Genomic DNA, 72089 nt, shown 5'->3' on the forward strand with positions numbered 1-72089 from the left:
GAGCCTGCTGTTGCCTCCCACTTCTCATTCATTCCTACATCAAATAGTTTCCTCTTGTTTCTGGTGTCTGTAACTAGAGGCCTGCAGTACTGTTTACACAGTACATACCCGTGTTTAGCGTCGCCATCCGCTCCTTCGAGGCCTTCTGCTAGCGACCGCCGGCAGCGCCACTAGTTCCACAGTCCGCCACTGCGGCCCTGCTATAGTTGCCGAAACTAGGCCAGCGATAAGCGGAGCCCGCAGCGACCCAGTTGGCGGGAGGCTCTGGGTTCGGCTCCTGCTCATAAGATTCTGCCTGATATACCGGCTTCCATATTTACGTTAGACAGCTCACTACAGAGAATGCGTTTCCTGTATCACGAATGCAAAGTGTCCCGTCTATCAGTGGTATCAGAGGCGTGAATGGCGTATTTGTGACACAAACTGGGTTCGCGTAATTATTACATTTGTTGTCTCTATTAATCAAGCAAAGAATTGTGTAGTGCTACAAATTTGTATTATCGAATAATGATTTTATTAGCTGTTTGGATGACGTCAAAGGGAAAGACACATTTTGGAAAACCATCAGAAAAGTTAGATTTATAATCATAAACATTTTTTATTCATTTGAAGAACGACAAGGAATACAATTTTCGTTAACAGAGGTTTCCGAATAGTATTTCATCTTGCAATAATTTCGTTTTAAAATATGATTGAAATACAAGAGACACGTGTAAGATGCTACCCGTGTAAAATTCAGAAGTATCATGGATTATGCAGCAGAAACCCGAAACAAATCATCTGAACTTTTATATTTATGTTTTGTGCTTAATATACGAAAATGTAATTTACTTAGTCAGTTGCTGCTACACTTTGCTAATAATATTTTTCTTTGAAATCTTTCATCGTCACGACGGTGCTATTGAAAGTAATGATAAGGACAGTTCTAAAAAAGAATACAGACATCTGGGAAAAAGTTTTCGACTCTGGCGTTCAGTGTAATGTTATGCATTTCCTGTTGCAGAATCCATGTTACTCAGAATTCATTGATGATATGTTGGCACTCTAATGACTAGAAACGCAGTGACGCATAATAACTGAGTGTTGGTATTTAATAAAAAAAACAAACGTTTTTGACACAACATAAGTACCAGTAAACTCAGTTATTTTAGGATAGCGATAACTGTAGGTTTCAATACAGTCTTACGTCTTTTCTGCTTCATCAGGAAGTGGTAAGTAATATTCAGGTACAATGTAGCATAGATAATAGTTTTAAACATAAAAATATAGCTTTACAAAAATATTCTCCTCTTAGATTCCAAAAAGCATCGAATGATGTTAACTTCGCAGAAGCCTACAATTTTGGGTCGAATTATTTAGTTTCAACAAAATACTGCCCTTATGTTGGTTTAAGAACAGATCGTTTGTCCTATCTTTGACATTTCAGTGGTCAATAAGAGATCTGTTTATAAGAATCAGTAGCGTTATTTGTACGTTAAAATATTGAGATAGTTTTTCGCATTATAATATACTAATTACCTGAAGTCTTATAATATTACCCTGTGTGCCCGAAAAATTTCAGTGATCGTTTTCCAAGTCCCAGACATAAAAATACTAATAGAGTATTTGGGCCCACTCATATTCTAATCTTGTTTCCAAAGCTCTAAATGGAACTTTCACCCACGAAAACAAAGAAAATTTCTTATCTTAAAGCTTATAAATATATTTTGCTCCTAAAACGTAGCTTTAATTAATAAATACCAATAAATAATGATAATGAAATGCATGACTAAGACAGATTCACTGCGACACAACAACATAAAAAGAAACAAATGTTGCTGAAACAGAGAGGACGAAGTAGTGCTGTGTTACATATTCGAAAGAAGTTAAGAGAGGCTATCAGGTCAGGGAGACACATCTCGTAGCAAAAGAACGCTTTCCTGCAGACCTCACCAAAAACACGCCTAAAAAGGAATATCATTACCATGTGCTGTTGGAGGCCTTTTATTTTTGAGGCAATCTTTAGGGAATTTTAATGAACTCTGGAAGCTTGTGCGGTTTTACGTATTTGAAATGCCGTCGGAAACAGCTGTGTCAGGAAAGACCAACATCTTGGTCGGAGGTCGAAAATTTCAGATATGCAATAGGAGAGAGCTCTGGCACTTGTTAAGAGGTGGGACGAAATTGAGGTTGTGTGTGTGTGAGTGTGTGTGAGAGAGAGAGAGAGAGAGAGAGAGGAGAGAGAGAGAGAGAGAGGGGGGGGGGGGAGTTGAATGAGAGAGTAAGTGAGAGAGAGTCTGGCATCTCGTCGAGATAGAGCTAATTACAGTTTGATTTAAATTGGTTGGCATTTGACTTTTAAAGTACCAAAGTTGCGACGTTGTCCCGACAAATATTGTCACTAGGTAGGCACCACGACACTCCACTTCAAACGGTGATAGAAAATCGCTTTACTCTATTAAACTCGCGTAAGGAAATTCGCATATGGTATAGGCCACTGTAGTCTCTAAGCAAGTCTAAATTTTATTCTTAAAGCTAGAAATATGTTGGAGGCGGACAACTGGATATTGAACGAAAGCAAAGATGGACGCTTGACGCTTGTAGGTAGGCGAGAGTAACAGCTGCAGACCTGGCGCCGGCTTGTCGCACAGAGGCCCACGAAAAAGACAGGCCATATCGCGTACGTCACAGCACGAGTGCCAGTGGTCTCCGTAGTCTCCGGCGGGGAGCGAGTAACTGTTTCAGAGAAGTTTAATAACGCTTGACCGCGCGTTTAAATGCATGCAAGCTCTCTATAACACACGACAAAGTTATGACCTGTAGGGGGTACCTTTTCAATTACATATTGATTTGCTGTGGGCCAAGCGATCACGAAGTGTGGCGGACGATCCGAGTAGTATGACGTCACGAATTCGATGAAGACCCGGTATTTCTCTTGGGCCCCGCGCTGCACCACCTGACGTTGCTGGTCCCGCGACGGACCAGCACCACCTAAAAATGTTCAGTTAGTGTTGGGCGGACCGCAGCTGCTATGAGCTGCCAAACTCGTTTTACGCGCAAGCGTGACTTCGGCCCTATCCGGAGGGTTCCAGATGGCTCTGTGATGCCTGTATAAGTGTGCCGGCTCCTGCGATCAGTGGCTTTTACTCCTGATGATGATGGCGGGCACAATCGTCGAAAGCTGGGGTGTTTTATTTGAAGTTATGCTGTTTGTAAACCGAGAAGTTTTTATCCACAATGACGTTAATTTTTTAAAATCCGGTAACAGTTTCCCGTCTGGGAATCAACTTTAAATTTATTCCGTCACATCTCGTGAACTATTAACTCAATGAAACACTATTTTCTTGTTGTTGATTACGAAAAGACCGTTTTTTCCAAAGTTACCTACGGCATTTCTTTGGTACGTACAAACTTTGGGAAACGGCGTTTTCTTGCGATTATATTAGTTTTTAACGTGTAACAGATATGAAGTTTTAAGTCGCTAAAAGATCTGTAATTCCTGTGTGGTATAAATACCTATAGTGACTCTAAGGGTGCCAAAAATATTTTTTTCATTTTAATTAGGGACGGAGTTTTTTTTTTTCGTGGAATAGGCTCATTTTCGTATCCGGGTAAGTTTTCTACTTGAGAACTGACAAGCATTATACTTTACGCAGAGGAAGTGGCAACACAGCGTGTGCCCATAATGCCAGGACTGCTGCCACTAGTGTATTGCTAGAGGTAGCAGACTAGCACGCTAGTTGTCAAATGCCAACTACTTTAAATCGGGCTACAGTGGGCTGGGCGTAAGAGGGAATAAGTGTGCAGAATAATGACGTAATCTACTTCCGAAGAATGGAGACTATTTCGTTAGAAGGGGTTCTCTATCGAGCTGATGTGCCTGATTGTCCTTTAAGGTGACGCAGAAGAAATGAAGTTCGCTGCGCGACGGTCGTGCCGCCGCAGCAGATTCGCGGCGCAGTCGAGTCCTCGGTGGTCCGTCTCCTGGCAGTGGGTCCCGGCTGGTGGCGAGCGGCGGGGGCTAGGGCTCGCGCACGTGCTCCTGTATCCAGAGCACGTAGTCGGAGAGGCGCGTGTAGAGGCCGGGCAGGCGCGGCCGCGCGCACCCGATGCCCGTCGACACGATGCCCACCACCGTAGTCAGCTCGCCGTCCGCCACCATCAGCGGGCCGCCGCTGTCCGCCTGCAACGCAACGGTCCTCTCAAAGCCCTTACCAGCCAGAGAGCCTTGTCGCTCCGTAATGCTGGACACGTGCAACACAAATTCACTGCAACATGCATCTCATACTATTACATACACCACTGGCCATTGAAATTGCTACACCACGAAGATGGCGTGCTACAGACGCGAAATTTAACCGACAGGGACAAGATGCTGTGATATGCAAATGATTAGCTTTTCAGAGCATTCACACAAGGTTGGCGCCGGTGGCGACACCTACAACGTGCTCACATGAGGAAAGTTTCCAACCGATTTCTCGTACACAAACAGCAGTTGACCGGCGTTGCCTGGTGAAACGTTGTTGTGATGCATCGTGTAAGGGGGAGAAATGCGTACCATCACGTTACCGACATTGATAAAGGTCGGACTGTATCCTAACGCGATTGTGGTTTATCGTATCGCGACATTGCTGCTCGCATTGGTCGAGATCCAATGACTATTAGCAGAATATGGAATCGGGGGGTTCAGGAGGGTAATACGGAACGCCGTGCTGGATCCCAACGGTCTCGTATCACTAGCAGTCGAGATGACAGGCATCTTATCCGCATGCCTGTAACGGATCGTGCAGCCACGTCTCGATCCCTGAGTCAACAGATGGGGACTTTTGCAAGATAACAACCGTCTGCACGAACAGTTCGACGATGTTTGCAGCAGCACGGACTATCAGCTCGGAGACCATGGCTGCGGTTACCCTTGACGCTGCATCACAGACAGGAGCGCCTGCGATGGTGCACTCAACGACGAACCTGGGTGCACGAATGGCAAAACGTCACTTTTTCGCATGAATGCAGGTTATGTATACAGCATCATGATCGTCGCATCCGTGTTTGGCGACATCGCGGTGAACGCACATTGGAAGCGTGTATTCGTCATCGCCATACTGGCGTATCAACCGGCGTGATGGTATGCGGTGCCATTGGTTACACGTCTCGGTCACCTCTTGTTCGCATTGACGGCACTTTGAGCAGTGGACGTTACATCTGAGATGTGTTACGACCCGTAGCTCTACCCTTCATTCGATCCCTGCGAAACCCTACATTTCAGCAGGATAATGCACAACCACATGTTGCAGGTCCTGTACGGGCCTTTGTGGATACAGAAAATGTTCGACTGCTGCCCTGGCCAGCACATTCTCCAGATCTCTCAGCAATTGAAAACGTCTGGTCAATGGTGGCCGAGCAACTGGCTCGTCACAATGCGCCAGTCACTACTCTTGATGAATTGCGGTATCGCGTTGAAGCTGCATGGGCAGTTGTACCTGTACACGTCATCCAAGCTCTGTTTGACTCAATGCCCAGACGTATCAAGGCCGTCATTACAGCCAGAGATGGTTGTTCTGGGTACTGATTTCTTAGGATCTATGCATCCAAATTGCGTGAAAATGTAATCACATGTCAGTTCTAGTATAATATATTTGTCCAATGAATACCCGTTTATCATTTGCATTTCTTCTTGGTGTAGCAATTTTAATGGCCAGTAGCGTATTTCTCCGGAAATACTGATCTGACGATACTGCTCGTCTGCTTTGACCGTGGACATCTTCACAATGGTGGGCGTGTAGGGTAAGCTTGAGTGAATCGGGACATCGGCTGAATAGGGACAATTTTTGAATGTCTATTTACCGGTAGAAATGGACTGAAACTACACTTAGCTGACAAAAGTCATGGGATAGCGATACGAACACACAGAGATGGCGGTGGTATCGCGTACACAAGGTATAAAGGGGGCTTTGCGTTGGCGGAGCTGTCATTTGTACTCAGGTGATCCACATGAAAAGGCTTCCGACAGGAACTAACAGACGTTGAACGCAGTGTGATATTTGGAGTTAGACGCATGGAACATTCCACATCGAAAGTCGTTAGGGAATTCAGTATTACGAGATCCACGGTGTCAAGGGTGCGCGGAGAACACCACATTTCAGGCATCACCTATTACCGTGGACTACGCAAGAGAGCAGCGCGTTTTGATTACATTCGTCAGTGCTAACACACAAACAGCACTGCGTGAAATAACCGCAGAGATCAATGTAGGGTCATCGACGAACGTATCTGCTACGACAGTCCAGCGAAATCTGGCTCTAATGGGCTATGACAGCAGACGACCGACGCGAGTGCCTTTGCTAACAGCGCGACGTCGTCTGCAGCGCCTCTCCTGGGCCCATATCGGTTGCACCCTAGACCGTGGCCTGCTCAGGTGAGTCCCGATTTCGGCTGGTAAGAGGAGATTCAACGCAGAATCGGAGAGGAAATGAATATGTGAAAAGTACTGTCAAGGAGGAGAGACAAGATGAGAGGATATCTCTTAAGACATCAGGGAATGAGTTCCAGGGAGTAGGTTTGCAGTGTTCCGCAGGCCCCACGAAACCATGGACCCGGGTTTTCAACTACGCCCTGTGCAAGTTGGTGATGGCTCCATAGCGATGTGGTCTGTGATCACATGAAAAGCACTGAGTCCTCTGGTACAACTGAACTGATTGACTGGGAATGATTATGTTCGGCTGCTTTGACACTATTTGCAGCCATACAACAACGACACGCTGTCATCCATAAAAATTCCATGTCACCTTGCCACAATTGTATGCGATTGGTTTGAAGGGCGAACAATTCGATAAAATGATTTGCCCAACCAGATAGTCCGTTATGAATCCAATCGAACATTAATGGCACGTAATCGAGAGGTCACCTCGTGCACAAAATCCTACACCGGTAACACTTTCGCAATTATGGACGGCTGTAGATGCAGCATGGCTCTGTATTTCTGCAGTGGAGTTCCAGCGACTTGTTGAGACCACGCCACGTCGAGTTTATGCAATACGCCGGGCTAAAGGAGGTCCACCACGTTATTAGGAAATAGCCGAGAACCTTTGTCACCTCAGTGTAAGAAGTTGTTGCCATTCCCAGATTCTTGTCTGTCCTTGATCTAACAGAAAACTGCTTGACAGAGTGTCAGTCTAGTGTCATGTCCTTAATTTCTGCCGGCCGTTGTGGCCGAACGTTCTAGGACCTTCAGTCCGGAACTGCGCTTGTGCTACGGTCGCAGGTTCGAATCCTGGCTCGGGTATGGATGTGTGTGATGTCCTTAGGTTAGTTAGGTTTAAGTAGTTCTAAGTTCTAGGGGACTGATGACCTCAGATGTTAAGTCCCATTGTGCTCGGAGTCATCTGAACCATTTGAATCTTAATTTTTCACAACAAATATCAGGTGTTGAAGGTAACACGAACAGAAACTTTTGATGTCCAATATTTTGTTCTTTAAATTTAATATACTTATTTAACCGTTACCCTTATTATGTACTCGTTTGTGCTACATTTTAAATAGAAGATCTGAAATGAAATTATGGTACATCTGTTCATGGAAAATGGTTTCAATGGTACCAACCTCTGTAGACTCAAACACTACTTTTTTGGTGAATAGGGACGTTATATTAAGGCTGAATAGGGACGACACATCTTTATGATTTATGTTTCACTATTCTCTCGCAGATGAGCAATGATTAAGGTGGTTGGGCTGAAGATGATATGCGCAAATCTATTAGCGCACTCCGCCAAGAGAGGAGATACGCCATGCTGAAGAACTATTTCGGGTGCCTCGGTCATATCTTCACCATCATCTACAAAGTGCTAATGATGTACAGCTGAAGAAGAAAGGTTGCCAAATTACGCTTACCGTCGAAAAAGGAAAGCAGTTAGAACGGATGCTTAGGTTGTCGGCTCGTAGTTTCGGAGTGGATTCTAACGTCGTAACAAAAGCGAAACAACATGAAATGATAGGAATTAATTTGCTTACTGTTTCTCGTTAATTGCAGCCCTGAAATAACATTCAGGAAGGCTGAAGGCCTCTCTTCATATTGTTGCAATGGCCTTAGTAAGAATGACGTTGAGCAATATTTTACTTTGTTGGGTAGAACTATGGAAGTACTTAACTTGTTTGGTGAGCCACGATTGTATAACTGTGATGAATCTTCCTGTCAAGTGAATAATAAACCAAACGAGAAAATTTTTGCAGCGAAAGATTCCAAAGCTATCTACTCTCAGAGTGAGGGATGAACTCGTTAACATTCTTGCTTGCACGTATCAACAAAATTGGGACTCCAGATTCAATGCCAAGGAAGGATAAAGGGATAGTGCCGTGAAAAGTGTGTAAGGGTTAAGGGAAAGAAGAAGTTTGTTTGTGCTAGATGTGTATTTAAAAATGACATTCAAAACTACGGAAGTTGTCATGAGACAAACAGCATACTTCATTAATAAACATGTACAGTAAGTGTCAATTAAAAGAAGAAGAAACGTTGTTTTAACACTGTCCCGACTCACCTAAGTAACTGCCCCGCTTCATTGTCACTGGCAATGGTAAATAGGGACATCTGGTACGTAACCGTTATCTTTAATACGTTATCTATGTAATAAATTACAAAAGAAATAGGCTAATTTGTTCCTTAAATATTATAGTAAAGTATGAAATAGAAACTTTACATTTTCTACTAACAGTAAAACCACTACTTCAAATTTTTAAATTTTTGTCCCAGTTCACCCGAGCTTATCGTACGATTAAGACAGATTTACTGTAACCCAGTACGCACCATAAGAAAGCTTACAAGCACTCCGGACAAAAAATTAGTCACTCCTAGGAGACATAATACTAATATCGTGTAAAGCTGCCTCTAAACTTGATAATGTCTTCACATCGACGAGGAAAATAGTCCCCAACTTTCTCTAGGTATGCTGTGTCAGGTTAAACTGAAGTGTTCGATAACACTTCGCCAAATGACGATTAGTCACCTTTCAACCTAACCTGGACCTCGAGCCACATTACATGTCATTAAGAAGTTTGCATCTGAGATTTCGTATTCACTTTCATTGGCTTCGCCGACACACAGCCAACCTAAAATAAGATCCGGCCACTCTATAAATCAGTCTGTCACTGCAACCTACATTTAAAAAACTAATACAAGTACGAAAGAAATATTGTCAGTGTTGTTCACTTTCTGAAGCAAATCTGTGACGATTAGAACCCACAGAGCAATTAAAATGCGGGGATATTGATTGCTGTGTTTCATCGCTATCCCAAATAGTCACAGACATTTTCTGTGGTCCAATGGTTTAACGGACCTGTCAAGATACGATAATGCTTGAGCGTTCGTCCAACCCTGGTAAATAGTTGTCATCTTGGTAAAAGGGAGTGTCCACAGCATGTGGAGATGTGGAAGACACGGCAACAATTGGTTACCAAAAATGATGAAATAAACACTCTGTTTCATGTTCACGGTAACTAGATTGCGGTGGACACAAATCATGGAACGGAAAGCACCACCAAAACATTACAGAACCACCTTCGGCCTAAACTACACCCAGCAACCGGGTTAAACACCCAACTGGGCCGTTTCTGCACTCGACACCTTGCGTAATTTGAAGAGAGACAAAATCGTGATTCGGCGGAGCCCACTACACGCCTACAGTCAGTTAATGCCCAGTTTCTCTGTTGCTTGGCCCACTGAAGGCGCGCAGCATTATGTGTCACTGCGAGGCTTTTGGGAGATGCCTTACTCAAAATGACGATTGCTCGGAATTCCGTTCGCAATGTTCCCTCCGAGGCTGATTGAGATGACCTGCATTCACTAAAAGCAGTAACTCCTGTCAGGTTATTATTGACTAGACGTGACTTTCCTGTCAACTGGGAAAAGCTGCATTTGCTATGCAAGCTCTGTTTATTTCTGAATAAGAGAGTCTCTGTTTCAGAATTTGTTGATGACGCCCAGAATGCTTGAATACACAGAGTGTCTAGTTCCGTTAGGATAGCCAGCGTAACGTTCCAAACTGCATTGCTATCTCGTGGCGAGTTGTGGCGTTACGATTTTTGAAGTTTCAAAACCAACTGTGTAGAAAGTCAAAACATTGATTCGACCCGAATACCGAGATGCAGGTTCCTGTTTGCTCCTCCGTGACGACACCTCAGCTACAAATCGAAGGCTGTGCGTGAGTTTTGGCCAGAAATGGATCACAGTCCTGGATCACCCATTGTCTTTGCCGGATTTGATCCCATGCGACTTCTGGTTGTTTCCCAACTTGAAGTTGGCAATGAAATGACATCGCTATGATGCAATTAACAACATCCCAGAAAATTGTACCGCACTACTAAATGCGACTCCAAAGAAGGACTACAGTACTGTTTCAAAACACTTTTAAAGCGATTTCAGTTGTGTTTTCATTCAGTAGGAGACTATTTTGAGTAAATACAGTGATTTTGTGAACATAATCCATGACTTATTTTTCATAGCCACAGTCCTAACGTAATACATCGTGTATTTTGAACTTTGTAAAAGTAACAGTCGTTTTTAGATAATTTTTTTTAGCTCTCTTCTATGTAGCTATTGTACTATCCGTTAATTTATCTTCAGTTACCGCATCATATTGGTTGAGGTAGGCCTTAGCGAGCCTGGTATACATCGTTAAGTAATATTACATAATACTATTTTAACTGTAGGTTATTGGTTTGTGTTGTAGGCCGCATGCACCAGGATATTACGAACACACTCACCCAGCAGGAGTCTTTGCCTCCGACTTCAAAGCCAGCACAGATCTGCGAGTCTAGTATTTTGGTCTTCTTGCCTTGAGATTTGTACCAATCACGGCACTGCTCGTTGTCCACTACTTGCACATTCACCTGAAATGGAAATTTTGTTATTCTCAAGACGATAAATGATGAAAGAGATGCACATGCTAACGATTTGTTACGCCCCGTTCGAGAAATAAACTACTTTTTTTGCTGTATGTAGACAAGATTTTACCAAGAACATTTACTCGTGAAAAAGTTGTTAAATGTCATAAAAATAGCACATTCTGGCAATGAGTTTCGAAAACACTAGCTGTCGAAATGTACAACAGTTTTGAGGAAATGCTAAATCTTTAAAAGTATTGATTACAATGTGACTCCCTCAGTCCCAGAAATGAAAGTTGTGCGTAGTATTTTGAGTCTCTCTTATTCTAATCTTGTTTTTAAAATTCCAAACGAAAAATATATATGCTGTAATAATTTCAAAGTTTATATATTGCTTCTAAAGCGAAGCTTTAAGTACTGGGTGTTAAAAAAGTGTTCTGTACTTTGAGAGGTGGTAGTATGGACCAATAAAAGACAAAAATGTCCGTAAAACCTGGGTTAACATCCATACTTTAAGAGCTTTGAGTACTTAGTCATATTCACTACCATGAAACATATCGTCTAATGCAATCTCTTTGCTGTTACCAACGACCTGAAGGATGCAGTAAACAAATGAATGGACATTGTTCTCTTTCTGTGAAACAGCATGTCTTATAATGTGTCTGTTTACTATTATATGCAACCTGAACTTGTGAGCCTTCGCTGAAGGAGCTGGTCAGTAAAGTGTCCATAAGAAGACACTGTTCAGTACAGTGTCCATAAGAAGACACGCTTCTGTCCGATGTCTTAGGGAATCACGCCCTCCTGGAAAATTCCGAAAGTGACCATCTTCATCTCTTGGCACTTTTGGGCCTTGGCCAACAAGTTGCTGAAGGCTGATCGAAGATGAGCCGCTGAAATTGCTGCAGTATCGTCCAAAATGTTCTGCTGAAGTTCTTGAAGACTATGAGGGTTGTTGCGATACACGTTAGACTTGAGGGCTCCCCACACAAAGTAATCGCACACTGACAGATCAGGTGACCTTGATGGCCAGCTAGGGCCGCAACCGAACTGACCTCTGATAACAACTCTGTCAGGCGTGAAGATTGTGAAAATGTGCCCCAAGGTTCGGCTGACTGTATGGGCAGTTGCTCCATCCTGTTGGGGTGTGGTTAAGTGCATATATTTACGTCCAATCGTATCCACTCCACCAGGGTACTTAAGTGCCACACCCTGTACATATTAATGGGGCTTGCATACACCAAAGATTACAAATGTCCCCACAACCAAAAATCCAAGAGATTAACATCGGGGGAACGAGCTGGCCGACGAGCGGGACGTACCGACGAATCCATTGCCCATTTCACATTTTACAAACTTATCAGAACACAAACCGGTTCCATTACGACTAATGTATGCGCTGCATTCACCCAGAACCGTGAATACGCCTTACGTATTAATGCAAACGGATGTTTACTGCTTCCTGTATCCACGGACAATAGCAGAGAAATGTGCCAGTGTCTGTCTGCTGCATTCCTTAAGTCGTTCGTCACAGTAACGAGCTTGCAGTAGCGAAAATGAACAAATGGTCATAGCTGTTACGGTATGCATTTTGGTTCCCATGTTTACTGGACATTTATGTCTTGTTTTGGTCTATGCTACCACATCTAAAAGTAGGGAATACGTTTTTAACACACAATATACCAGCAAGTAATGATAATGGAATGTATTATTAGACAGGTTCACTGCAATACGAATAATTTTAGACTTAGGAATAGTAAAGGAACTCAGAGGTAAGTATGGTGAAAAATGCTCTAATCACTATCAAATAATATCATATAATGCTTTCTGTTTCGGCGAACAACGAGAACATGAGACAATTCAAGCATTCTACGTAAGGTATGCAAATAAATATTAACGGTTTAGGTGGGTGCCTGTCATCTTTCTAAAAGCAACATTTCTCAATAACTGCTTACATGGTGTGCAGCCAGTGCTGCATGAATGTTGCGCCAAGGATGTCAGAAATGACCACAAGCAGCTACTTAATTTGTGTGGTGTGGTGGCATTAGATATAAAATCTGCTGAACTTTGTGATGCCAGTCTAGAAACTATTTGATTTAGGAAGTAGCTTCATGACTACAACTGTTGGAGAAATTTCAACATATTACCAAGTCCCGAACTAGAAGAAACGTAAGGCAGCAGTTAGGTGATTATTAGGGTCAAAAGCGTAGATTTAGACAACAGGAAAAGAAGAAAGTGAATAGAGGTGAAATAATATAAAAAACGTTTTCAAGAACCATCTTGCTTTGAACTCGTGTTAAATGTGTGAACCAGTCTTGACATCACCAGCACTGAATAGGATAACACAAGAATTTGGATCATTTCAGAGCCCAATCGAGGTGGTCCCACGGATTTTCGACTGGCTTTAAATCTGCGGTGTTTGATGGTCAGAAAAGTACCGTAAACATATCAACATATCCTGGCACTCTCCGAAGCACGCACGTACACTGCGAGCTGCGTGAAACGTTGCCTTGTCCTGCTGATGCCGGCCAGAGTGGCCGAGCGGTTCTAGGCGCTACAGTTCACGCGACCGCTACGGTCGCAGGTTCGAATCCTGCCTCGGGCATGGATGTGTGTGATGTCCTTAGGTTAGTTAGGTTTAAGTAGTTCTAGGGGACTGATGACCTTAGAAGTTAAGTCCCATAGTGCTCAGAGCCATTTGAACCATTTTTTTGTCCTGCTGATAGATGCCGTCATTCTGAGGAAAAACAAACTGCATGGCGGATGGAGGCATACTTTTCTTGATCCATTGTGCCTTCATCAAAGACGAGATGACACAGGGAATATAACGAAAACATTGCCGAGACCATAACGCTCCCTCCTCAGGCCTGGATCCTTCCGAGGATTGCTACAGGGTGGTTCTTTTCACAAGTTTCATGCCGCACATGTCTAAGGCCACCTGTCCGATGGACCATAAAACGTGATTCACCTGGAAAGGCGGCCTGTCGCCACTCAGTGGACGTCCAGCTGCGGCACTGGCGTGCAGTTTCCAACCTTCGTCACGATGACCAGCAGTCTGCATGGGTGATTGAAGCAGGTGCCCGGTGCAGATGCCTGTAACCAGCAACTTTCGCTGGACGGTCATTGAGGAGACACTGTTGGTAGCACCTTGGTTCAACTGGGCAGTCAGTTGCTCAAAAGTTGCACGTCTATTCGTCCGTACGGATCTCCGCAGCAGTCATTCGCCCCTGGCATCTATGACCCTTGGTACATCACATTTGGCTCGGCGCCGGTTTTGGACTGCGCCATTTTGCCATACACGGCATAGTTTATCCACGGCAGCACTAGAACAGATACAGATTTAGCCATTTCGGAAATGCTTCCACTCCCGGCCCGAAAGCCAATGATCATGCCCTTCCCGACGTGAGATAAATCGGTTCGTTTCACATTACAACGACTGCACTGTTTTCGGCGTCCTCCCGACACGCTTTATATACCCTCCGCTGCTAATGCTGCCACTTGCCGTGTGTGAATGGTTATTGCAAGTTGAAGTGGAATATAGGCAGTGGTCACAGTGTGAGAGGACCGAGTAAACAAATAGTAAGTGTTGTGTACATAGTTCCGCGTAGTCAGCGCGTACACAACTTTCCCAATAGAGCGCGCTCCGCTAAGCACAACAGCGCAGGCGCAGCGTTCGTCCGTCTCCGCACTACGAGATGGCGCTGTCTTAGAGACAGACCAAATTCTGCTTCCGCCGATGCGCGTATTAATATGTAATGCAGCCAATGAGATTGCTGCTAACGTAGAACCTTTTCTCCTCGTGGATCACACTCGCGCAGTGATACCTGAACGCACGAAGTATTATGACGAGTGTACAGACCTCCGATTAGTCAGTCCGCATTTGTCTGCATTAGTCTGCAGTCAAGTTTCAGTCTGTGCCTAATAAGATTATCATATTCCTGTGCATAGCCATGAAGAGAAATGTATAGACACGTCGTCAAGTATCAGAGATATGTGAGAATAAGATTAACGTACCAAGACCAAAGGAACTTCAGATTGTCAATTGTAAATAGCATCCAGAACTAAGTTAAGTAGTTTTTAGGCTTGTTATTATTTTAATAAATGTGTGTGAAAATTAATCAAATTGGTCACCGTCAATCTGCTCCTCTAAGCGTGCAAGTGGCATCTCTATAGTCTGATAATGGCAGAAGATAAACACGCGAAGATAAGACCACGAGACATATTGCTGACATTCGCCTACTTCGCTAGAGCGACAAGTCAAATAATCTGATGGTGTGTGCACCGAAGGTCTTACATTACGCACACCACAATAAGTAAGTGTCGTAATACTGTAGATAAAAGGTATAGTGAGGGAAGTGCTGACCTTCTGCAGGACGTCTGCGCGCACGCCCTGGTTCTCCTGCATCCAGCCCCAGCCGGCGGCCGTGGCCTCGCGGCCCGAGAAGCTGGAGGACCCTGGCGACCCGGAGGGCGCCGGCAGGCAGGCGGGCCACGCAGAGTCGGGCCGCCAGCGCACCTCCGCGGCGAGCCGCAGCAGCGCCACGTCGTGCGCGAACTTGCGGCAGCGGTAGCCGGGGTGCACCAGCAGCCGCTCCACCGCCAGCGCCGGGCCGCCGCCGCCGCCGCCGCCGCCGCGGTGCGCCGCAGACAGGTCGTGCGCGCCCACGGAGACGCGCACCTGCGAGATGGGCAGCTCCACGCTGCCGCTGCACCAAGCGCGCACCTCGTTAGCACTCGCTGTCGTCGCCGCATGGCACACACAAGGGTATTTTGCTCTAAAAGCTGGCCCAGAGTCCACTTTTCAAGTGGCTCTGAGCACTATGGGACTTAACTTCTAAGGTCATCAGTCCCCTAGAACTTGTTGTTGTTGTGGTCTTCAGTCCTGAGACTGGTTTGATACAGCTCTCCGTGCTACTCTATCCTGTGCAAGCTTCTTCATCTCCCAGTACCTACTGCAACCTACAACCTTCTGAATCTGTTTAGTGTATTCATCTCTTGGTCTCCCTCTACGATTTTTACCCTCTACGCTGCCCTCCAATACTAAATTGGTGATCCCTCGATGTCTCAGAGCATGTCCTACCAACCGATCCCTTCATCTAGTCAAGTTGTGCCACAAGCTCCTCTTCTCCCCAATTCTATTCAATACCTCCTCATTAGTTATGTGATCTACCCATCTAATCTTCAGCATTCTTCTGTAGCACCACATTTCGAAAGCCTCTATTCTCTTCTTGTCTAAACAATTTATCGTCCACGTTTCGCTTCCATACATGGCTACACCCTATACAAATGCTTTCAGAAACGACTTCCTGACATTTAAATCTATATTCGATGTTAACAAATTTCTCTTCTTCAGAAAGGCTTTCCTTGCCATTGCCAGTCTACATTTTATATCCTCTCTACTTCGACCATCATCAGTTATTTTGCTTCCCAAATAGCAAAACTCCTTAACTACTTTAAGTGTCTCATTTCCTAATCTAATTCCCTCAGCATCATCCGACTTAATTCGACTACATTCCATTATCCTCGTTTTGCTTTTGTTGATGTTCATCTTATACGCTCCTTTCAAGACACTGTCCATTCCGTTCAGCTGCTCTTCCAAGTCCTTTGCTGTCTCTGACAGAATTACAATGTCATCGACGAACCTCAAAGTTTTTACTTCTACTCCGAATTTTTCTTTTGTTTCCTTTATTGCTTGCTCAATATATAGATTGAATATCATCGGGGAGAGGCTACAACCCTGTCTCCCTCCCTTCCCAACCACTGCTTCCCTTTCATACCCTTCAGCTCTTATAACGGCCATCTGGTTTCTGTACAAATTGTAAATATCCTTTCGCTCCCTGTATTTTACCCCTGCCACCTTCAAAATTTGAAAGAGAGTATTCCAAACGATGACATAAATGCATTAGAACTTATCTGCAAATAGGGGTGTGGGCTCACAGCTAATTCACTTTAAACAAAAATTTGGAAACAACCATGAATCTGACGCGAATATAATTGAGTCATCTTTCGTGAATCTCCTACTTATCAGTCGCACGAATAAATATCTAATTGTTTGGAAAAATCCTACGCCATCATCTCCTCATTATTGCAGACCAATAAGAATTAGATGTGTTCATGAAACAGCTGATGTTACTAATGAAGAAATTGGTTTTATCAACAAATTGAAACATTACAAGAAATAAAAATTTCAAGGAAGGAGGATCATTTAACCATAAAAACACATTACTGAGGACTACGGTTGATGCAAGGGTGCGCAGTGCAACAACAGACACAGCGTCGACAATGGGATGCTACATTTGCGGGGCCACCTCAGAAGACTTCAGTGGCTTGCCAAAAACCCATGCCCGAGTTAGATTTTTCAAATGTTTTGTTGCACTTGACAAATCCGTTCAGAAGACGAAAAGAAGCTTATTCAAGAGAGGAAAAACTAACACAAGAAATGTTCAGAAATCCATTGCGATTAATTATTGTAGATGTTCCCCAGCAAGGCTAAAAATGATAGAAATACCAGCAGAAGATTTTTTTCAGACCCTGAAACATCAGCAGAAATAACAGGTGTGGATCTGGAACCTATCTATTGATTTTGGGTTATCCTAGAAGCTACTCCCATAGGACATAAGATAGACGTGGACAAATGTTCTGCTTATACGCTGAAATAGCAATACTATGTGTTGAATTATATCCATGACATTCTAAGTCTCCCACTGTACACAAGATTTTGGTGCACGTCCCTACTGTTAATGAACTTACCCATAGGCAGTTTATCAGGAGAAGTGTCAGACGCCTGCAACAAGCACATTCATCCGTATGCGTTTGCTAGGAAATTCTCATGAGAGGAATGCATTCTGGGTATAATAAATAGACTCCTACTGATATCTGGTCCATTAATAACAGAAATGAGACCAGAGCCAAAGAAAACCAGGAAAATCTTCTGAAAAGAAACATTATATTTCTGAAAATTCCTGGCAGATTAAAACTGTGTCCCGGACCGAGACTCGAACTCCCGAGTTCGAGTCTCGGTCCGGCTCACAGTTTTAATCTGCCAGGAAGTTTCATATCAGAGCACACTCCACTGCAGAGTGAAAATTTCATTCATTATATTTACTGTTCCCAAGCGAAGGATGGATAGGCAGACTGAAAATTATAATGAAGGGGAGTCCCCAATAGAAATAAAGTAGTCAGACGAACAAGACCGGGAGGCGCCACCTGATTAATACGTAATGTTGTAGCTAAGGAATAAAGAATCTAATAAAAATACTACAATTTTGTATGATTTCATGTTATGAAGTATGTAAATACATTATTATCCTACAAATATGTTCTCAAGGATCTGATAGCACAGAAAATATCAAAGACTAATTTTGCCCAACTTTTTGCATGAACTAGCCCCACGTGCGACGTCCTTACATTTTAATATAAGCAACACAATGATCATTGTAGTTGTAGTAATAGTATTAGTAGTAGTAGTTGTTGTTGTTACAGTGTTCAGTCCGAAGGCGTTTCATACAGCTCTACATGCTACTGCAAACCTCCAAATCTCTGCATAACAACCTACATCCATTTGAACCTGCGAGCTGAACCAAGACATGCTCCACCTCTGCTACTTTTAATCCCGCTCCTTGCCCTCCACACACACTTTCCTCCATTACCAAATTAACTACTCCTTGATACCTGAGAATCGGTTCAATCGGTCTACTATTTTCTTTAGATGAGTTGTTTCTTTTACCTCTGTAAGTTAGACGCACCGTGAAGCCAATCCCAAGCCGCAAGACCAACTCATCAGTAGAGCTTATTCTGGCTCCGTACACGCTTCTATGCTTTCTAAGGCGTTATAGACATTCCAGCTGCACAGTACCTATCTGTCTAAGGTAAGACATATGAATGTGGTGTTTTATTTAGTTTGCTTAATTATACGGTAGTTAGAAATTTAAATAGGTTTATCCGGCTTCCTGTCTCTTACAACTGCTCCTCGGTCCCAACCAGTTTAAACATGGATTTCAGCTTAGGTGTGCTATCTGTTTATATCTTGATGATGAACGATGGAACTTGGCTCTAAGCAATCACTTTACCGTGCCATGACTGCTTAAAAAACCTGTGAGTACTCAGCTCTCACTGATACATAGTGCCTTACGGCAGTACACGTCTATTTTTCAAGGCACTCCAATCCTGTAATGTTTCAATTTCTCGTACAGATCGCCTGAAGATGCATCTCTATTGATGCCAAACCCGTATAAAATTTTATTAAAAAGTATTTTAACAGCCACTGCGTAGGATTTTATTCACCATCTTTTACCTCCCAGTTGGATTCTGTTCCTTTCATGAGTTACTTTAACTACCCGTCTCATCTTCTGTCACGCCACAGGGCTTCTATTTTCCTTTTGTCTGTACTGTTCACCATCCCCGTTGCCCTTCCACATAAAGTTGCATTTCAGACAAGTACTACCGGAAAAGATTGTTAACACTTAAATTTATACTCTTTTTTTCAGCCAAGCTTCTGTTGTCACTCCCACATTCCCAGACAGTCTCTACTAAGGCCGTCATAATCTATTTTCCTGCCCATATAGCAAAGTTTATCAGCTACTTTTAGGGTTTCATTTCCTAATCGGATTCCTTCATCATCGTCTGAGTTAATACGACTACACTCAATTAACCTTCTTTTGAGAAGTTCGTCTTCTAACATCTTTTCCAAGACAAAAATATTCGATGAGTTCGACGGAGGTTACAAAGCTGAAACTTGTGAACGTATCACATGCTAATGTTTTAACTATAATTATTATTGAACAAAGTAGCTACTTTTGATCAAAAATGATTGAAAGGTGTGCCACGCTTGGAAATGATCACCTTATGTTTGATGATGAGAGATGAGCTTCTAAAACCAATAGAGACAGTCAATAGGATACGAGGCTGAAATTTAACAATTTACTAAGATAAATATTTACGTGACTGTAACATAAATTTCACACATTAATGCATTTCATAATGAAATTAAAGAAAAATCTAGTACCCATTCAATGCTGGTCACCTTACACATTCTCGCAAGTATTTCTGAAGATGGGGAGAGCTGCAGAAACACAGTCATGAGAGAGTTGTATTACATTTTTAGAATTAACTGCAACTTCTCTTGTCAAAACAACATCTCGAGGAATATCTCTTTGTGATGAAGTGGTATCGAACAGGAAAGATGAAAATATCTATGTTCCGTGATGAATTTGGACTGCTAGTAGAAGAAAATATTTGATTTTGCTTATCATTACGTACGTTGAAGCAAAATTATGTACCATTTTTGGATTCAAAGCACCGAATTTCAGCAATCTTTCAAAATTTTACTAATATCGGGGTGTCGCGTGCGACATTTCTTAGCAGTTGTACAAAAACTGAAAACTCTTTTATCCAATTTTCCCAGTTCTGTTGTGTTTGACAACTTTGATACTATTTAGTCCTCTAAAAATCAAATGAAAATGACGAGTCCATTGAATCGCGAGGCAGAACCATCAGACGAAAATATAAAAAGGAATCAAGTAGCTGTCGACCAAATTCCGGAAGTGATCTGTAATGCGATTGAAAAGTTCGTTTGTAACAAAATGGGAGGATGTTTGGTAGATCTGATTTCAATAAGAAGTTACTTAACCCAAGCCTTTGGAACATCGTGAAAAAGAAGTCCTTGACGCTCTAGAACGAGTTATTGAATTGAAAGATAAATACGATTCGGCTGAGAGAGGTATGAATCTCATGAAAGACTACAATAAATAATTTAGAAAGAAACGGGGAACAGAAGAAGTATGTGCTTGAGGTTGTACATGAAGATCGCCATGAGTTTCCAGGGTATAAAAAAAGTTTCAGCAAAGAATAAGAATTTTTAAAGAGAAATATGATTTTCTTCTCATCTTAGAAGTATTTGTCTCACAAATATTCTGTTTAGTAGATTTATAGAGCTTAATATAAAAAATTAATACTCCAGTATTAACGATTAAATGAGAAGTAAGAAAGTTATTAGTAGATAAAATACCTATTAGTAATATTTGTGGAATAAAAGTGAACATGGTTTTATGAGACTGTCAGTTTTTTTTAATGAACTTGCTGGAAAGCACCTTATTTCCTATTAAGCCAAAATAGTGCAAAACTCATTTTCCTAAACTGGGGGGTAGGGGTTATTTCCAAAATTTCAGGAAATAACTGAACGAAAACTACAAGACATACAGAAAATAGACACATATCCGTGGACAGAGCATCTCCCCAAAATTTTAACTCACGTTACACGTGGCAAACGTGAATACATGTCTACTGTTCATTGAAGTCACTGACAAAAATTGCCCAGAAAAAGTCAGGCCCAGGAAAATGCTCGTTGGATTGTCTAGCTGCAGGTGCAGACTAATCCTTGCGAAAATGTGGAGCAGATGTTTTGTTTACATGTTCTGACACGCCTGCTGCCCAGTGCAACTACGTCACGGCGCTTGTTACGAATCGATACTCGGAGAGATGGTCTGTTCACTCACATGTGCCATTTTTCTGTCTTGTAGATTTGGCGCAGTCGTCTTCAGAACTTCTGGAAGAGCTTACAAATAAACTTGTAAATAAGCAGCAGCAGATTAAAACTGTGTGCCAGGCCGAGACTCGATCTCGGGACCTTTGCCTTTCGCGGGCAAGTGCTCTACCATCTGAGCTACCTAAGAACGACTTTCGCCCCGAGGGCAAGAGTCGTTCTTGGGTAGCTCAGGTGGTAGAGCACTTGCCCGCGAAAGGCAAAGGTCCCGAGTTCGAGTTACGGCCCGGCACACAGTTTCAATCTGCTACGAAGTTTCATACCAGCACACACTCCGCTACAGAGTGAAAATCTCATTCCGGAAGCAGCAGCAGAATGGCAGGTGTTACACAGAGCAGCGGGCGGCAGAGCGCTACCGACCTGCACATGCAGTGCGCGGCGGTGACGACCCAGCGGCGCGTGAGCAGCGTGCCGCCGCAGAAGTGTCCGCCCTGGCGCGTGATGGACACCAGCCAGGGGAACTCGCCGGGGGCGGCCGACTCGCCGCCCACGATGCGCGCGCCGCGCCGACCCGGCGACCACTGCCGGCCGCACTGCACGTCCGACACTGCGCACACACCGGCCTCCCGTCAGCAAGTGTCTTACCTTCTAAGTAGTTTCCGTTCATTTCTCACGTCATTTATTTACATTTCTCCACTCACACATTGAGGGTTCAGAGTTCATTCTAAGCTATCGTGTCTTCTGAGTTGCGCTCTTTTTGCGAGCGCCACGTGGCTAGTAGGGTTCCGTTCTAGGGGGAAGTGGGAACGCTATTTGTTACCGCCCACTTCTCCAATACAACTTGTCGTAACCCTAGTTTTATCGGTCCGGACATGCTTAGGTTTTAATAACAATAATAAAATATATACAGGAGGGGGAGGAGCGTGTTCAATAAGTAATACAACACATTTTTCTGTCGCCAAATTTCGGCTAAAAAAATGCGGAATTTGTTGTGGGACATAGTGGATTATTCGCGCTTCAGCCCGTATAGTTTCATCAAGTTCCGTGGTGTAGCCGCGCTGTCAAGAAGGATCTGCAACGAATTGACGCATGGTGCAGGGAATGGCAATTGAAACTCAATGTAATAAAGCACCGGGACCATCCGACCGCCGTGTCATCCGCAGTTGAGGATGCGGATAGGAGGGGCGTGTGGTCGGCACACCGCTCTCCCGGTCGTTATGGTGGCTTTCTTTGACCGGAGCCGCTAAAATTCGGTCGAGAAGCTCCTCATTTGGCATCACGAGGCTGAGTGCACCCCTAAAAATGGCAGCAGCGCATGGCGGCTGGATGGTCACCCATCCAAGTGCCGGCCACGCCCGACAGCGCTTAACTTCGGTGATCTCACGGGAACCGGTGTATCCACTGCGGCAAGGCCGGTGCCTTGATCTCAATGTAGACAAGTATAATGTGCTGCGAATACATAGAAAGAAAGATCCTTTATCATTTAGCTACAATATAGCAGGTCAGCAACTGGAAGAGTTAATTCCATAAATTATCTGGGAGTAGGAATTATGAGTGATATAAAATGGAATGACCATGTAAAATTAATCGTCGGTAAAGCAGATGCCAGACTGAGATTCATTGGAAGAATCCTAAGGAAATGCAGTCCGAAAACAAAGGAAGTAGGTTACAGTACACTTGTTCGCCCACTGCATTAATACTGCTCACCGGTGTGGGATCCGTACCAGATAGGGTTGACATAAGAGAAAGAGAAGATCCAACGGAGAGCAGCGCCCTTCGTTACAGGATCATTCAGTAATCGCGAAAGCGTTACGGAGATGATAGAAAACCTCCAGTGGAAGACTCTGCAAGAGAGACGCTCAGTAGCTCGGTACGGGCTTTTGTTGAGGTTTCGAGAACATACCTTCACCGAGGAGTCAAAAAGATATTGCTTCCTCCTACGTATATCTCGCGATGAGACCATGAGGATAAAATCAGAGAGATTAGAGCCCACTCAGAGGCATACCGACAATCTTTCTTTCCATGAACAATACGAGACTGGAATAGAAGGGAGAACCCATAGGGGTACTCAAAGTACCCTCCGCCACTCCCAGTTTGCGGAGTATGGGTGCAGACGTAGATGTAGAAGCAGAGAGCTGTCTTTGTGTTTCTTTTGGCGGAAAACCAGAGCATCGCAGATATTCGTAGGCGCTTTCAGAATGTCTATGGAGCCGTGAGCGAGGTGCCTGTCATCACCGCACAAGGTAGCGCGAACCTGTCCGATCACCCGCGTGCTGGCCTGCCACACACAGCTGTGACTCCTCATTCGAGGTGACTGACGGATCACAATCGAACACCTCGGTACTCAACTGGATGTCTCTGTAGGTAGAGCTGACACACTCGTCCACCAGTTGGGGTACTCAAGAGTGTATTCCCTCTGATTTCCTCACCGCCTAGCAGAAGACCATAGAGAGCATTTGTCTGGCCCAAAGAAGTGAACCAGTACAATGGTATTAGGCGGGCATACACGCCCTCCCAGTAAAATGGCGTAAGGCGTCGAATTGAACGGAAATTTTGTTGAAAAATATGGCTTTGTTGCCAAAAGAGTGGGGAATAATACGATATCTTGGAATCCTGTATAAAACCAACTTGCTGCCAGAAAAGAAGAGTGTTGCATTACTGACTGAACGCCCCCTCACCCTCTAAACGTTTTAATCTACCTATATGTTATAAAAATGTGTCTATATTTGTTCAGCACATCCTCCTCCTAAAAGACTGGATCGATGTCAACCATACTTGATCCACTTGATCACTTGCTATTTGGAAAGAAACACTGTAGGAGTAGAGCCATCTGCCTCTCAAAGAGGTGTGAGTGAAAAAGAACCGTAATGCACCGCGAGCAGATGCCCAAACTATAATCATCCAGTATTTCGGAATGAGAGCACTTAGCCACTTGTAACATACTTTACACGTAATTTCAGACCTTAACGAAACTTTTTTTCGCTGATACCACTCCTCTCTATCTCCCCCCCCCCCCCATTTCCCACACAATGATGAAAGGAAAAGAAGTTTACTGCTAACTATATTTCAAATAGAAATTCTCCCAATCCATCTGTGGCATGAAGCAGCAAACCAGTGTTTAATAGTAGTACTTGAAAACAGTCTTGGTTGCAATTTCAGTTTTTTATTTATCAAGTACGCGTTTCACCTTATTTGCTGATCTTAATTTGGTATTTCTTATGACCATCCTTTAGACAGTGTAGCTAAAGGGGCATCGTCGAGTACATCAAGCCAAAATACTTTCTAGGTTAACGAAGGCAATGTTGGCCTGATGTACTCGACGATGCCCTTTAGCTACGCTGTCTAAAGGATGGTCCTAAAAAATACCAAATTAAGATCAGCCTGAAGATGCCTAAATAAGGTGAAACGCGTAGTTGATAAATAAAAAAAATATAATTGCAACAAAGACTGTTTTCAACTAATACTATATTTCAAATATTCATGCAGTAAAACTGCTACACCAGGCACGATGTTTTAATTTGTGACTTTTTTAGTACCAACTCTATTTGCAACATATTTCACAGAAAGCATCCAAATATACCACTGAATGTATACAGTAACAATTACTGAATTGTATGGAATAAAATTGTCATAGCTTCTGAATGGTTTGCGCTAGGATGTTCAAACTGCACGGTTGGCAGCGGGGCATGATGAGAATTAGTATGCGCATGCATGGTTTGGTTTAGCGACGAAGCGCACTTTCATTTGGATGGGTTCGTCAACAAGGGGACTGAGAATCCACATTTCGCGATCGAGAAGTCTCTTCTCTTCAAAGGGTAATTGTGTGGTGTGCAATGTCCAGTCACGGAATAATCGGTGCGACATTCCTTGGTAGCACGGTGACTACCGAACGGTACGTAAAGGGTTTGGATGATGATTTCATCCAATTAGTGACCATTATTTCGACAAGATGTGGTTCATGGAAGACGGAGCTCGACCCTATCGAAGTAGGAGAGTGTTTGATGTCCTGGAGGACCACTTTGGGTATCGCATTCTGGCTCTGGGGTACCCAGAGACCACTGGTATGGGCCTCGATTGGCCGCCATATTCTCCGGATCTGATCACGTGTGACTCCTTTTTATGGGTCTGTGTTAAAGGCAAGGTGTATAGCAAGAACCCTGAAACCATTGCTGAGCTGAAAACAGCCATTCGGCAGGTCATCGACAACATCGATGTTCCGACACTTCAGTGGGTCATGCAGACTTTCGCTATTCTTCTGCTCCACATCATCGCCAAGGATGGCAAGCATATTTAACATGTCATAACCTAAATCCAAATATCTGCAGTCACGTTTACATGTTGAATAAAGTGTGTGCACGCCTTAGTTTGTAACTAATTTACGTTTTTTTTATATAGTTCAATAATTTTCATACAGTTCAATAATTTTCATATAGTTCAATAATCAGTTGTAGAATTTTGCAACAAGTATTATGTTCTAGTATAATGACTTTTCTGGAGACTAGAAATCTACTCTGTAGGAATCAGCATGGGTTTCGAAAAAGACGGTCGTGTGAAACCCAGCTCGCGCTATTCGTCCACGAGACTCAGAGGGCCATAGACACAGGTTCACAGGTAGATGCCGTGTTTCTTGACTGCCACAAGGCGTTCGATACAGTTCCCCACAGTCGTTTAATGAACAAAGTAAGAGCATATGGACTATCAGACCAGTTGTGTGAGTGGATTGAAGAGTTCCTAGATAACAGAACGCAGCATGTCATTCTCAATGGAGAGAAGTCTTCCGAAGTAAGAGTGATTTCAGGTGTGCCGCAGGGGAGTGTCGTAGGACCGTTGCTATTCACAATATACATAAATGACCTTGTGGATAACATCGGAAGTTCACTGAGGCGTTTTGCGGATGATGCTGTGGTATATCGAGAGGTTGTAACAACGGAAAATTGTACTGAAATGCAGGAGGATCTGCAGCGAATTGACGCATGGTGCAGGGAATGGCAATTGAATCACAATGTAGACAAGTGTAATGTGCTGCGAATACATAGAAGGATAGATCCCTTCTCATTTAGCTACAATATAGCAGGTCAGCAACTGGAAGCAGTTAATTCCATAAATTATCTGGGAGTACGAATTAGGAGTGATTTAAAATGGAATGATCATATAAAGTTGATCGTCGGTAAAGCAGATGCCAGACTGAGATTCATTGGAAGAATCCTAAGGAAATGCAATCCGAAAACAAAGGAAGTAGGTTGCAGTGCGCTTGTTCGCCCACTGCTTTAATACTGCTCAGCGGTGTAGGATCCGTACCAGATAGGGTTGATAGAAGAGGTAGAGAAGATCCAACGGAGAGCAGTGCGCTTCGTTACAGGGTCATTTAGTAATCGCGAGAGCGTTACGGAGATGATAGATAAACTCCAGTGGAGGACTCTGCAGGAGAGCGCTCAGTAGCTTGGTACGGGCTTTTGTTAAAGTTTCGAGAACATATCTTCACCGAAGAGTCAAGCAGTATATTGCTCCCTCCTACGTATATCTCGCGAAGAGACCACGAGGATAAAATCAGAGAGATTAGAGTCCACACAGAAGCATACCGACAATCCTTCTTTCCACGAACAATACGAGACTGGAATAGAAGGGAGAACCGATAGAGGTACTGAAGGTACCCTCCGCCACACACCGTCAAGTGGCTTGCGGAGTATGGATGTAGATGTAGATGTAGAATTGTCACCACGTACCTGCAAATTATATCACCGTAGGACACAGTTCGGGAGATACGACGCCATGAACACTGGGATGCGTGAAAAACAAGGTTTTCTTAAAACGATGTGCAAATTAGCCGTATTATACTCATACGCTGTTTGGTAATGAGAGCAGCTGGCGACTTCTAACAATTTTTAAATGCCATTTCAGACCTCAACTTTTTCTCGATTAACATTTTATTTCATTCGTACTGTAATCAGAAGTTTGAAGCTGTTCTGTACAGGGCAATACGATTCTTTAAAGAATGGGAGGTTTGCTGGTTACTTGCTGTCTGGAAAGAAGCACTGTAGGGTTAAGAACCACCTACATCCCAAAAGGGTGGGAACGAAAAAAGAGCAACACTGACACATAAATCAGGAACACCTGGAGATTTTTCAATCAAATTTGTTATGTGCACGAATTATTATTTCTATAAAAATACTGCGGGAATAAGATCCCTCACTACCACTAGGAGAGGCGGTGTGGATGATAAGGAGTGACGTAAAAATGTTCGAGAACGACCTCTTGGTATTTATTTCCTGTATTTAGTTGACTTGGAACACTTTCAAAAGTATGAAGGGCAATTTTCTCTTATTTATGCTGTTCAGTGTGTCAAGTATGTCGCGAGAGTGAACACCGCAGGGAGCCAATAATTTTGTCAATGTGTTTCCGGACCTAAGATCATGTCACACGACTGAATACAACAGATAAATTTAACATCTTCTCTGGAGCTGTATAGTGTTAAAAAGCAGAGAATCAGATTTTATTTCGGTGTGGTGATGGTATAAGTGCAGATGTTTCTATTAGTGACTGAGGACAGTGTACTGAACAACATTTCATCACTATTTACTTTATTGGCAGACTAAAATAATAGCTATTAGGAGCAGTACGTTTTCAGATTGATTAGTACGTCCGAGTACATGTGGCAAGAGCAAGTGATTAATGCTTATTTTCCCTGAGCAGCGAGTCAGGTGTTGAATTGTGGATACGTGGATGGTAAACGGTTAGTCTATACTGCCAGGGGTAATCCATTAAGTGGTACAGTTACGACTGTGTAGAAACATCAGGTTGTAAATTACACTCTATGACGTGTTTGTGGGGAGACTGTTACATGGAGACTAAACACAACTAACACACTGAGGTGCTTACATATTCAGGTAGCAATGGCATCTCTGCTGACAGAGCACAATGCTTGTGCACACACAAGCGTTTCGGAGCACGTGGTGCATCGCACGTTACTGAATATGGAGCTCAGCAGCAGACCACCCCTACGTGTTGATCCAAAGTCATCGCCAATTACGATTGCAGTGTGCACGAGACCATCGGGGTTCCACAATCGATCAATGGAAACGTGTCGGCTCTTCGGGTAAATCACACTACACACTACACTAGATCCATTGTCGTATCCACAACCACATTCATCGAGGTTAATGGCGGCTCGAAACGTGAAACGCGTCACGGGCAAAGGCCGATGAGAGTTGTATTATGCAATGGGAGATATTCTCCTGCGCTTGCATGGGACCTGTGGTAGTAATCGAAGACACGCTGACAGCTGCGAACCACGTGCATCCCTTCATTCTCGATGTCATCTTTCATTAGTGCAATTGTCCGTGTCGCGGAGCCAGAACCGTGCTACAGTGGTTTGAGGAGAATTATAGTGAACTCACGTTTATGTCTCGGCGAGCAAATTCGCCTGACGTAAATCCTATGGAATCCATCTGGGTCACTATCGGGCGCCATCACCGGCCTATTTTTTACGCGAATTTCATGACCTGTGCGTAGACATTTAATGGCACATAAATCCACAAAAGCTGATCCGCAGAATCAGTGATGTATTTCGTTCAAAATCAGGCAAGCAAGCCATTAAGCAGTGGTCATAATGATTTGGCTCATCAGTGTATGTGACACATACATACGTGGGCGAAGCTGCCGTAAAAAGCTAGTAGTGTAATAATAATAATAATAATTTGTTTACATCTGTGCACACTACGTCTCTTTAGCATATCTTCCAAGAAACTGTAATGCAGAGCAGTAACACATCTGAAAAGGATTCGTCCCAAAATTTTAAAAGCGCATGTCTCATGCAATAAACTGTCACAAGTTTGGAAAAGTTGTAATCTACATGAATTGTGCACTCACCACAATGTGAGCGTGTAAATGGGAGGGTTGCTGTTTCTTTCCGTCGTGTCCAAATACGTTCGGGGAATTCAATCTTATTATTTTCTTATTGGAATGTCTTTCCCTTTCGGTCTCGTTATAATCAGTTCCCAATGGATCGCTGAGTCTACCTGTGTACTCACGAACAATGTCGAATTTGTGGATGAGCTTCTTTTCCTGGCCGGAATGTTCCCTACAGGTGGCTAAGCCACGAGCCAATCCACGTAAGCAAGCAAATGAAAATATCTGATATTAAATATAGATTTTCGTTTGTAGAATTCCTTGCCATTTACAATACTCCTTGTTTTCATGTTATGTTATTGTCCGAAAGTCAGTTAAAAATTTATAAATTGATGCATGGAACAATATAAACACATGTATTAAAATATTTCTCTTTATTGGGGGGGGGGGGATAGCATAGCCGCCAAGAATTCTCCCTCCCCCCATTCCTCATTTTACGCGCGCGTGGCCCGGTAGGCATTTCACCACTTGACCATGGCTATATTGGAGTGATACAACTCGTGCGGACGCTTAATCGCATATCTACATACATAACGGATGCCAGTAGTTGAGCAATCGTCACTGCTTTATATTAATTGTATCCGTTATATGGAACGACTCTCTTACAGGGACACTTGGGGGTACATCTGAATATATTAGCTGTTATGATCTAATGTGAATAATTGTGTTTTTACCAGTACCAGGACCAAAACTCGACGATGCATTTCTAGCATTTCATAAGCTGTCACTTTAACCATTATGACTCCCAAGAACACTTTCTGCGCTGATCCAAATTCTTATTCCCTCTCGAAGGTTGACTCCTAATTTCCAAATTCTTATGCACAGGGCTTCTCCGACCACGGAAGTAAACCCACTGAAAGGAATGATAGCGTAGTGTCAGTACTAGGGAGACGCTATATTGTTTGGGATATTGCTAACAAGTCCTCCGCCAACATTTCTCGCAGTAGTACTAATCTTGTGACGGGACAAACTCGGCGTGGAAAAGTGCGGAAACTAAGAGACAATCATCGAGTTACAATGAGAACATTAGTGTCGTATTTCCTTGTCTTAATCCCTCAGTGTCACATGATTTAATTCGACTACATTCACTTAACCTTTTTTTACTGTTGTTGGTGTTCATGTTATAACCTCTTTTCGAGACGCTGTCCATTCCGTTCAACTCATCTTCAAAATCCTTTGCCGTTACTGACAGACCTAAAAAGTCATCCGAAAATCGCACAAGTTCTTTTTTCTTCTCCCTGAACTTGCGTGTGTCTAATTCACCTGCCGGTGAGTGCAATGCCACTGTCATTTCTATTTTGAGTCCTGATAGTCAGTTGTGAAATGTATTTTACTGGAAACGACTGGTTCCATGTCTTAGCAATAGAAGGTAGATATGTAACTATTGCAACGAAGTATCGTATCAACCACTAAGTACATCGAATTCTTCAAATTTCATTGGCAGCAGAACTACTGTTTTCATATTGTCTGCTAACATAGATTAGACGAAATATGAGCGTGACTCAAGAAGTACACGAGCAGTCTAACTTAAAAGAAGCGCGAAATAATGTAACACTGTGGGTTGAAGGTACAGTATCACCCTTTTTATAGCCCCTAATTTGAAATCCAGCGATACATGCCTCGTCTGATCGTTGGAGCAGTTACTGTGTGCTACCGATTTATGTAACGATGTCTTGGTGTGCCGATGGAAGAGATATAAACGAGTACTTTGAACAATAAAGTGTGTACTAGCGCCTTACTATAGAGAATCAATGTGGCTGCCTGTGGAATGCAATTTGTCCACGGTAGCATGTTACCTCTTCCTCAAATCTTTTATTTATAGACCGTTTCGACCAGTCGTTAAATTCTAAGATTTTTTTATTATGTTATTACTTCTTGTCTTCCTATCTTAAATAAACTGGTGTTAAATAACACTACCAGAACATGTATAAAACTAACCCGGTAGTTTATACCTTTGCTCTTACAAATTTAGTTCAAGAGTTTAAATGTAGTCTATTATTGTAAACAATAGTATATAAATCCTCACTCTAAAAGTTTCGACGTGTCATGAGAAGCAAATAAACAGCAGGAATCCTGTTGTGGGTATTAAGCTGTCGTCTTACTGTCCATTACCTTTCATGGATGATTTACTTGCAAGGAATGTATCATTACTGGACATCAAATCTTAGATTTTGCGAGCGGTAGTTGGAAAAATAATCTGGGTTAGTTCCTCGTATGACTTTCCACACTTACATTTTGACAATGGATTTACTCCCACTGTCTGCTTTAGAGCCATCGTGGAAGTTGATAATTAGTGCAGAAATTTCCGCAGGTTCTGGACGTAGAATGATTTCTTGTAGCTAGAAAAACAGCATAGTCAAGTATTCTTTGTCTGGGATGGCGAACCTAACTGAAATTATAGCGTAAAATTAGCTTTCCAATGACATCGCGTACTTCAAATGGTTCAAATGGCTCCGAGCACTATGTGACTTAACTTCTGAGGTCATCAGTCACCTAGAACTTAGAACTAATGAAACCTAACTAACCTAAGGACATCACACACATCCATGCACGAGGCAGGATTCGAACCTGCGACCGTAGCGGTCGCTCGGTTCCAGACTGTAGCGCCACTCCGGCCGGCACATCGCGTACTCATGATGCGGACAGCTGATGAGAACCGGAATGATTGAGAAACATCACTTAGATTTTATCGGACATGGTTCGTTTCTGTTGCGTTCGTTCTCCGAGAATGATACGTGAAATTCGCTGTTTGATTCAGTGTACGTTCATTGGTACTATACCAATTTGAATACAGCATTTCAACAAACGCCATTCTGTAGAATGAATGTTTTTAGGTTTTGCTATTACTATGTCATCGGGGAAGAGAGAGAGACAGAGAGATAGAGAGAGAGACAGAGAGAGAGAGAGAGAGAGAGAGAGCGATTTGTCCACAGAAATCTTTTGTTGTGTTACGGTACCATAGGTTTTCCAAGTCCCTACGATTAACTGCGTCTTATAAGCCAGCATAACATTCTATAGGATTTCTGCGCGTCACGATACTTTTCGTTGGCAGACGCTTAGCTCTTCAGAAGGGGTAATAAAATCTTAGTTGTGCATAAATATTCGTATTTTAGGAATTAACTCGCCAAAGACCTAAGAACGGTTCGGAATTTCCGGAAGGCTTAAGAGAAACACCCGTTAAGTTCCAGGAAACCCACCATGAGTAGGAAATACTGAGAGTTGAAAAATAAAATTGAGACTCCTCGTCTTGCATCCACCATACACGAGGATAGCACTTAACCACTAACGAACAATACTGGAAAATTGTTTGTGGAATATAATGTACTGAAGTCGTGTTTGGAGTCAGGTAAGTATCACTTTTTTGTTTCTTTTTACTGTGCGCCTATGCTAAAGAAGGGGGTCTGTATTGTCAAACCAGAGATCACGGGGATGTATACTGATAAAATTCTCTCTAGCTTCTAGTCACGTCAAGTAGTCTGAAACCTACGAGCTTTCAGTCGAGTTCTCCTCAGCTACAGACGTTTCAATTAGAGTCGCCTGCCCAGACAAACACTAAGTGACTGTCAATTACAAAAAATTGAAACTCAGCTGAAAGCTCGCGGGTTTTAAGCCACTTGACGCAGCTGGAACAAGAGAGAGTTTTATGTAATTGAACGTGGAGGGTGAGGGGGGGGGGGGGGGGAGGAAAGGAAAGGGAAGGAACTAATGGTATCAGTTGCGTAGGAATTTAGGGCGGAATCAGCGCAGACGAGTGAAAATGGGTGCCTGGCCGGTACTCGAACCTGGGCTCTCCTGTTTACTAGGCAACTGCGTTAACCACTGCGCCATCCGGACACAGTGTTCATCTCAAATGCGTGAACATTCCCACCTAGCGCCAACTATCCCCAGTCCACGTCTATGTCCTCCATGCTCACTAATTTTAGATTCCCGCGGGAGATCGAACGTAAATGTGCATCTGCACTGAAGGTTGTATATTCATACCCCATCGGGGCGAATAAATTATATGAACTCGTGGCGTCTGTTCTTTCGGACAGATACCACATATCCAGAGAGAATTTCGTCATCAGAAGTTTGCGTTTGTACTGAACGTCCAGGCTGATGATATACTAGGTCGGTCGCGCTACCCTGGTTGTGCCACCATTAATGAAACCCACACGCACATATTGTGGCTGCTCTGTGTAATGTTTTGAGTATGATATTGAAAGAAAGGAGTCATAACAGACACGCCTCATTGTATCTGACCCAAATTAAGAAAGCGATAAACACATGTTTGCTAAACAGAGCGTGATCTGCACTGTGCCTCCTGCAGCGGGTTATCATTACGCTCTAGTTGGAACATTAAGAGCTTCCATCTGGTGAAACGAGGACAGTGTTATTCAAATTAACAAGGAATGTCATTGCAAACTAGGGCCCCTTCGTGATTCGCAGACAAGCTGTTTACTTGTTACCGTTACATGGAGTAAGAGACTTTTTCCTTTTTTAAAATAAAGACTGTCATATCGTCAAAGGAGAGGTTATTAAGGACGAAGAAATTTTGAGATCAGTTTGACGTCTAGACATGACCATGTTCGGACCATATTCTGCTAGATTATACCGTACGTAGCAACCATTCTTCGGAGCTTCTCGCACGATGCTAATGGGCTATCACACTGGGAGAATACGATGTCAATGCAATTTCACGGTTCTGAAACAAAACTATCCTTCACAGATCACATTCAGCGCTGATAGCTTGTGACTAGTCAGAATTATCTGTGTGCGTTTTCCCGATGGTGCTATTCCACTGGCATCTTGCAAGAGCTAAATTTTTTGTTTGGTCATCAGTATTCTAATCCGCTTGACGTGGCCTGCCACGATTTTGTAGCTATTGCTGACTCTTAATCTCAAAATTTCTCTTAAATTCAACATCTGTTATTTATTAGATGCGTCGGAATCCATGTCTTCAATTTTTGCCCTCTGTGGTTCCTTATAACGATGTTTGTTACTGTTTTCCTCTCCTCGCTGATTCTACGAAGAACCACCTTACCTCTTAGCATTCCAAAAGCTTCGACTCTCTTCTTTTAGAATGTTGTATGCGAAAAGTTATGACCACAATTTTGTTATCTTGGGGAACCATCTCATTCAGTTTTTTGATCTTTAGAAGCTACTTCAAAGTCCCGAAAATAGTGGTATATGCGTCGTTCACAACATAATCTCTTGCCATGGTAGCTTAACAGACGGTGGTAATGCGAATCACGAAACTTGTTGTGTTCCACACATTTTTATATTCAGTATGGAGAGCAACTGGCAAATGCACTGAAATTATCAGACTAACAAAGTACGTATGCATATCCCCTCCCTCTGTTTTGTTTCGAGAACATGAAGCACTGCAGATTTTCGTCTAGCTCTAGTTCGTTTGCATAGAATCTTACAAGGAGTCCATTACTTGTTCTATGATGGCAGGCGCAGATGTGAAGAGATTACGATGTGCTTGATGCACGATTGTCACTTGTGGCGGTCAGACGTAGACGACTAGAAACTTGAAGACGAGTATACCTTCCTTCACGTTCCAATGCAGTCCAACGTCTGGTCATTGTCACATCCGAACGCCTCATATCTGGACTTTGCATGATTCGACCAGCAGGACAAACGGAGACCTACAATTAGGCTCCATACAAATTTACATGCGGATAACGTTTTTTCACAAGAGTACCTGCCATTTCCGTGACCTTCATAGTTACCACGCAACATCTGAAGCTGTTCACGCCTCCTTGTATACCCAACGAGGCCTGGTGACAACACTGAACATACAGAACAATAATGCGGTCTGGTGGCTGTTGTACCTGTCACGAAGAATTGCACCTCTAATCATTTACATACGCAGCGAAGGTGCGCACTTGTACGGCGTTACATCGTCATCCGACCATGTCTTCTGGGTGCTTCACTTCCTTTCAGCATGCAGTTTAATTAGATTAACTATTAAAGGACTTGCACAGGGAAACATTGTTGAGGTAGGTAGAATTAAACAGGAACTGGAGAGGAACTGAGAGGAACACAAAAGGAAATAAGTTTGTGAACAATACTTACCAGATCACGGAGTAAACATGTGGCATATGCAGGATGCTGATATTAAAATGTCAAGATGGTCATCTGATAATAACGAACTTGAACTGGGTGGACTGGAAGAAGGGAAAAATTATGGTGGTAGACAAAGACTTCCTATAATGATAGACGTAACAGATAATGCAGAAATGCCCCCTGAGAGGTTTGTTTCTAAGCCTGATACTTCTAGTATGTCTCACACACCTTTACAGTCTACATCGCTGGATGCCTGTAGCCCTCATTGGACTCTCACTCGGAGAATGAGACTGACGAAGAGTGGTTCGGTCACAGCCTAGGGAAAAATAGTTTTAAAATTTTTAAAAAGTATGATAAAGAATCTAGTTGATTTAAGCTATGGATTTATCTGCGGAAAGTAGTTTCATGGGTCATATGACAGCTCTCTGGGAAACCAAGTGCCCATTTTCGAGTCTCAGTCCAGGTTTCAGAAGTCGGCATTTTGGCTGTCTAGGAAAAGTTCCACCTCGAAAATCGCCTCGTCATCATTCTGAAAATGCCTGCCGAGAGGAAAGGTAAATAAGTCACTAATTGACACGTCAGGAGTATACCGCAGGTGACGCAAAATTTGATAGCGCAAAGTAGCAACAGCTGTGCCCTGTCGAGGATGAGCTGGAGCGTTGTGGACCAACAATCACAGCCTTGGAAAGCTTCCGGCAACGATTCATTTTGACCGTCTCCCGTCAACTCGACAAGTACAGTCCCGTGGCGGTTTGCCCAGACAGTGACAGTCCCATAAAAACATTCATCAAAATCGCTTTTTTTCTGTGGAGCCACATGATTCCGCTGTTTGCTTCGCTTCTTTGTCTCGAAATTATAGCGATAGGCCCAGTACTTCACCATGGTGATTAGGTGGCAGAATAGGCCATCTACATTGGCGTGATACAGCTGCAACATGACCGCTGCTGCCTCGGTTCGGTGGGCTTTTTGGATGTATGCGAGACGTCAAAGAATCCAGCAGGCGCTCCGAGCTTCGACGTCAACTCATAGAATCTGGTTTACTGCCGGTGGTCCACGTCTTCCCAACACGATGTTTCGACTCTTATCTCGGCATCTTCATCAGGTATCTCAAATCTTTTCGTCACTCGGACTTGTTAGACCACATTTCAAGCGTGTGCGCCACGTTTCATATTATGGTGCACTGTTTCCGTACACTCTGCATGGATTGTTGCAGTAGTGTCCCCCTTCAAATGCAGAAAATGAATTATCGCTCGATATTGCCTTTTTGTTTTGGCTAACCTTCCGGTGCGCTACGGTACGGTTGTATAGAGATTTCAGTGTGTACTATTATTACAGACATGTACCTAGAAAGACACAAAAAAAACTAATTACGTACCTGTTTCTATGATGTGATAATGAGAACTTTACGGCTGTCTCTTGTAATCTATAAGAAAGGTAGTATCCATTATGAGGAAGGACATGTCTAGTGTGACTTCCCAAACAAGTAGTCTAGTATTCCTGCTTGGACTAAGCAACGTCTGCAAGCGTCCCAATTACGTTATGTCCCAATGCGAAAAGCTAGCAGCTGGGAGCACAATACGTAACGCGGGGTTGCAGGTGCTGCAACCACGGAGTGTGACCCGCTCTGCTCTCTTGTGTTCTGCTTTGCGGCTGCAGATCGCATCGGCCACCAGGTCCCTGTCAGCCTATCGGCCCACAGTCATTCATCATCCGTGTCGGTCGCTACCTGTTATGTTAATGGGCCAGCCCGGCAAGCAAAGCGTTCCTGACGCGTCGAGGCCGACAATGGGTAGGTAGATCAGGCCTACACATGTGAAATCCTGGTATGTGTGTATAACCAAGTGTGTAGCTTAGGCAACTAATCAGTAAATCTCTATACCTACATTTGCATCTATTTCTTACCAATATCGGTCAAATGTGTGCCAGCTCGTGTTTTTAGCACTGTCAGGCACATTACAAGCACAGCGTATAAGTTTGTCACTATCAGGAGACATCACGCTCATATTGTATCTAGCCTCCATATGTTTGTTCAGGTGTGCCATATCTAAATTAAGACGCTGCGGGCTTCTTGATTGCTACGTTTCACCCGCCCTTCCATATAGTCCCAGACATTCTCTATTTGAATAAGATTGGATGATTTAGCGGCCCAGTTGATGTGCGATATGTTACCAGGAATGTGTACGTGCAGCCCTGTGAACACGTCCGCTGTCATCTTGGAAGACTGGAATGTTCACAGCATGCTCATCGTGAAGATAATGAAGAAAGGGCAACAACTGGTCACAGGAATGTTGGAACAAACATCCTGTTTGGTGTTCACGGTAACGTGAACGAGTTGGTACAAGACATGGTACGAAAAACTCCCAAACGTCACGAAACCACCTCTGACCTAGTCTACACCCTCCACAACACTGCAGGTCAAAACGACTCATTGGGCTGCAGGTGCAAGCTACCTCTTGCATCATTTGAAGAGGCAAAATCGCTATTCCTCGGCCCACACGACCTTCCGCAGTCACTTATTTCTGTCTGTCTGTCTTGTTTGACCCGTCCATGACCAGCAGCTTTACGAACAGCTGTCAGCAATGGTCTTTTACGACGTGCGCTACTCCAAGTGTCCACTGCATACAGTTCCCTTCGCAGTTTTCGCTCTGAAACTGTTTAAGATGGACCTGTATTCACCGACACCAGCAGTCCTCGTCATTTTTACAACCGATTGTCATTGATAAGGTGTGACTCTAGTTTCCGGTCCCTGTTGGCTGGCACCTTTTTGCACCATATTAAATGGCTACGAGTAGTACTCCATTCCTTGTGGACAAAATAGGCAGTCTGCGGTGATAAAGCACCAAATCGCGCAGCTTCTTTCACAATGGCCTCCTCCAGTGTCCTCCAGTCATGGGGCCACGGGATTTCAGGAACTAGTAGCGTTTGCTATCCATGCCCACTGCATACTACTTACCACAGTAAATTGACGGAGTGAGTTTCACCAAGAAAACAGTAAGAATGAGTGTTTCCAAGTGGAGAAAGGTATTTAAGAAGTTTAACAGGATGTTTAATTTTTCTGGGCTTACCCCTTTTCATACAGAGAAGATGACTGGATGATAGGCAACACACAATGCGCACGAACGCCGGAGAGTGCCTACACCGTGCCGTCTCTCAGGGGCTTATCTCATACAAAAGGACGCCCAGCGTCGCCGGGAACTGTAAACAGACATTTTGTCTGTATCGTAAGGGGTTCCTCGGTACGTGGTCTGCCGCCCCTAGACGTTTGACGCAAAGAGTGTAGTCAGTCTGAAAAGATTGTAAGAATGTTACAGGGAAGTTCATGCTGAAAAATTGTTAAGAGAAAAAATCAATACGTTACGCCATTGCTGAGTTATTTTAGTTTGAAGTTAGCCAGTCAGGTCATCGCAGACGCAAATTCAAGCAGCCTGCCAGAGACAGTGTCGCCAAACTTTTTCTTTATTTGGTTCCCTCAAACCGAACAAAAATGGCCTTTACTCACTTAGCTTTAATTATCACTTTCAAAAAAATGCATATTTTAGCTGTTAATGAGCATTTGGACTACTGGTAACCCACTGACCCACAAATGTCAATGCATTACCGCATTTTTGTGTGTACAAGTGCTTGAATTTTTTCGTGCAGCCACCTGCCTGGGCAACTTCAATCCTAAATAACTCTGAATCTGCGCAACGTATCGAATTTCCCAGCACAACTTCCCTTGCAACATCCTTACAAGCTTTTCAAACTGTTTCTGACGGCCTGTGTATCGCTACCGAATGTCAGTACTAACACAAGAAAACTGGTGTCTCGATTTGATCGTGGAATCGTGGAAGAACAATAAATTCAGAGCCTTACATCACAACACTGCGAACTCTGAAACGACAGCTGACAAGGGTTCGAAAGGAAAAGGGAAATGTTTTCGTGCAGCATGACAGTGCCAAACCACACACACTTCACGTGCCACGTCAGCAGAACATCAGAGACTGAATCTGATCACCGTACGGCATCCTCCATACAGTTCAGATTTAGCACTTTCTGACTTCCATCTGTTCGCGATAATGGAAGACGATCTGCGGGGACATCATTATGCTTCTGATGAAGACGTTGAGAGAACTGTGAGACTGTGGTTGCCGAAACAGAGTGTCGACTTCTTCCGTGACGGCTTCAGAAAACTTGTTCATCTTTGGCAGAAATGTACTCAATTGGCTGGTGATTATGTGGAAAAGTGAATATTAGTAATTAAAGATCTCATTCTAAGGATTGTTTCTGCGTTTGATTTATTAAAATATTCCCATCCAAACTCAATTAATGAAGGTGGAGGCATTACTTTTCATTCAGCCCTCTTACATGTCAGCTACTATAACTGTTGAGTATAGCAACCCTCAAAACAGTTATCTAAATGTTATCTAAAGGTAGAGCAACACAACAATTTTTACTCTACTACACAGTTTCATTTCTTTTCCCTCTTACGTAGCACAGAATATACCCTGTTTGTCGAATTCTTTTCTTCTCAGTTGGGAGTATGTGCATCGGGAAATCGACTCATGTTTTTGCCTGAAATCTCATAAGTGTAGTACTTGCCTGCGAGCAGAATACTCAGGTAGCTGTCCACTCGGTAGCAGCTGCTGTACAACGTTCGTCCTGAAGTGGTGTAGCAGGTTTTGTTCTTTCCACTGATCTTGTGATATTCAATGAAGAGTTGGAAATATCTGTGATATAAAAACTATCTTTCTCTACACCTTCACTGTGCATTGCATGACAGGAAAGGCAGCAGTCATTTGAACTTTAAGGGCAAAATCACCTACTCCGTTCTGATATTCAAGGGCACTTTCAACTATTGCTTGTGGTTCTTCAGAATTTGAATCACTGAAATACAAGTCACTTACTTCATTATCACAGTCGAAAACACTATCAACAAGTGACTACAAGCCCTCGTTATTATCGTCACAAACTACTCTTTTCGTCACCTTGGTTATTTACTAAGATCAGCTATCACGTGACACACATGGATTTGTTCCGTTTCAGGGTACATTTAAAAGCCATCTTTTAGCTGTGCATTCATATAGAGGAGCGCGCATTTGCGAGATGATCTCGTTATGAGATTTAATTTTTTACAAATTTGCATCCCTAAAGTACAAATATCGTGCCTACAAAAGATTTTTTCATTGTAAAAGTATTTCTGAAGTTACAGCGTGTTTAATGGAAACGTATGCCGACCAAAATATAGGCAGCTTTAGGCGCTCGATTTATCGGTTCAAGATAAGGCTCGGCGAGTATGTGAGTTTCTGTCCAATGAGATTTGCTTGAAAGATGCACCGGTGCCAACACATAAAAAGACAACGAGAGCTTCAACGAGTGCATCTGGAAACCAGTATCTTCATTGTCGGACAAAAATTGTTGAAATAGCAACATATATAGCTGCAGGTATGTTCAACGGGGGTTACTCATCTATTTTGAAGACAATGAACGTGTTAAGAAACGTCATATGAACAAACAGCAAAAATTTGTCTGACTTATCTGGCAGTAAATGTGTGGCCACTGCGTAGCAAAGAATGTCTTAGTGTGTTAAAAGAGAACTGATTTAAAAAGTACAGCACCAGATTCAAAACCAGAGCATTTTTGAGGATGAGGAAGGATGCCGCTATGGTCGTAGGATCACAGATCATCCGTAAGTTTTGAAACGATGTTTTTTATTACTCCAAACTCAAACGCGTTTTTCTCGAAACATTTTTCAGCGTTCGAAGCGCTCTGTAGGCTCAACAGATTAACCGATTCATTTGAGTTTTTTGAAGTAAAAGAATTAAATGGCTCTGAGCACTATGCGACTTAACTTCTGAGATCATCAGTCGGCTAGAACTTAGAACTAATTAAAACTAATCAACCCAAGGACATCACACACATCCATGCCCGAGGCAGGACTCAAACCTGCGACCGTAGCGGTCGCTCGGTTCCAGACTGTAGCGCCGAGAACCGCTCGGCCACTCCGGCTGGCAAAAGAAATTTAGGGGGCTTTAGCGAGAACTTTTTTGTATTTGAATTTTTTTTAAATGTTTGAATTTAGAAAAACATCAAGAAACTGACATGTTTTTCAAATAGCTGCTATTTTTTCGAGATATTTTTTGTTATCTTACCGTGGTTTTCCCCAAATTTATTCCAATTTAAGAATTTTCTATTTCTAATTGTTTCGGAAACAGCCACGAGTCAGTGCAACGCTTTGTGCAAAATAGGATGCTTTGCGGAGTACATAATGGCTGCAGCCACCATTTTTAATTTTTTAGGGGATAAAATTTTTTTTCATACACGAATATATGTATACAATGTAGCAAAACCCGCATTTTGATAAAAACAATTCTTGTATGAAAAAATGGCAACGGCCTTGCCGCAGTGGATACACCGGTTCCCGTGAGATCACCAAAGTTAAGCGCTGTCGGGCGTGGTCGGCACTTGTATGGGTGACCATCCAGGCCGCCATGCGCTGTTGCCATTTATCGGGATGCACTCAGCCTCGTGATGCCAATTGAGTAGCTACTCGACCGAATAGCAACGGCTTCGGTCAAGAATACAATCATAACAACTGGGAGAGCGGTGTGCTGGCCACACGCCCCTCCTATCCGTATCCTCAACATGAGGATGACACGGCGGTCGGATGGTCCCGATGGGCCACTTGTGGCCTGAAGACAGAGTGCTTTTGTATGAAAAAAATTCTGAACTTCACCCATTTTTCGTGCTTCTCGACGAAGTCCTCCCCTTAAATGCTATAGCAGCATGCTATCACAGCTCGTCGTTTCATACGGTTCGATTTAAGGGCTCATATATGTCTAAGAAATATATCGCACGGGCCCCTTGCTGCAGTCGGGACGGCAGTTCCTCCCATTTACCTTCCTCCAAGCCATCCGCTCCCACTCTTTTTCGGGTCTGTGCGTGTCTCTATGATGATTGTATGCTTTCTTCCGTAACTGTTGAAATTCCTATACAGGTAGGATATGTGAGCTTCATAGCGTTTGGTTAATAGCGTAGAAGATCTAACTCCCACTGGCTGCCTCGCACGTGGTCAGAGCGCGCGCGCTCCAGAGGGGGCGTGAGCCGCCCCCGCGCCGGCCCCCTGGTGACGTGGCTGCATTGCTGCGTGCACCGCTGCGCATCGCGGCCACGCGCGCCGGCTCCAAGTGACAGCCAGATGCGGGCCCGTGCGCTGCACGTGGCTGCCGACGTCCAGACGGCGTCCGGCCGGCCGGAGCCCACGTGGCCGCGCGTGCGGCCGTCGCAGCCCTTATCTTCGGCCGGGCTACGCTGTCCTCGCTCCAGAGCGGACCGCCCCGTACACCTGAGCACCATTCACCGTGGCAGCAGCCTCGGCAGAACAGACGTCCCATTCGGCCAACTTCGCCGAACCGCGTCTGCAGGACGGAGCCCGGAGAACCTAACTACGCAGTTGGTGCGACCCACATCCCCAGAGTCGCTTGCTTAATCGGTATCTGCCCTTATCTTCCTGCTCATTTGTAATTGCCAGGCCAGTGTTTTCACATTCGCCGCACCTACAGGTCCCGGGGCCTGAGTTGGTAAATACTTTCTAGTTAACGATTGCGTTACTTCAACTACTCGTTTCGTGAGAAAAAAATTCCGTTGAAGCACAGATGTTGCTGCCATCGTTAGGTATTTAGACCGATGGATATTGCACGCTCCATGGCACTAGACACAGCGACCTGACGAAATTTCTGGGCCTGTTGCGTCATCACCTATCAGTATCAATGGGCAGAACATACGCTGGAAAAAGATATCGTAATAACAGCACAGTCGTATCGAGGACGAAACTTCAAATATGGGCATATGTTCTCTTCACAGGAATGTTTATTTTGGCCCAAACGGTAAACAACTAACCACATTAGTGACGGTTTCAGTAACTTCAACAAAAACAATGTCAAGTAGACAGTGATGGATTATCTAAGCCAGAATAGAGAGCATCCTAAGGGGTCAACAATGTATACTTATCGCAAAAATTACGAATACTGAAGAATAAAGAACGTAAAAAATAAAATGAATTTTCTACTGGTTAGTAAACGGAAGGTAAATTTCCAGTGTTACATTTACATTAAAACCAATAACCTCTGAAATAACTGGGCACTGACCTTTAAAAAAAATATTTGGGAGAATTATGAATTCGCGTTGCGTCAGACGCAGCTACTCGCGTTGCTCTTCGAACCGGAAAACCAGACGGGAGTGGACTCGGCGCCTGGCGCGAGCAACCTGTTCCGAAACCTTGACCGACTAACGCGGCCGTTTGTTTACACAACAAAGCAGAGCTCACATCGCGGTCACAGTGGCCGTCATTTGCGTATTCCGAAATCGTTTCAACTGCAGACGGCTAGCTTCTGCGTTGGTGCGAACAATAGCAGAGTTGGCACAGCTATTAATCTCGTATCGCCCAATATCGGACAATCACAGCGGAATGGGACATCTCTCTTAGAGTTTTCATGTTATGTGTAAAATTGACACATAGCTGAAAGGAACGGCAGTTAAGTTAATTTCTCCACACAGAATCTCATTTCCGGAACCACCTTCGCGAGTGGTAATGTACGATAGCATAGGAGCACAAGGAGTAAAGTACAATAGCATATCAGCAGAAGGACAATGTGTGGATGTTAAGTTTTCAGTGCTACGAGTCAGCCGGCCGAAGTGGCCGAGCGGTTAAAGGCGCTACAGTCTGGAACCGCACGACCGCTACGGTCGCAGGTTCGAATCCTGCCTCGGGCATGGATGTGTGTGATGTCCTTAGGTTAGTTAGGTTTAAGTAAATCTAAGTTCTAGGGGACTTATGACCACAGCAGTTGAGTCACAGTAGACAGTCTATTTGTTGCTATATACAGATAAAACACGATAAGCGTTTCCACGCCTATTTATGTAAACCGCGAATTGTATTTTGCAGCTAAATTCAAGCTCTTTTACGGTTTCTCCTCCTTTCGTAGCTCGGTAGGAACGTCAAGTAGCTCGGCTGGACAGGATGAGCCAGTAAACTTTCATGACCTCGTTCAGTGGTTCAAATAAATGTTCGCTTGAAGTGTCGTTTGAAGACTGAAGTAACTTAAACTCGATTTTCCAGTGGAGATTAGAATTTCGAACGTACACCGCAGCAGCTATCTGGGTCTTTCAGCAATTCAGTCGAAAGGTATACATCGTAATTTGAATACGTCACACGAAGCTGCATCTGGTAATGGGTTCATGGACTGAGCTAGGAGCGAAACCTATAAATTCGTTTTATACGTTTGTGTGACAATGGTGTCTTACACGCCCCGAAAAAGTTGATTTTCGGTAAATGACGTCGTGAAATGAAGCGTGTTAGCTATGCAACATTTGCACACACGGGGTTGTACAACGTGCTTGGGGTACGCATCGAGGTCTAATCGAAGGACCAGAGGAAAAGAACTAGACATTAACTTCCGGTCAACGATAGCAGTATTATTACTGAAGGGCAGAAACTCGGTACTGGACAATCATGGGCAGTAAATCGGCTGCATTTGTTTTAAAGGAATCATACTAAGATTTAGTTCAAACACGGAGGGTCGGACAGAGTTTCGAACCCCGCTTATCCCGAATGATCCCGCTTATCCCGAGAACCCCGATACTAGCCTAAAAGACCCGTTTTTTAGTTTCAGTAGTTTCTCTCAAAGCTGGGCGAATACTGTTTGCTGAAATTGGCCGTAACATTATTTCTGCAGTAGTTACATTCTAAGATGAGGCTGCTGTAGACGGCTTTCAGTTTGTTCGAAGCCAGAGCATCATTTGGCCAGGTAAAGGCTGCACCTCACTGTGGCCAGCCTGAACGCCGTTTTCTGGACGAATCCTATTTCTGAGTTCTAGACCGAGCCGGAAGATGTGTCTTTCTGTTCACGTGAACTAGAGTAAAATGTGTTAAACTTGCGATAGACTGTCTAGCAGATGATCCCATGCGGTAAATATTTTCATTAAATGTATTTCGCGCGCAAGAGCTCTACCAACTTTTTGTTTTATTTTTTTTAAATCTCATTTTGTTCGGTTTTGTTCGTTACATCTGCTCGGGGCGGACGTCGTAAGACACCCGTTTTAGTTCGTTGTTGACCGTGAACTCAATCAACTGAGCTACCCAAGCACGACTCACGCCCCCTCCTCACAGCAATACTTCTGCCAGTACCTCGTCTCCTATCTTTACAGAAGCTGTCCTGCGAACCAGCGGAACTAGCACTCCTGAAAGAAAGGATACATCGGAGACATGGCTTCGCCACAGCCTGGGGGATGTTCCCAGAATGAGATTGTCACTCTGCTGCGGAGTGTGCACTGATATGAAACTTCCTGGCAGATTAAAACTGTGAGCGGAACCGAGACTCGAACTCGGGACCCTTGCCTTTCGCGGGCAAGTGCTCTACCAACTGAGCAACACAAGCACGACTCACGCCCCCTCCTCACAGCAATACTTCTGGCAGTACCTCTTCTCCTACCTTCCAAATTTTACAGGAGAGCTTCTGTAAAGTTTGGAAGGTAGGAGATGAGGTAGTGGCAGCAGTATTGCTGTGAGAACGGCGCGTAAGTCGTGCTTGGGTAGCTCAGTTGGTAGAGCACTTGCCTGCAAAAGGCAAAGGCCCCGAGTTCGAGTCTCGGTCCGGCACACAGTTTCAATCTGCCAGGAAGTTTCATATCAGCGCACACTCCGCTGCAGAGTGAAAGTCTCATTCTGGGAACGACGAACATGTTACGATCGCCAAGATTTGTGCCAAAACACGCAGTGACAGTTCAACCGCGATAAAAAAAAACCGTCAAACGAGTAATTCGTTGCATTCGCCACTGAAAACATGTACTGTGTGAGACCAGGCGTTCCGTTCCTTTTTAAGGAACAGGAGGGGAAACACGTGCTATAAACAGTGGTCGTTCGATTGGACGGCAGGTGTGAAGGACGCAGATGGCTGTGGGAACGGTTGACAGAATCACTCACAGTTGTGGGCAGCCGACGCCCCCGTCACGCAGGTAGCCGCAGCCACCAGTAGTACAGCGATCGACGCCGCAGTCGGTCCGCACGTGGTGGGGCGTGTCGCTGCCATGATCGCGCCGCCGCAAGCCACTGGCTGCACTGTGCCCGCCTGGCGGAGCCGACAGTTTTTAAACGCGCACCGCGGCCCCCTCCCACTGCCGTCGGCCGCCGAACACTGTTTACATCGCGGAATGGCGGGGCGCGCCGCGCCGCAGCGAAGGTGAAAGTGATAGCTTATCGCCGCTCGCGGAGGCTGCGCGGCGCAACTGGGTCTAGTTCACGCGTTGCGCAACGCCGCCGGTGCATCCAGGTAAGTATGCCGGGCAGTCACGTGCCGGCGCAGCCGCTGCAAGTGGCGAGCGCGTCACACGACTGCCGGCGGCGGTGGGAGCGGAGAAGCCGCTTGGCGCTGTGACGTCACTGCAGACTTTGGAAGTTGGCTGTTCAACAGCACTTTTTCACCTGCAATATTTTTGATTTCTAAAATGGCGAGTTCATCTTTGCAAAGTTTTGCAAGTATATTGTGTTGTCAGCTACGATTAATGGAGGCAAACTCTTTGCGTTATCTGTTTATATCTCCACTGAAAAAAATTGTTCAAATGGCTCTGAGCACTATGGGACTTAACATCTATGGTCATCAGCCCCTAGAACTTAGAACTACTTAAACCTAACTAACCTAAGGACATCACACAACACCCAGTCATCACGAGGCTATCTCCACTGAAGCATGCTAGAACCATCAGCCAGTGGGAAACATTTGCAGGTGCCTAGGTCATGGCCAGGTCATAGTTATGGAGGGGTGAAGAGGGTTGGGGCTGGGTTGTTTGGGGAGAGAGACCAAACAGCGAGGTCACTGGTCTCATCAGATTAGGGTAGGACGTGGAAGGAAGTCGGCCGTGCCCTTTCAAATGAACCATCCCAGCATTTGCCTGGAGCGATTTAGGGAAATCACGGAAAACCTAAATCAGGATGGCCGGACGCGGGATTGAACCGTCGCTGCCGGCCGATGTGGCCGTGCGGTTAAAGGCGCTGCAGTCTGGAACCGCAAGACCGCTACGGTCGCAGGTTCGAATCCTGCCTCGGGCATGGATGTTTGTGATGTCCTTAGGTTAGTTAGGTTTAACTAGTTCTAAGTTCTAGGGGACTAATGACCTCAGCAGTTGAGTCCCATAGTGCTCAGAGCCATTTTTTTGAACCGTCGCTGGTGCCTAGCTGCGAGGCTGTGTAGTTCAAATGGGTGCTGGCCATTCTGTTCTACCGAGCGAAGTGGCGCAGTGGATAGCACGCTGGACTCGCATTCGGGAGCACGACAGATCAAACCCGCGTCCGGTCATCCTGATTTAAATTTTCCATAACTTCCCTAAAGCGCTTTACGAAAATGCCGGGATGGTTACTTTGAAAGGGCACATCAGACTACATTCCCCATCCTTCCCTAATCCGATGGGGCCGATGACTTCGCTGTTTGGCCCTCTTGCCCGAATCAGCCAACCAACCATTCTGATTTGCTTTTCCTCTCGACCTGATTTTGGGGTGCTGCAGTTGGAGTTCTGCACTGATGAAGATTCTGGATGAGAGCTTTAGAATTACTGACGGTAGTCACTACTTCGCGATGTGGAGATTATTTCGGTCGTGTGTCAAATATTACAACAATTATGTTGCAATCATTCCGCATACGGAACTTGCGCTCAATTAGAACATGAAACACACTGACGGAAAAAAATCGCGTCACCAAAATATAATTAGTCTAGAGTAATCAAATTTTGATAATACATTTGTCCAGGTAACATATTTAATTGATTAACGTTGCAGGATCACAAGTGTTCAAATGGGTACGAGATAAACCATTGCAGATGTGAAATTATGGTCCATTAATAACCCGTGTAACCACCAGACTGTTGAAAGCAAGCATGCAAACGTGCATGCATTGTGTTCGACAGGTGCCCGATGTCAGTTTGTGGGACGGAGTTCCATGACTGTTGCACTTGCTCGGTGAATATAGGGACGGTTCATACTGTTTGTGGGAGAGGCTGGAATTGTCGTCCGATGATCTCCGTATGTGCAGGGTTGGAGACAGATCTGGTGATCGCCAGGCCAAGAGAACATGTCGAAACTCTGTAGAGTATATAGGGTTGCAACATTGGTATGCGGGCGAGCGTTGTACTGTTGAAAATAGCTCCCTATCCTGCTGTTCGTCAATGGCAGCACAACAGGTCGAACCATCAGACTGACGTACAAATTTGCAGTCAGAGTGAGTTGAATAACCACGCAAGTGCTCCTGATGTCATATGAAGTCGCAGCCCAGACCGTAACTACTGGGATAGGTCCACTGCGTCTAGCACACTAACAGGTTGATTGCAGGCCCTCAATTAGTCTCCTTCTAACCAACACACGATCATCACTGGCACCGAAACAGAACCAGCTTCCACCATTCATCAGAAAATACGATAGATTTACATCCTGCCCTTCGATGAGCTCTCGCTTTACACCACTGAAGTCGCAAATGGCGGTGGTTTGGGTTCAAAATGGTTGAAATAGCTCTAAGCACTATGGTACTTAACATCTGAGGTCATCAGTCCCCTAGACATAGAACTACTTAAACCTAACTGGCCTAAGGACATCACACACATCCATGCCCGAGGCAGGATTCGAACCTGCGACAGTAGCAGCCGCGCGGTTCCGGACTGAAGCGCCTTGAACCGCTCGACCGCAGCTACCGGCGGTGATTTGGGTTCAGTGGAATGTACGCTACTGGGCGTCTGGCTCAGAGCTGTTCTTGATGTAACAGATTTGTAATACACTACTGGCCATTAAAACACCACGAAGATGACGTGCTACAGACGTGAAATTTAACCGACAGGAAGAAGATGCTGTGATATGCAAATGGTTAGCTTTTCAGAGCATTCACACAAGGTTGGTGCCGGTGGCGACACCTACAACGTGCTGATATGAGGAAAATTTCCAACCAATTTCTCATACACAAACAGCAGTTGACCGGCGTTACCTGGTGAAACGTTGTTGTGATGCCTCGTGTAAGGAGGAGAAATGCGTACCGTATCACTAGCAGTCGAGATGACAGGCATATTATCCGCATGGCTGTAACGGATCGTGCAGCCACATCTCGATCCCTGAGTCAACAGATGGGGACGTTTGCAAGACAACAACCATTTACACGAACAGTTCGACGACGTTTGCAGCAGCATGGACTATCAGCTTGGAGACCATGACTGCGGTTACCCTTGACGCTACATCACAGACAGGAGCGCCTGCGATGGTGAAATCAACGACGAACCTGGGCGCACGAATGGCAAAACGTCATTTTTTCTAATGAATACAGGTTCTGTTTACAGCATCATGATGAACGCATCCGTGTTTGGTGACATCGCGGTGAACGCACATTGGATGCGTGTATTCGTCATCGCCATACTGGCGTATCACCCGGCGTGATGGTAAGGGGTGCTACTGGTTACACGTCTCGGTCACCTCTTGTTCGCATTGACGGCACTTTTAACAGTGAACGTTACATTTCAGATGTGTTACGACCCGTGGCTCTACCCTTCGTTCGATCCCTGCGAAACCCTACATTTCAGCAGGATAATGCACGACCGCATGTTGCAGGTCCTGTACGGGCCTTTCTGCATATAGAAAATGTTCGACTGGTGCCCTGGCCAGCACATTCTCCATATCTCTCACCAATTGAAAACGTTTGGTCAATGGTGGCCGAGCAACTGGCTCATCACAATACGCCAGTCACTACTCTTGATGAATTGTGGTATCGTGTTGAAGCTGCATGGGCAGCTGTACCTGTACACGCCATCCAAGCTGTGTTTGACTCAATGCCCAGGCGTATCAAGGCCGTTATTATGGCCAGAGATGGTTGTTCTGGGTACTGATTTCTCAGGATCTATGCACCCAAATTGAGTGAAAATGTAATCACATGTCAGTTCTAGTATAATATATTTGTCCAATGAATACCCGTTTATCATCTGCATTTCTTCTTGGTGTAGCAATTTTAATGGCCAGTAGTGTAGTTCGTTATGTCACTGTGGTGGTAACTGCTGCTTGAATTACTGCTGCAGATTCAGTACGATATGGCAGAGCCACACGCCGAACACGATGGTCGTCCCTCTCGGTAGTATTACGTGGCCGCCCGGAGCCCGGTCATCTTGTGGCCATGTGTTCTCGCGACCACTGCTGCCAGCAATCATGCACAGTGACTACACTACGGCCAAGTCTTCCTGCAGTATCCCAGAAGGGACATCCAACTTCTCGTAGCCATATTACACGACCACGTTCAAACTAAGTGAGGTACTGACAAAGTTGTCTGTCGCCTTATTAAAGACATTCTTAACTGACATCAAGCCACCACGTCCATCCTCAAAGGTAACTAAAGCCTACGGCGTCTATTTAAAGCAAACCTCATAGGGCGCTAGTAGTGCCTCTCTTACGCGACAGGCGCGAAATTTGAATAGACATCAGCTTTCAGTAGCAGAAACACGCCTACCAACTTTATGTCGCACAACTCTTTCTTGATAATCTGATTTTTTTCCATCTACATCTTATATCTATACTATGCAAACCGCTGTAAAGTGTATGGCAGAAGGTATGTCCAGTTGTAACTACTATCAGGGTTTTTCCGCCTCCATTCACGTATGGAGAGCAATATTTAAATGCTTCTGTGTCTGCTGCAATTAATCTAATCTTGTCCACAAGATCCCTACGATGCCAGGGGGTTGTAATATATCCCTAGAGTCATCAGTTGAAGCCGGTTCTTGAAACTTCGTACGTAGGCTTTTCATTGATGGTTTACATCTTTCTTCCAGAGCCTGCCAATTCAGTTTCTTCAGAATCTCAGTGAAAATCTCGCACGGACTAACAAAACTTTGACCATTCCTCCAGCCCTCCTCTGTATACGTTCAATATCCTCTGTTAGCCTTATTTGATACAGGTCCCACACCTATGAGTAATATTTTAGGATATGTCACACGAGTGATTCATAAGCAATTTCCTGTGTAGGTTTCTCCAGTGTTTGCCAATAAAGCGAAGCCTGCCACCAGCTTTTCACGACTGAGCCTATATGATCATCCTGTTTACATCCCTACAAAGTGTTACGCCCAGGTATGTGTATGACTTAACTGATTCCAACTGTGACTCACTGATATTACAGTCGTAGAATACGATGTTTTTTCGTTTTATAAATTGCATAATTTTATATTTCTGAGCATTTCAAACAAGTTGCCAATCTTTGCACCATTTTGAAATCTTATCAGGGCCTGGTGAATGTTTGTGGAGATTCTTCCAGACAGTACTTCATTATAGATAACTGCATCATCTGCAGAAAGTCTGAGGATACTACAAACATTGTCCACAATGTTGTTAATATACAACATGAGAAGGAAGAGTCTCAACACGCTTCCCTAGGGGACGCCCTCAGTTACTTCTACATCTGTTGATGATTGTTTATCCAAGACAACATGCTGCATCATTCCTACCAAAAAACCCGCAATCCATCAAAAATTTCCATAAATAACCCGAACGATCGTACTTTTGACAGTAAAGTGTGATTGTGGGATTGAGTAAAATGCTTTTCGTGAATCAAGAAATACTGCATCTACTTGACTGCCTTGATCCAAAGCTTTTAGTATGTCATGTGAGAAAAGTGCGGGATGGGTTTCACTAGATCGACGTTTTCGGAATCCATGCTGGTAGGCGTGGAGGAGGTCATTTTGTTCGAGATATGTCATTATGTTTGATGACTATGAGATCAAAAGTATCCGAACACCTTGCTGAATATGACATACAAGTTCGTGGCGCCCTTCATCGGTAATGCTGAAATTCAATAAGTTGTTGGCCCACCCTTAACCTTGATGACAGCTTCCACTCTCGCAGGCAAACGTTCAGTCAGTTGCTGGAAGGTTTCTTGGGGAATGGCAGTCCATTCTTAATGGAGTGCTGCACTGAGGAGAGGTATCGATGTCGGTCGGTGAGGCCTGGCACGAAGTAGGCGTTCCAAAACTTCCCAAAGGTGTTCTGTAGGATTCAGGTCAGGACTCTGTGCAGGCCAGTCCATTACAGGATGTTATTGTTGTGTAACCATTCTGCCACAGGCCGTGCATTATGAACAGGTGCTCGATCGTGTTGAAAGATGCAATCGCCATCACCGAATTGCTCTTCAACAGTGGGAAGCAAGAAGGTGCTTAAAACATAAATTTAGGCCCGTGCTGTGATATTGCCATGAAAAACAACAAGGGGTGCAAGCTGCCTCGATGAATAACACGACCAAACCATAACACCACCGCCTCCGAATGTTACTGTTGACACTACACATGCTGGCAGAAGACGTTCACCGGGCATTCGCCATACCCACACCCTGTCATCGGATCGCCACGTTGTGTACCGTGATTCATCACTCCACACAACGTCATTCCGCTGTTCAATCGTCCAATGTTTACGCTCCTTACACCAAGCGAGGCGTTGTTGGGCATTTACCGACGTGATGTGTGGCTCATGAGCAGCCGCTCGACCATGAAATCCAAGTTTTCTCAACTCCCGCCTAACTGTCGTAGTACTTGCAGTGGATCCTGGTGCTGTTTAGAATTCCTGTGTGATGGTCTGGATAGATGTGTGCCTATTACATATTATGACCTTCGTCAACTGTCGGCGGTCTCTGTCAGTCAACGGACGAGGTCGGCCTGTAAACTTTTGTGGTGTACGTGTCCCTTCACGTTTCCACATTACAATCACGTCGGAAACGGTGGAACTAGGGATGTTTAGGAGTGTGGAAATCTCGCGTACAGACGTATAACACAAGTGACACCCAGTCACATGACCACGTTCGAAGTGCGTGAGTTACGCGGAGTGCCCCATTCTGCACTCTCTCGATGTCTAATGACTACTGAGTTCGCTGATATGGAGTACCTGGCAGTAGGTGGCAGCAAAATGCACCTAATATGAAAAACGTATGTTTTTGGGGTGTCCGGATACTTTTGATCACATAGTGTATGTTCTAAGATACAACAACAAATAGATGTCAAGGGTACTGGATGGTAGTTTTTCTTGTAAACCGGTATGACCTGTGTTTTTTTTTCTACTGCTGGGCACGTTTATTTGTTCGGGGGATGTACGACAGATTGTAGTTGAAATGGGGGTTACCTCACCTGCAAATTCAGTATAGAATCTAATAGGGACTCCATCAGGCTCGGGAGCTTTGTTCCGTTTTAACGATTATTTTATTCATCTTTTCAGTGTTACGAGAATTAAACCAGGGCTTTACTATTGAATTTACCTGTATAAAGGAAATTTGAAAACGGAGTTACGCGTTTCTGCTGTTGCTTTGATACCCACAATTTCAGTTCCTGCCTCTTCCCCGAGTGTCAGGACACTAACTTTGGTACCACTAACAGCCTTTGTATACGAGCAGAATTTCTTTGGGTTTTGTGAAAGATCATTTGACAATAATTTGTCGCAGTTGTCATTGAAGGCTTCACGTGTTGCTCTCTTGACAGCCAAACACGTTTGACTCAGCATCTCTCTATCTATAGCCTTATGCTTTGCTTTACAACTATTATGCAGTAGTCTATTTCTTTAGAAATTTCTTTACAGTGTCTGTATACCTTGAGAGTCCGTCCCATTATGAACTGTTCTACTGGGTACATACATACCCAGTGCACAGTCAACTACTCTTTCTTGCGCGTGGTGACAGGATGGCTCATACAGTGTTCGTTTTTCGCGAAATAGAAGCTCATTTACAATACTGTGAAATATTTTTTCCAATCAATTGCATTATAAATTCAAACTTATCATTCTCTCCTGCATTACAAGCGGTTTATAATTTTTCTGGAAGACATATCTCGGAAACGTGTAATTTCGTGGCCTGTTTCTATAATTTCACTTAATGATACATTGATTGAGAACCCACGTGGTTTTTGTGATCTGTCTGCGCTCTTCAGTGGACTATAAACAGGGTGTTCCAGGAGGTCTGGACAATATTTGGGAATATGACAGGAACAACCACTGAAGCATAAAAGTCATTCGACATGGAAACTGCACTTAATCCCGTCTTTAATGTTGCGAGTTTATCTATCTTAGCCAGCACTGGAGTAATGAGTGAGAGCCGTACGCTGCGGTGTTATGCTAGCTGTGAAGTAACATGGTTGCTTTTAAAGTGGGGGCTGCTTTAGTCCCCGCTGAGGGTAGAGTTTTAGTCGTTTCGGACTAAGTCAGATCAAATATCAACAAGGAAATTTTATTTATGAAATGCCGTGTTTCCATACTACTTCATTACGACACAGAACGGCAAGTAAAAACAGACCGTTCCGAAGTCCATAACGAGTGTTATCTTACTAATTCGCGTTGATCTAGGCACGCTCCTGTTACAGGTACTTCATGTTTTATTAAAATATACTTTCGTCGTAAGGATATCATGGTAATTCCTATTTCATCTGAATTAGGACAGTGCATATTTTAATATCGTTGTCCATTATTTTATAGAACACAAAAAACGTTACAGAGAAATTAATCAACATTATATCTCTCACTTTATCTTAAAAGTCTGACAACGCTCAGGTAGTTTACCGATTCCACGGCTGCAGAAACCTACTGGATCAGCGTTAAAGATGTTGTCGAACCAGGTTTGAAGTGCATTTTCGTCCAGAGAGGAATTTTATTGACTGTTTTTCGATAAGGAACTTGAAGGTAAACATTTGAGGGCATAAGATCAGAGGAATAAGTGCTTGGATAGTTTCATTAGTGAAATCGGCAGAGTGCATTATCATGTAGTGTCATCACGTGATGAAGTTTTGTAGGTCGTTTTTCTTACACTGCGACCGATACGTGTCTCAGTTGTTGGCAAAAAATACTTGCTGCGGTATACTTTCCCACTGGGAGGTTTCCATAATGCGCAAAACCCTTTTTGAGCCACCAGAGACAAAATATTATATTTACAATGCCTTTTGTTATGGATCAGTCATTAATTCTTCTTAAGAAGTTAATATAGAGACATCATAACTACTCAGCAATAGGAACACTGCAACAGAATTCTCGGTGAGGCAACTGCTGCCGATCAAGAAAAAATTATTAATAGAAGCACCCTTTGATTTTTTGTTTTAAATTAGAGCATGCAGTACTACTGCTCCCGTCTTCTGAACATTGCCTACCGAAAGCAAATGTCGCACTACTCTTAAATGGTCGCAACAGGTCTGTTCTCTAGGCTCTCTGAATGTGCAAAATTATTCATGCCAGAACGATCTTTATTGAAACAAAAAATCTGTTTCTGAAATGTTTTGCCTAGAAGCACTCGCCCCACACAGAGTACACGGACGTAATGAAAAAAGATATACCACAGCCGTGTCATGTTTGCTCAGCGGTAACATGCTCGATTTCCAGTTTGTTGGTTGATATACAAGTCGGCACGGGTCTCACTGTAGAAACGCTGCGGTTCCAAAGACTCTCTCTCGTTTCCTTTATTCGACCTGAAAACTGCTAGAACGAAATTCAGTGACTAAATCATAAGACAAGCTTTGCATTGTAAGGCATCTCACAATCTCCATCCAATAGACTGTAGGAGGGAACAGAAGTGTCTGTTTTGGAAATACTGAGTTACTTCACAAAAAATACTCAAGAATTTGTCAGTTGCTTGTCATCTAGGGAATCATCATAAGAGACGAACGATACTAAAGCAAATGAACATACTGAGGTAAACCCAGAGGTGAAAAAAGTATTAAGTAGCAAAATTGCACACTTTTTCACTTTTTTATTTTTTGTGTGTACATCATAAGTGATACATTTTCTTTGTAAGTATACATTTTTATTACTGTGACTGAGATACACTGTTTCCTTTCTTTACATCCAACTTCCGTCGTAAGATATGATAAGAGTATCATCCAACTGTATTGTCTGATACATTTCAATCATGGTGACAGAATATATGCTTCTGCATGAGCAATTGCCACGCGAGTAACTGTTATTACTGGTCGACATTTTATGACACTTACGTTAGCTGCTATTAGGACCTCACACTCTTCTAAACACAGCATCTACAAAACAAACAGATCTGATAAAACCTACCAGAATATCTACTGTGTCTCTTTCAGCTAGCTTAGTTCTCCGTAACTCCGTTCATGGAACTCAGCGTCAGATGGAGTGTCTGTATTTTTGTCGAAGAGTGGTGTAATGATTAAGGCGACGCAGCCGCGGTAGCTCAGCGTGTTCGTCCAGAGGGTTAGCTGCCCTCCGTAATAAAAAATAAATAAAAAAACTGAGTGAACAGATCAACGATGACCTTGAATGAATGTTATATGTTGTCCGTCCCGAACAAAGAAAACAAAAAAGAAGGCAATTAGTTTCCAATTATTAGGTAGGGAGTTCGAGTCCTGTCACTTCCGTGAATTTTAGTTCATGGTAAGAGCTATTAGTTTAGGAGGACCGCGAGAATTATTAAGTATTCATAATTTTAAGGAATTCGTAAGTATATAACTGAGGATGTAGTGGAGTCAAACACCGCCCGTCTTGCACCACTTTTTCTCTTTATGTATTGCGATTCTTGCTTGGCATTAGAAGAAAATAATATCTTCTTTGTTCTTTCTTCAGCGTTGGCGTCCTGCACGCATGTAAATAAAGAGAACACAAATTAATATTACGCTTTCTCTCTATTTAAAGAAACAAAATACTTTCTCTTTGATGCCTTCATTGGCATTGACGTCATGCGCCATGTGATTTGAGTCCACTTAACGACTGAAAAGAGCGAAATAGCCAGCTTAGTTCCTATGCATAATCTGCTCCTCTTAAAAAAGTAAAGAGATGAAACAAACGAATTTTCCTCTTCTGCGAGGAAAAAAAACATTCATTTGCAATGAACAAAATTTTCTCCCTAACAACACAATAATTCAGTAACGTGTCCAGTTTTCGTCCTCCTCTAGAACTGCAATGAGCCGCCGGGGAACCGAGGCAACATTTCTGGATGAATCTGTTATTTTGTGACAGCTCTTTCCATGCGTCGTGAACCGCTTCGGACAGCGCTAGCTTGGTTGTCGGTGCTGGTCTTCTACAACTAATAATTTTCTCCATCTCTGCCCATAAGTGCTCCATGGGACTGCGGCCAGCACCTTTGGGAGGCCACTGCAACAACTCAACGTCTTCGTTCATCTGAAACCAGTGTTTTATACAGTTCGCTGTGTGGACAGGAGAACGGTCATATTGGAAGATTATTCTGCCTTCCGGAAATCTCAGACGAACAGAAGGAAGCATTACGTTATCCAGTATTTCGCTGTAGTAATGACTAGAAAACGGACGATCCATTTGCCACCCCGAAACTGTCACAGCGGGTGGGCTACCTCTTTGCCTCTGATGGACATATTTGCTGTCGAATTTCGCTCCAATTGGTCCATATACGTGATCTGAAGTATTTGGTGCATTAGAAAACTTGCTCCCAGTACGAAAACGGTTTAATTTGGCAGCCTTAAGTTGCTCCTTCAACATTTGCTTAACCGCTGATTTTCGTCTATACCTTCCTTTCTCGTTGAGACGACGACGAATGGTCGATCTGCTAACACTTGTCTCGAGGAAGTTCCTAATTTCTGTACTAGTCCTCAAAGGGTTTTTGTCGCTGCAGTGGAGTATGCTATTGTTTTGATCCTCCGTGGTAGCACACCCAGGGAAACAACGACGCTTAATGTCGCCTTCCCCCGCCATCCTCTTCACCTAGAGATGTATCCTAGGTTTTCTGTATCCAAGGGCACAGGAAATGGCGCTGGCACAGTATCAATCTACACAAAGCACAAGAATGCGACCTTCGTCAAATTCCTTGAGCTGTGACATTTCTAAAGTAAGGGCATATTGACATAGCAGGAGGAAACGAAATGCGATACAATGTGGAGAGCGCTTTCTCCGCCTCAGAAGTAAAGTTCATTCCAGATTACATGCTTTGATAAGAGATTTAATAAATTAATTCCTGTGAGTATTGTTTAGAGTTACGTGTAGATGTATTTTGTCTCTAAACATCATACGTAGTAATAATAATGGCACCGTCTTCAGAGATTAAAGGTAAAATTTAGATTCACGTTGTGATGTATCTCCTGTTGCTCCAGGTAGTGTATCTGACTCAACTGTGTAACCTCACATATTACACCACAGAAATCCGTAACAACGCTTCATCCAAGTGGGAGGACAGTGGAGTAGGTAAAGAGGTGTGTTTGTAATCTCTTATTCTCGGGTTCGTAATCTGCCAATTCTACGAGTTTTAATTCATTGTAAACAAGGAATTGTTAGTTTAGGAGGACAACGTATACACACTACCGGAAATTAGTGACATGCCAATAACGTTATTTCTGTGAAAGAATTTTGTAACCATGGCGGTGTGTAATGGTAAGGTATCGATCCAAAAGAAAGTTAAATATTTGGGGTGGACTTTACTTGATGCTGAACTTCTGTTTTGCTGATGAGATACAAGGCAGTAACACAATTTAGCAAGTAATGCACTAGTCATTTGGCTTGAACTACACAGGAGGAGTATTAGTACGTGCAACAACTGGCTCTCAATAATACTTATTACCTGTACATTACAGTGGGAAGATAATGATAATTATAAGAAAATGATTACCAATGGCGGAGCACTACTGACATGGGCAAGAGGTTATTTCGTCAGTTTAATCATAGGAAATTACTACCACGGAAATAGTTACGAAGTAATTGCATCTTTTGTACTGATTATTATTTTCATCCTCAAGGAACATTCACTTCCTTATGTTATTTAACTCAAGTGGCAAATGATACCTGGATCTAGAACAGTTTGAAGATTTGTAGCCAGTTGCTTATTCATGAATGCTGTTATTGTAATATGATATTTAATTCTGGCTCAATTGTTAGCATGGCGACTATCGGTAGGCTCAGATCTAGGCTAAACACTGAAGTCACAACAAAATATGGGAAACGCTGGTAACTACAAAACACATGGAATTGTAAACACCATTATTTCAATGTGAAAAGTCTTTGAACTGAATACTTCAAATCTTCTCTTAGTAACTGTACTTTGATGAAACTATAACTGTCCATTCATGAGAACTACGTGGAGTATTTCAAAACTTATGCTCACTAAATAATTATTTACTTTACCACTCCACAAAGTTTACTACATTACGCTAAGGAAGACGATTGCTTTTCAGTTTAGTAAAATAGGATACTCGGTTTCTTCGTAGCACTTGGGATTGGACCTCGTCTAGGTAAATGACTAAGGATAAAATACGGTGGCTCAAAACAAAGTCTACAGAACACAAACTTCTTATTATAAACGAAATAACGTAACTGGTCCTTGGAATTATACAGTACTCTACTGATATTTGGGATGAAAGTGGTGGCACCGTCGATCTCCTGCGCTATTCAAAATAGGCGACAAAAATTTTCCATGGCTGTTTCCGTGTAACATTCTCCGAAAATTCTCTTCTTAGTGTCGGATTTTCATAGTACAGAGCTAACCAAAGTATGCCATGAGTAATAAGCCGAATTACTTCCGTATCCGAGGCTATAAGACATGATATTGCAGTTCTTCTCGCCTCTTTGTTCACAATATGCGCACCCTTTGCATCCTAGCCATCGGCTGACTCATGCCAGACCGACTTTGCAGTTCGACCGCTAGATGCACCATTTCCATTCCCTCCTAGCTAGTTCCGTTGCGGAGGGACTTCCCCCCAAATTTTACATGATTACAAAACCTACTTTCCCTTTGCATGAATTAGCATTATAAGTAAAGTTTTAACTTTTACATTTTTTCACATCACGTTAATTTTTAAATTACGTCCATATATTAATTAAAATTACATAAATTACCATAAATAATGAATAAAACATTTACATCGATGTTACATCAAAGAGCATGGTTATACAGAAGTCACATTAAATAAAAAACAAAGAAGTTAGATAGGATCGTTACGGTAATATCGATAATAGTGTTACAAAAGTCAATTGTAATGTTCAAAGTACTCGCAGTACTGTAGACATTTGTGTATGTGGCTTCCAATGGCCGGCCGCTGTGACCGAGCGGTTCTAGGCGTTTCAGCCTGGAACCGCGCTGCTGCTACGGTCGCAGATTCGAATCCTGCCTCGGGCATGGATGTGTGTGACGTCCTTAGGTTAGTTAGGTTTAAGTAGTTCTAAGTCTAGGGGACTGATGAACTCAGATGTTAAGTCTCATAGTGCTTAGAGCCATTTGAACCATTTTGAGCTTACAGTACTCGTTGGAGGAAGGCGAGGACAAACGGTCTCCTCTGGTTTCCCTGTCATAAATACACCTCAGTTTGAGGAAGAATTCAGCCATCGGTTTTTAATCGTTTTGTATTCTTATCAGTGCCATACCTTTAGATGTTAAACTCGCTTACAACTAATAATTTGCAGAGCTACAAGAACACAACGTGTGACACATCTTAGGAAAACTACACTGCAGCGCTATCCGACGAAAAAGTCGAACTGGCCCAGACTGTGCAGACTTTGTTTTGAAACCTTTTCCTACCTGAACAATAAGAATATCTTATTCGGTAAATTTGTGAACGTTGCTACTTACGATGTTTTACGATTCCTTCACCTGCGACTGCGTTAAAAGAAATCTTCTTAGCAGCAGTAAATAGCGGTTTGTGAAGCGATTATTGGCCGCATATTGCCGCATTTCGCTGGTTATAAGGGAGAAAATTGACAGATCAAGAAACTAATCTCCTAGAAAGAAAGAAGGAACGAATTGAAATCTCTCATTTTGGGAAGCCATGTGACTTTTATTTCAGTGATTACAAAATCAAGTGAAACGAACAATGAAGGTGGCAGTCCGAGCAGACTATTGGTGTCAGTACGACTTTGCGCTACCTGTGGCCTGGAATGCTGCAGTTTAGATAGAATGTACTGAACTGGAAGCCACGGTACTGTTAAACATCTGCAATTAGCTTGCATTGCTTGCTCACTAAATTATTGCTGCAGTACAGTTTAGGGCCCAATAAGTCAACTGCAGATTTTCCCGTGAGAAACAGTAGTGGTAAACAGTCTTCACTATATCAGTTTACTACTGGTGTCCCATAGTTGAATTTCTGGTTGGCGACTAAGTGTTAGGCCTCTGCGTCGGATGTCAGTTTTGCAACATTGAAATATTTCTACATTATTTAAGTGGATACTATAATTAGAGTAATTCCGCAAAAATGTGAAGTTGGAACACACAAAATTAATTTATTGCAACGGAAAATAATTTATCTTCAGCAGAATTTTCTTGCTTGTACTATATGAAACAGGTGACTCTGACCAAGTCATCTAGAGAGAATGATCGTGATATTTAACAGAAAACATTAACATCGTTTGGCTAAGCGCAAGTAAATGAAGTAGTGCAACGCAATTTCTTCTTCATTTAATTTAGTTTTAATGAAATCTACGAATAATTAGAAGTGTCCGATATTAACTTGAAAAGTACTCCCTAGACATGGAAAGAGTTAAATAACTACTTGTTGTAGTCCACTTGCCACAGCACGCCGCAAACATTTGCAGCGAACGAAATATTTACCTATATTTCAAGAAGCGTTAAATGCTTTCTTCAAGGACGCGTGTAGCAGCTGCACCAGAGTGAGGAAGTTAACAGCGATAATGACAGTAATAATCGAAGTATTTGGTAACTTCATACTCTGCAATAAAATGTGTCGATCTAAGAAATTTCTTGAAATCGTGAAAATTTCAAAATGGCTTTGAATCGAGGCTGTGATGGCTAAAAGAGTCTTTACATCCCACTGACATGACAGTAACATGATTTTAGTGTCAGAAGCCTGCCGATAATTAACCCCAGTTAATAGAGAAGCGAATTTTTTTCACCATGTCTAATTTGTAAGCTAAGCGCATCACACGTTACGAAGTAGTCATGACTGTAGCAAATGTGGGCTTCAGTGGTCTCGTGGATTGATCCTTGCAAGATATGGGTTCGATTACCACTTCCGACCTGTATTTTAAACAAACAGGAACAGATCTCCTTCTCGTCTTGTAACGCCAAGTGAAGAAAGATTGCACCGTAGTTCAGAATCCTCGTTTATAAACATCATATCCCTCCGCTACCAATAGGGACAGAGCCGGTTTAGGTTGGCCCATAGCAGAAGAGCGAGTCGGGGAAAACAGAAGCTCTGTCGCCAGTGAGCTTCCTTACGCTATAAATTTTATTTTATGGAATGAGCCAATGGGTCACAGGCCTCTTATTTTGTTTGCACTTGAGATATTGAAAAATTTGGTGCTGGACTGCGATTCTAATTCAGATCTTCTCTTGCGTGGTATCTGGGCCACACGGAACAATATACACTACTGGCCATTAAAATTGCTACACCAAGAAGAAATGCAGATGATAAACGGGTATTCATTGGACAAATATATTATACTAGAACTGACATGTGATTACATTTTCACGCAATTTGGGTGCCTAGATCCTGAGAAATCAGTACCCAGAACAACCACCTCTGGCCTTGATACGACTGGGCATTGAGTCAAACACAGCTTGGATGACGTGTACAGGTGCAGCTGCCCATGCAGCTTCAACACGATACCATAGTTCATCAAGAATAGTGACGCGTATTGTGACGAGCCAGTTGCACGGACGTTGACCAGACGTTTTCAATTGCTGAGAAATCTGGAGAATCTGTTGGCCAGGCAACAGTCGAACATTTTCTGTATCCAGAAAGGCCCGTAGAGGACCTGTAACATGCGGTCGTGCATTATCCTGCTGAAATGTAGGGTTTCGCAGGGATCGAATGAAGGGTAGAGCCACGGGTCGTAACACATCTGAAATGTAACGTCCACTGTTCAAAGTGACGTCAGTGAGAACAAGAGGTTACCGAGACGTGTAACCAATGGCGCCCCACACCATCACGCCGGGTGATACGCCAGTATGGCCATGACAAATACACCCTTTCAATGTGCGTTCACCGCGAAGTCGCCAAACACGGATGCGACTATCATGATCCTGTAAACAGAACCTGGATTCATCCGAAAAAATGACGTTTTGCCATTCGTGCACCCAGGTTTCGTCGTTGAGTACACCATCGCAGGTGCTCCTGTCTGTGATGCAGCGTCGAGGGTAACCGCAGCTATGGTCTCCGAGCTGATAGTCCAGGCTGCTGCAAACGTCGTCGAACTGTTCGTGCAGATGGTTGTTGTCTTGCAAACGTCCCCATCTGTTGACTCAGGGATCGAGACGTGGCTGCACGATCCGTTACAGCCATGCGGATAAGATTTCTGTCATCTCGACTGCTAGTGATACGAGGCCGTTGGGATCCAGCACGGCGTTCCGTATTACCCTCCTGAAACCACCAATTCCATATTCTGCTAACAGTCATTGGACCTCGACCAACGTCAGCTTCAATGTCGCTATACGATAAACCGCAATCGCGATAGGCTACAATCCGACCTTTATCAAAGTCGGAAACGTGATAGTACGCATATCTCCACCTTACACGAGGCATCACAACAATGTTTCACCAGGCAACGCCGGTCAACTGCTGTTTGTGTATGAGAAATCGGCTGGAAACTTTTCTCTTGTCAGCACGTTGTAGGTGTCGCCACCGGCGCCAACCTTGTGTGAATCCTCTGAAAAGCTAATCATTTGCATATCACAGCATCTTGTTCCTGTCGGTTAAATTTCGCGTCTGTAGCACGTCATCTTCGTGGTGTAGCAATTTTAATGGCCAGTAGTGTAGTTCGATCGTTTCATTGTTCATCCGAAGTTTGCAGACTCTTCTAGGTCTCCACGAAAGGAAAATAGACTGGCATAGAAATATTCATGGTTTCATTTGAAGCCGTAACATGAACACGCTGAACAACTAGTGATAAACAATTTTCATTTTTAAAGTCTCTTCGTATGTTGTCGACAGTAACGATAGGTGCCGTTTTCTAGTCAGACACGCACACATCTTACTACTGGTGAGAAAACAATTCGTGGACTGTAAACAAGGTGGTAGGTCCCGGGTTTGAACCAGATCAGGCAAAAAAAAAAAAAAAAAAAAAAGATGTTGTATCCACATTTGAGATTTGAGATTGAAACATCTCACTCCTGGTGAAAAAATCGATATCTGACATCTCAATTTCACTTAGTTAACAATCTCATTACGTGCTGGGTGCGAATCCCCGTCACAAAACGTTACGTCATGGTTCTTCGTTCTGAAAACATTCAAACTTTGCTGCTTGAAATTACAGTAAACGTTTTCCATGGTTAATTAGTAGGAAGATAAGGGTCTTGACAGGATTCCAGACAGGGCACAAAAGTTTTTAACTTCAGATCTGCTAACTGATACTGGTGAAAACTTCAATATTTCACACGTCTTTTCGGCTGGCCACTAGGATCGAACGTTGATGTGATCGAGTCTCGGTCAGGCACAGAAGCTTTGTTTAGGTGCTTGATTTCATTCCAGATCCAGAACAAAACAGGAAAATTTTAGGAAACGCCCACAACAGGTTGGCAAACAACTGCTCGATCACTGCCGAGAAGCTACTGGTGATACGATATTAATTTTGAGGTCTCCATAGAGCGCTTCCCGTTGTCACTCGCGCTTATTTTAACTGTTTAGTTCAAGATTCAGTTTATGACAAACCACTTGTAACAGAAACGACGTTTCACTGGGGGGGGGGGGGGGGCAACCTTTTTAAAAAAATACTTCGAATTTTCAGAGAAATTTTGGAGTCCAGATATTGTTTCAAAATATCTTGTCCATGAAAATACTTAATTTTACCTGGAGATTGCTGGATTGACTTAAGTAACAGACTTAGTTAACTTTAATTCTAGTGAGTGTGGTAGTGAACTTGAAATGTCGCTTACTGTAATAAAATTGAGTTTAAAAGCGTTGAGGATTGTTTTATGTTTAATGACGCGTTTCCTAGTATTTGCAACATCATGGTTTTAGTTTACTTCTTGGCTGATTACCTCAAAAGCAGTGTTCTCTGGTGATCTCTTGTGGTATCCATTTTGTACAGTTAAACGATTGTACTGCAAAGAGATTAGAGGACCTGAAAGACAGATACAATCAGTCGAAACGCAATTCAGGTCGTTCGGATACTTTTGGGTATGATAGTACGTAACATCTACCGATTTCCGTCCCATTACTTCGAGATGCGTCGTTTTACTTGTCTTAGAGCTTATAAATCTCGGTCCAGTGTCTCATCAACTGTCTGATGTCTGTTATCTAAGAATACGATGTGCAGCATCGCAACGTATTCCCTGTACTAGGACATAATTTCACGAATGATCTCCTCATATAGATACGCGTAATATGGGTTAACTGCACTGCTCGTTTCACGGAAATCGTTGCATTATCCATCAGGAAATTCTTTACCTACATGTTTTAATAATCAGCACTTTTAAGTAGTATTTAGCATTTTATGAAAATAGGCAGCAACCTTTCAGCTGTTTACGCAACTACAATTCAGATGTGTATTTGGCACTACTTTTTTAAAAACCAAGTACACAAAATAATTTCGGGCAATAATGGTTTCGAAAAATTAACGTTTGAAAAAATTAACAAATCTTGAGTTTTTTTATTACGTGCTATTTGAGCGATACACATCCTCTACATGAAATATCAAATAGAACTTACCGCCTTTGGACAAAACGTCAGTTCGTGGTATGCTTAATTATTGGGTCTACAACTTTGCTACCGCCGTTTTGCAATAGACGGCAGTAGCGGCAAGTGGGGTTCGGATGGTTGGTCGTAGGTGTAATACATTGACCTTAGGCATCTGTAAACATAATTCCATAAAAATATTAGTCGATTTGTAATTGTATCATAAGGTTATTCTCGATTAAGTACGTCAACTTAAGTACCAATTTCTCGCCATTTGCGGGAAGTTTTAATTTTCTGATGTAACATGAAGAAATCTGCGGCTGTGGCTCTTAAAATGCCGGGTAAGACCAATGGTGATGGAACTATTAGTGGAAGAACGTGCAGAGAATGTTTTCAACGCCTTAAGAACGGAGATTTTGATGTCGAAGACCGGCATGGCGGTGGAAGACAGAACGTTTTCGTAGCTACTGAAACAGACGAAGACAGCCACAGGACATCATTATCGAAAGAAATTGATGCGTTCGAGTCCAGCACTGAAACACAAACGGCCACAATACAGCGATAGACACGTAAACGTAATTTTGCAGCGTGTCAGTCCTCGTCCCCACGTCGCAAAATCCATCAAAATGTGCATGGAAACGTTGAAATGAGAAGTCCTGTACCTCCCGCCGTATTCTCCATACGTTGCTCTCTCTGATTACCACCTTTTTCGATCAGTGGTATACCGCCTGGCTGACCAGCTTTGAAGCTAGATTTGCGCGTACGAGCTTTCTTCGCTCTCGGTGAAGTTTGGCCATTCCAGTGCATGGACTGTTGTTTGGTTTCTGGATCATAAGTCAATAATCAAGATTTGTCACATGTTATCACTCTTTCCAATAAATTAGGATCATTTTCAGTGGTTTTTGTTCGATCTTGAGAATTTTCGGCACCAGTTTCGTACACACTTTACACATGTTAAATTGGTTATTTAAAATTCGCCTAACACGTTCTTTCTTAATTCCTAGAGTCTCAGCAATCGATCGAATACTCAACGGAAGGTCAGATCGAATCAGGTCACATACCTTTTCGATATTTTTATCCGTTTTTGATGATGAAAAGGGTCCCGGGAGTGAGTCATCTTCAAAATCTTCTCGACTATCTTGGATACGCTTGAATCACTCAAAAAGCCGGTACGCGAATCTTCTCTATACACTTCTTTTAGTAAAAGATAGGTTTCTCTTGCAGTTTTTCCGAGTTCTGTTATTACGCTTACCGTTTTTCAGCAAGACAGAACAACAGCCCTAACACAAATGAAGGTCATGGCGATACTGACTTGTCTACAGCCACCAGAAATGCCGCATTCGACTGAGAATGCTGCACGCTGAAGTATTCCAGGTTGGCTTGGGCTGCTTGGTAGTTTGTTGTACTTCACGTCATGCACCAAACGCCTAAATAGGTTACTACCTGAACACTCATTTTATATACAATGAATGTTGCTTACTGAATATTCGGTCGCTGTTAGTGTTATTAACTAGGGTCCAGCTAGTCTGTGTCCTGAATCCGTGTGTCTTCTTACTCCAAATTGACTCAGACTTCGCCTCCGTACAGGCTGCAGTTAAAGCTACTGAAAATGAAATTCTCGTTCTCATTCACATCACCACATAATTAAGAAGTGAGATTCAATTCAGCTTCTCATATTATCTTCAAAATTAAAAACCAATACATGATAAATGAGGACAGTTACCAACTCGTATACTGCCTGTCTGTACCATGTGCATAACAGATCTGATATTCACCTTCATAATTAACAACTACAATTTTACTATCTTTGGCATTTCGCGTTCTTAGATTTCATGGAGTTCTTCCCTTCGCACCGCCCGCATCATGGAACTCCTGTCTCCACCTCAGCAGGTAGGTTCGTCTGACTGCTACTTACTTCCGCACAGCCACTGGATTGTTATCTCTCGTATCAGCACCTACGATTTAAAACACCTTACAGCAGTGGGTGCTGACCACTTATCGACTACTCTATCACGAACATATTTACTGTTACATATGCATTCAATGCTTTACAACTATTGGTCGTACACGATTGGCGCATGCGTACTTATTCTGCGACAACATCATTACAGCCACACTCATATAACCTCTGGCCACGAGCTCGACTTCTGTCCGCCACCAGCAACGAAGGGTGAACCTCAGACAATGCCAACCACTCGTGCTGGCGAAACGTCAGAGAAATCGTTAAAAAAACATCGGCCGAAGATCCGAGGTAAAAGCCAGCGGGCAATACGACAAGAAGTGGCCACGGAGCCACAATAAATTTGAACAACAGTGGAAAGATAGTAAACGAGACACTGGCACAGAAAGAACACTATTCTTCCTGATCTCTGCAGAAGATGGAGAATAAAGGTTTTATTCAGTACCGTTGCGTAGTTGGGAGACGGAAGAGTTTTCTCAGTTGCAGAATGTCCATCAGTAGACTTGCACTTAAGCGAATACTTTCTCCTGGCTGCTTTCTCCAAGCAGATTCAAAACTATCTGGTCGGAGTTTGGCTGTCTACTTAACAGGGCTTTGCGACATAGTTACGTAAAATATAATTTGTCAGTGGGTCAGCAACGAGCAGTGAAGAGAAGGGACATGTATGCCACCCATTTAGAAGATACGTTTACGCTCTCTTCTTGCTGAGTCACTCCTTAAACACGATACCCAGTTACCGCACAACACTTTACTTAGGTGGCCATGAAAACCAGTGTGCTGTTTGAGGTGAGATTATATAATCTGGCTTCTATTTTAGGAGCTTGAGCTCTGCATTATAAATGTTAAGTGAAGTCTACCTCCTGGGAAAAGAACAACTTGAAAATCATGTTTCAACTTATTATTGCTGACTAGCCTGCCTTGACAATAAGAATGATCGTAGATGGTTGTTGATTGGAAACCATTTTCCGTGCATGTCGTAACTGTGAAATCACAAGCAATGTGCACTAGAACCTCGAATGACATGGCTATCTTCTACTCAGAAATCAAAACTGATTCTAAGAAGAGATGCTCCTGCACATTGGGGGCGTTTTGCCGTACCAGTCAGATATGGTAAACATTCTGATCAGCACTTAAGCAATTCTGGGGGGGAGCAACGACCTGCTGAATATATTATTAACAGGTCATCTGCCAAATCGATTGATGGGAGGACACCTGTGGAGATGTGGTAACGCAACAAACCTTATTTATCACATATGCGAATTTTTGTCTCAGAAATTATGACTTAAATTTCCAATGAAAAATACCAATAATGGGACTCGAAGCCAAGGAAGCTGGTATTTGACGATTACTGTGTCCACCAAAGTGTAGCGTTTGGTTGGTCTTGACACATCATCTTCTCATGGTTACTAGGGGAAGAACGCGATAGACAAAGAACATTATTCCTTGATGAAAAATAAGATGTCGTCACTGGTAGATCCTTCTCAAAGGAGAGGAGTGTTTAAAACAAAGACCAATGAGAAGGGGAGAGTTATTTGGTACAAAGATATTTAGCTGTTATAGGACGTGCACAAACAAAAGGAGTTGATAATGACTAGAATTAATTACCAGTTATAAGGCACACTACGGTTCGATATGTTTTGGCTGCTAAATACAACGTAGACTTGGATCAGGTGCAGCAGTAAATGCGTTTCGGCAGGGAGGCATTGAAACTGAAATTTATATTACTTTGACAACAGAGTTCTACTCAGAAGTACCCATATCTGTTTGTTACATTAATCGCTGCATGTTCTGAAGAAGCCTGGCAGACAGCAGATTCTGAAGTTCAATAATATATTGCTCGAAACAGGATTATTGCGTATACAATTCTGTTATGAAATCAATAATGTTATTAAATAGCGTGTGTAGTCGAGGTACTCAGTTTTCAGCCATCAGCGAATCAAACAAAGAGCAAAAACGTTAACAGAGAGATTCTGCAAGAAATATGTAAGGTTGCGTATTAACATAAATATAACTATATTGTGTAAAATTAAGCATTATTGAACTCAACCACTATACATTCAATTACCAACACATATTGGGATTTATCGAGATCAGGTAATGTACCCTCTAATTCCGAGAGCGACTATGAGAGAATAAATTGAATTATCCAAAAATATTTGAACTTTCGTTGGTTACTATACTTGAAATCAGCAGGAAGTAACTGTTGTATACTTCACCAAATTCCAGAAAGCTATGTCCTTAAGCAAAGACCTGTCAGCAAAATTAATTTCCATATACTGTGAATAGATTTAATGTTACCTGTAACACAAAATAATGACCTGAACGTATCTGTAGTCCTAAGATGTATAGAACATGCGGCGTTCTATTGACTAACCACAATATTTTCTGTACTCGATTCGCTTTCCCTCCCCATACTTATCGCCACAGTTAACAGCTACTTTCCAGGGAAGTATTCTCGGAACGTATCCTAGCCTCCCTTTCACACTCATAGCCCGGGAAAAAAAAGAAAAACCAAGAGCAGCGACCCTTTGGCCTGCAAGAGCCCTTAAACCTTTCGATTACCAGTGAGATCTTCCTGTTAGTCGCAACGTCTCTGACCATTTCTGCACTGCAGAACATGACGATCGGGTCATAAACACTGTACCATAAATAAATATGTATACAAATGAAGTACAAAAACTGGTCATACTCAAAGAAAGCGAATTGTAATCCGAGAGCTAAGTTCAAACAGTAACTTAGCGTTTTTACAATACTCGATAAATGCAAAAAAGGAAATTTTCGAGGAAACATAATTTTAAATAACATACTGAAATACTAATTACGTAAACAAGATAATTTAATATTTAACTTTCAACAACGTCATTATAAAACTCTTTTGCTCCTTCTGGTACATTAAAACGATTCACTTGCTTTTCCTTTTCCTTGCTCACCATGTTCTTCTTTTCCAAGGTGTCTGCTTTCCTGAGCCTCAATAGAAGTGTGTAGACAGGTCTTGTTTCCTGTGAACGTTATGCTGCGTTGGCTTTGTGGATGATGGTTTCGGAACGGTTTTCCATCTCTAGTTTATTTTTCTCCTGTATGCCTAGAAACACTGGAGGTTTTAGAATATTCCAGCAGAAAAATAAACTGCATATGGAAACGAGTGTCCAAAACCGTCATCCACCTGTAACCTCCTCCTCACTAAACGACCTTAATGACAGTACAAATTAAACCGCGTGTACCTGATGGAAATTTGGGAAAAGCAGTCGTCACCGAAGATAATCTGTCGGTAAAGAGGGAGGAAAGGGTTACATCTAAATGAAAGGAAAAATGCAAATGAAACTGGTGGAAATTAATTTTGAAAAGGGGTAAAGTTAATAAAGAAAGTAAATGTGTTATCGTTACGTTAACAATTAACTGGCGTTAATTAGATATTTGAGATTTGGGGAAAAATACGGTCGCCAGTCCTATGGACAACTACTATAATAACTGAAAAGAAAGGTTATGGCACATATAATTAGCACTAAAAGCGTGCCAACTGAAGGTTGACACGTGTTGTGTGAATGTTTGTCGGAAGTAATAAATTTCGCTACACTCTGACTTAATTTAGCAAAAGAATTCAAAACCAGAAAATTGAAAGTTAATTTAGTGACTGAAATTAATAGTGAACTTTGTTTCTAAAGCACTACGAAATTCAATAAAATAAGGTTAGTCTTGGGCTACCTCAACAACCATTTCAAAAGCTACTTGAATCTACGCAATTTAGAAATAAGAGATTTAACTTTGAACTTCAGTTAAATGATTCTGAACAACTAACAATACTAAAATTTAGTACGTACCAAGCTGAGCTGCAGTCACAGGTTAGCTAAAATATGGTAACAAAACTCGCACTTTTAATTTGTGCTTGTGTAATCTATAAATTGTAGCCAGCTATGAATACCTTAACTGAACTTTGAAATTAAAGCAGTGAAATCGAATGATATTACTTTAATGCTGGCGTTTGGATTTCAACAACACTCGAGTTCATTTCGGAAAAGGAAGGGACCCTGCTTGGTAATGCAACTGGTACAATGAGCAACAAAGGTTCATGCTAAGTTGCTGTATTTTAGTGATGCTAATGGAATAGTTTGAAAAGCTGAAGTCTGCCATACAGTTCTAAAACTCTTCATGCTTTCAGTCTTCCTTGTTGGTTGATTGAAGGTTTGAAGTCGTCGATCGAGGAGGCGGCGACAGTCACTCATTGTCGGCCGTCGCTGTTGCAGAAGCTGGATGTTGGCGCGCCTTCTTCTCGACACGGTCACCAGGCGAAACGGTTTCTTGATG

At 43.2% G+C, this 72089-nt stretch overlaps 1 protein-coding gene and 1 pseudogene across 1 annotated transcript; one reads left to right on the forward strand and one right to left on the reverse strand.

Moving 5' to 3' along the window:
- Positions 1-2239: 2239 nt before the first annotated feature.
- LOC124594127 (serine proteinase stubble-like) lies at positions 2240-31511 on the reverse strand. Its single transcript, XM_047132484.1, has 5 exons — positions 31469-31511; positions 21752-21938; positions 15215-15557; positions 10732-10857; positions 2240-4162 (listed from the first exon to the last, which is right to left on the reverse strand). The coding sequence occupies exons 1-5, from the start codon at positions 31509-31511 to the stop codon at positions 4001-4003; spliced, it is 861 nt and encodes a 286-aa protein (XP_046988440.1). The 3' UTR covers positions 2240-4000.
- A 10142-nt stretch (positions 31512-41653) lies between these two features.
- LOC124597020 lies at positions 41654-41771 on the forward strand (annotated as a pseudogene).
- The last annotated feature ends 30318 nt before the right edge of the window (positions 41772-72089 follow it).

Source organism: Schistocerca americana, chromosome 2 (assembly GCF_021461395.2).
Source record: "Schistocerca americana isolate TAMUIC-IGC-003095 chromosome 2, iqSchAmer2.1, whole genome shotgun sequence".
Lineage (NCBI taxonomy): Eukaryota > Metazoa > Arthropoda > Insecta > Orthoptera > Acrididae > Schistocerca > Schistocerca americana.

What these genes read in the sequence shown, in the direction of transcription:
- LOC124594127 (XM_047132484.1), bottom strand. Translation starts at nt 31,511, where the DNA reads ATGGCTCTAAAGCAGACAGTGGGAGTAAATCCATTGTCAAAAT. An exon ending in GCGCAGACGTCCTGCAGAAG is followed by an intron (nt 10,858 to 15,214) that starts GTCAGCACTTCC and finishes TTTCCATTTCAG; the next exon opens with GTGAATGTGCAAGTAGTGGA. An exon ending in GAGGCAAAGACTCCTGCTGG is followed by an intron (nt 4,163 to 10,731) that starts GTGAGTGTGTTC and finishes GTTGCGTTGCAG; the next exon opens with GCGGACAGCGGCGGCCCGCT.